Raw genomic sequence first — 69,155 nt, forward strand, 5'->3', positions numbered from 1 at the left:
TTCCTGCTCAGCATTGCCACTCATCTTCAGCTTCTCAGTAGTGGGTATCAGCACCAATGTACGGTGGTCTGTGCTATCTCCCCCAGTCCCATGTGCAGTCTGACCCTTGCACATCTCAGCCCTACAGATGTGTTCAGCTATTTGGGGAGGTCCCAGGGAGCCAGACAGGGACGGGGGACTGCGATACGGGGTCACTCTGAGCCTCTTCTCACCTGTGTGGGGCGGCTTGGGAGCAAAGCATGAGGTGGGGGATCAAAACAGATTGACTCCTTGGTATCTCTGATGACTTGGCCACCTGCCAGGGTTCCTGTCCTGGGAACAAACAGGTAAGCACCAACACCCAGCCCTTCGAGAGCAGGTAGTGGCAGGTTGAGAGACGGGATAAGAGAAACAGGAGCCTACAAACCCATCTAACCGTGGTGGGGGCCGCATCTCCTGTGTGCCCCCAACCTGGTACCCCAGGCCCTGATGGGTAGCTAGGAACAAGATAGGACAGATCTGAAAAGGGGGGGGCTTGTGGTTTACAGGAATCCCTCACCCTCCCGCTTCTCCATCACCCATCCCTTGGCCAGCTGGTGGGCTGCCTGCCAGGCTGGCCGAAAATGAAAGCAGAGCGTCCGAGATAAATAGGAGCAGCCCCAGCACTAGGCAGCAGTGCGTGTCCTGCTCTCCTTCCTCGCACTGCTCAGCACTCAACATGGCTCTGCGCCTCCTCCTGCCGCTGCTTCTGCTGACTGCGACTCTCCTCATCACCCAGGCTCAAGGTGAGGGGCATCAAGCCCCGGGGATACAGGTGCTCGCAGGGTGCTGGGTGGTGTGGTTGCAGCGCACGGGGTGTGTTTGCCCACGTTTGAGTGTGTGCATGGCTGCGGGTGTGTGGTTTGTGGTGTAGGGTGTGTGTATGTGCAGTGGTGCGTGGCATTGGTTTGTCAGTGTGTGTGTGTGTGTGTGCATGTGGCTGGTGGGGCAACAGCACAGGCAGGAGACTAAGGTTCGGTCCCTCTGCAATGAGGCTCGTCCCTGCCTCAGTTTCCCCTCTGCCAGCACTGAAATGGGTGTCATGTATTCACGGGGTAGGGTCCAACCTGCAATTGGGTGCTGGGGTTGAGAGCTCCCACCCTCATGTGCTGCCCCAGCATGTCCCCCATGAATGACACCAAGGAAGTCACCTTGTGCCATAGCTCGGCTGTCCGGTGCTCCCTTGGGGGTGGGAAGGTGCCCTGGCTTCATGAGGGTCCAAAATCCCACACTCCCACCTTGCTCCCAGGCATTGGCAACTTGGGCATGGACTGCTGCCTGAAGAACAGCCAGGCACAGATTCCCAGCAACCGGGTGACTTCCTACACCCTCCAAGGACCTGAGTCAGGATGTGCGCTGCGTGCTGTTGTGTAAGTACCCTGCTACGGTCGGGACCATCCAAAGCAGTTTGGCTCCAGCCAAACCCTTCCATCCCATGTCCTCCCCTTGCCCACCCCCAGCAAACCTTTCTGCCCCTGCCCCCAGGTTTACCACCAAGAAGAACAAGAAAATCTGTGCCTCTCCCACCGACCCTGCTGTCCAGAAGGTGATGCAGAACCTGGACAAGAAGCTCAGGAAGGACAAGAAGAAGGGACAGCCCCCACGTTACCGGGACAGACCCAGGCGTCAGAAGCAGCAGCGGGTCTAAGTCAGGCCTGAAAAGGTAGGTGAGGGGCAGGGGGAACAGCAGGGTGATGGGATGAGGGTGCTGCCCTCCACCCCAGATCCATCCCCATGCGAAGGTGGGCATTCAGCTCCGGGGGCCAGAGCCGTGCTTGTGCTTGTCTTAAAATCAGGTTTCTTTCTGGAGCTGCTAGGACAAGGGCAATGCTTCAGGACAGGCAAGGCACATCATGCAAGGCAATGGCCGCCTGGCTGGGGTGGGTGCTCTCACTGAGACTCTTTCTTTGCCTTCCTTAGGACGGATGCCTTCCTCACCAATGACCGACCTGGCAATGGACATCTACGGACCATCCACTCGCCTGCTGGCCCTGGGGCAAGGATTGGGCTGGCCAAGGGGGCTGCTCTCTTCTCTTCTCTGCAGCACCCTTGGCACTGCCAAGCCTGCCCCAGAGGTTGGCAGCAAGGGGCACCCAGGTCCCTGCTCGCCCCATGGCCATGCCAGCAGGGACCTGGACCCATGTGGGAGCTGAGCCATAGCCTCAAGAGGGAATGGGACAGCCTTCCCACCAGAGGGGATTTCTATAGGCTGACAGGGTGGCAGCTTTTCCTATGACCTTTTGAGGGTGTTTTTTATACTTTTCTATTTATATTTTAAAGACTGTGCTTTCATTCAGTCTTCCTGGAAAGCTCTACTTCTGGCTCTTTGTGCTTCACGGGGTACCCTTTATGCTGCTAGCTGGCTTTTACTGGAAAATTGCTCTTATTTTTCTACCAAATAAATGATCGATGCTGCTAATTTCCCTCTTACCTGTTTGCTCCTTTTCGGCTTGCGGGGCTGTGGGGTGCCGGCAGGTCCCATGTCCCCATGGTCCTGCCTGAGCAGCTTGCTGGGGTCTTCCTTGCAGGGCAGTTAATAGCAGATGAGATGGAGAAGGTGGGGACAGCAGGGGTGACAATGTGGCTGTACATCAGGGCTGTTGTAGGCTTTCCCTGCTGGCTTTTATAGTGCACTGTTGAAGTGTAGTTTGGAGCACAATAGGATTTGTCCCTTTGATTTTTATTAAGTCTTTCTAGGTACAAAATTGCAATGAAATCATAACCAATTATTCACTTTAGTCGCATTTTACCCTTTTACCTCCCTTGGTTTTGCTGCTGCCAGATTTAGACATTATTAAGCCAAATACTTGTTTTTTCTGGTGTGGGGGGAGGAGGGGGAGAGAACCGGAAAAACAACTCTCATATACTTTCTTCCCAACTCTGAAAAGCCCACATGGTGAAAGCTGCATGCTGTGCAGATGGAATAGAAGACTTTGCAAAATTCATGGCTGCAGCCATTTGAGAGCAGCTCTATCCCAAAGCTTTAGTGAAATGGGAACTCACTAACCTGAGGACACCACAGGGTGACACTGCCAAGTAGAAGGGGGAACGAACACCCGGGACAGGGCTGGCTGTGAATGGCATCTCTCTGTGATTGCAAACCCCCTCCAGCGTGCTGAGACAGAGTGAGTTGAAGGTCTGCACAGCAGCTGCAGTGCTATCTGCCTGCAGAGACGTGGACTTTGGTCAGTAGAGGTCTATTAAGTCCTAAATTGCAATAATAGGATTTGCAGAGCTTAATAGTATCAGCAAAAGCTGTGTGTTGGCTGAGGTAAAGCTTGTAGCCAAGTGTTTCTATCCAGCTCATTTATCTGGCTTGATTGCTTTATTAGGCAAGCATTTACATCTATTATTGTAAGGCTGTGCGAAGAAACTGTGAAGTCCAAGATACCAGCCCTGCCTATGGGATGGGAGCTGAGTTGTCTGTGTGCTGCCTGCTCCTCCATGTGGGAGCAGGTGGCTGAGTGCCAGATGGGATTTTGGACAGGATGTAAGGCAATAAAACATATCATTTACAACCAAACTCACTCGTTCTGTTGTGATGGGGTTTGGCGCGGTGGGAAGGGCTGCATGGGGGGGCTGCTCTCCTGCCCCACACACCGTCATCCCCCCTAGGCCCTGGCTTCTGCATCCTCATGGGTGCTGTGTCCCTGGGGTGTAGTGCTGGCACAGGGATGTGCGAATCCCACCTCATGCAGTTGTGCTGCCCAGCAAGGTGAACCCATCCTGTTTGCTCAACCACCCTTACTGTGGGGGGCCTGAAAACCCCTCAGATATGGTGGGGCACAAAATGGTTTTGTAAATGGCATCTGTTCATGGTGGAAGCTGTCCCTCCGAGACTGACCTTCCCTGCCCAAAGCAGGGACTCTGTGCTCCTGGATGCTTTGGAAAGACAGCATTAAACCAAGTTATTAATGAGGCTGTGCTCTGGCTGGGGCTTTGCTGGGAGCCTGGGAACTGACTCCAGCAGGGTGGGAGTCAGATGAGGCTGGAGGCAGCCCTGCGTTGACCAGGGATGCACTGCATCCAGCCCAGCGAGGCTGGCCCTGCCTTCTGTAGGATGCCTTGTTGGGCTGGTGCAGGGTCAGGGCATTGGGGAATGATTGCAAAACACCCCTGGAAATGAGGCATAGCAGAATACGTCTGCAACCACAAACAGCAAAGCAGGAGCAGATGGCAAGAGTGAGCCAGCGTGTGAGATGTATCCTGGTGTTTCTGTGGCTGCAAATGTAAACAACGGTGGGTTTTTTCACCTTCAAATGTGAGGTGGGCATTAAGCTAAAACAGGTTAAAAAGACATGCCCATGGGGGTGCTCTAATTTGCCCTGAACTTCACCCTTAAAGTGGGATTTGTGGGAGAGCGCTGGAGTTTAAGCTATGCTCAGGAAGGCACGTATGAGCATGGACATGCATGGGCATTTGCACATCGCTTCCAGCTTTACTGCAGAATGCTGCTTTTAAGGAAAATAAGGTGTCAGGGCTAGTGGGAGCCTCTTGCTGGTGAGGCAGATGGCTGCAGTGCTGCTGCCATGGTGAGATGGCACCGGGGAAACACCTCTGGGGAGATTTCCTTGGAGAGGCTGAAGGAAGAGGTGACGGGCTGGAATCTGGAGAATGCAGCACAGGCCAAAACCCATCCATTCCCTAAAGAGGAGCTGAATCCACAGACCACTAGTGAGACAAGCAATGCAGAGAAGATGCTCTGAGACGATGCTGCAGTGAAGCAGCAGAAGAGGATTCACACTGGAGAGGATTCACAAACCTGCTGCTCCACCCTATGTGCAAAGATAAGGCAGTGCTGATACAGAGTGCGCTGGGACAGAGGGTGTGCAGCCCCACATAGAGTGTATATAGACTTCCCCATAGACAGGGAAGGCAGGCAGAGCAAAAGGTTAGCAGAGCTCTGGCACTCTGCAGCAGAAAGGCTTCAGCGACAGCAGAAAGTATCCAGGCAAGACAGAAACCACTGAGTGCAGTCGAGAAAAGGGAAGTCTGTGATTCTAAGTGTTGAACCCAGGCCAAATGACAGCTCAAGTTGTTGGCTTGTGCCAGCAGCAGAGTGTGCTGGGCTGCAACTCTGGGCTGAGCTCCATCACAGCTCACCTGAAGATGTGGCACTGCCTCTATCCCACTGCCCCGCGCCATTCCCGAGGAGCAGGAGCTCCGTGGGTGCCAAGGGATGATTCTGGGGCTGTGTGGTAGATAGAGGGCCTGTAATTTCCATCTGAAGCTTCAAGGCAGTTTTTGATGCTCTCTCCACCAACACTGCCCTCATAGGGTCTCTCATGGTCTTTAAAGGAGGTGGAGAAGTGGCTGGTGGGCAATAGGGACTCCCACCCTTCCTGCCCAAGGTATTTCCCAGTCCTGGCTATCCTTGACACCCATCCTGACCTAGAGGTCCCCAGTCCAGAGCATCCTCTCAACCTTTTATTTTCTCAATCCCCATATAGCTCCCAAGTGCCTCTTTCCATGTCCTCTGTTTTGCTGGCTGGAGACCCTTGGCTTTGGGGTGTCTTCCTGCTGCCAGTTCTCCTTCCACTTCCCCAGAGCACCAGGTCCCTCTGCTTCCCTCCCACCCTGCTGGGAATTGCAGACCTGCTCCTGGGCTGCAGGTCTCCAATGCACAGCAGAAGAGCATCTGCTCTCCCCTGAGGATGTCCCATGACAGGGCCAATGTGAGCTGTGTCCCAGAGCTGCACCAGATCAAGAGCCTCCTCTGCCCACCATCAGGCTAAGGGCCAACAAAGCAATGAAAAAGAGCAGCCCCCAAGGGTTTTGGTCCATCCCATGTGCTGTCAGATATGTTCACAGGTTAGTTTGGTGTGCAGCCTCACCAGGCATCCTTCCTGCCAAGCCGTGTGGGAGATGGCAAGGAAATTTGCTGATAGGCTGCTGGTTGCACAGGTCTCCAACTGGTTCTGCAGCCATCACTTCCTGAAGCCCATGAGAAGCTGCAGAGAGCAGGACAGGCAGCTTAACGGCAGGGAGCCAAGGCTGGGAGCATCCCACCTGGACACTGCTGTCTTGGTGCCATCACAGCACATCCTGTGTGGACATTTGCAGGAAGCACTTGGCTGGGAAATTGTGCAGCCCAAAGATGATGCTGAGACACACATGTGTAGCAGGGAGATGAGTTCTCACTTCAGGGGGTCGAATGGCATCCAGCTGAAAGGTCTTGGCTCTGCTGCCCATCACTGATGGTGAGCTCATCACCAGTGACATTGAAGTCAATGAGTGTTAGGGACAGATGGGCTCTAACAGAGCAGGAATTGGCACCTTCTGCATCCCTCTTAGCCAGATACTCAGGACCATCTTCGCTCCCTCTGGGCAAAGGCATGACTTGCTCTATTTTCTTAACCCTTAACTCCATTTAAATCAGATCAACTGATTCCCTGGTTCCCTCAGTTATTGGGGCCCCATGGGCTGGTGGTGGCCCCCGTCCCCCTGCTGCACCAGGACTGGGACTGCAATGGGAGTCACGCAGGAGACTCCCTCGTGCTGGGAGCTGCAAGGGAAATTGAACAGACACAGTGCCTGCCCAGTATTTCCCAATGCGGTGAATGCAGCCAGGCCAGATGCTGCCCCAGGGAATGGCTGTGCCTGGAAGCTGCCGAAATTCCCCCTTTGCCCTTTCCAGCTCCATAGCTCAGAGGTGGAAAGCAGAGCACTGCAAGGCACCCCATGGAGCATGCTGAAGCCCACAGGGCAATGGGGAAGCTGCTGCTCTGGGGGATCCTACTGATGGCAAGTGCCCGGGAGGGTGGCAGAATGCCGGTGCTCAATCAGGAGAGCCTAGAGGTGATGCTCACATGGCCCATTTACATTTTGATGGGTTCAGTTTCCCATGGGGACCCCCCCACACACTCCCCCTCGTTTCCACTTTAATTAATAACTGCATTATCAAAGCTTCTGCAGATGTGAGTGCTCAGGAATGCTTTGCTCTGCCTGTGGTATCCTCAGGGCGTTATCTCCAGCCTTCCCAAATTGTTCTGTATGAGGCTGAAATGGGTCAGCGTGTAAAATGCTCTCCCCTCTTCCCAAATTGCACCAGATTCCCTGACCATTCCCTGCTTGCGTGTGCAAAAGACTGGATCTTGAAATATCCCGTGTTCCCCATCCACACGGTCTCCTCTGGTCCCCAGGCTCAGCCATGCGAGGGGGATGGGGCAACCTCCCTGCGTGCCACAGGGGTGAACTTCAGACATGACCACTCTCTTCTTAGAAATCCCACTGACCCCAGTGGAGGGGGGAAGCCCGTCACATTCCCCTTTCACAATGAGGGCGGAAAGCCCCATTCCTCACCCTCCCGTGCCTCTCCTGGGGAGCAGAGGCGATGGGAGCAGCCGTGCTTTCACCCCCTTGGCACCCAGACAGCTGCCAGGAGGAGGCAGACCCTCTTTGCTGCCCATGTGTTGGCAGGGTTTAGCTCCAGAAGGATATATTCCTTACACTGGACATGCTCCTTTTGGTGAGCAGCCAGATGGAAACCAGCAGCGGGTGCGAGCCCCATGTGTCAGGAAAGTGGCTGGGGAGCCCCAGCTTGCTGTGAGGACCAGTACCCCACAGGACAGACCCTCCGCACCCCTTTGAGCCCTTGGGCATGCTCTGGTAGCTGCCAAACCTATCGAGCATGCGAGGAGGGGAGGGTTTGCTATAGGGCAGCAATCCCAGCACCCACTGCCAGTGAGTCAGGGCTCTGCTTTTGAGACCCCTCTTTGGCTCTGGGGAGGAGCTGGCTCTGAGTTGGGACAGGTTGCTCCTGGAGGTCTGGCCACCAGCAGCGAGGAGCTGTGATTCTCCCTGCTATGGCATCGCTTCGGCAGCACCATAGGGAGATCAAATGCAGACCAGTCTCTGAGCTACCCTGCATCCCCAAACCTACAGGAAGACTGGGGCTGATGACTGATGCTAATCCTCCACCACCTAAATTTCCCTTCTGCCAGCCAAGGTTTTTCTTTAATAGCTTGTGAATGTTCTAAGAAAGCAGGTGCTGATTGAAGTTAATCTGGCACATCCTGTTTGTGCTGCTCATTCTGCCTAACCCCTGCGGCACAGCCCCGGTTTGCCAGGACACAGGAACAGCAGGAGGCGATGCTTTCCTGATGGAGGAGACCATCCTATGCACAAGGCTGGTGCCAGTGCAGGGATGGAGGACTGTGGCCAGTGGTACCAGCCCCTGGGTAAGGCCAAAGGGTAAGAGTCTCCTCTTGCTTCTTACTGTGCAGTGGGGAAGCGGCAGAGCTTGCTACCTCCTGCTGCTGAGAGGTACAGAGGGACCCACTGAGGTCCCCAGGTCCCAGCTCTGTGTCTTGTCCCCAGGTAGATATTTGTCCCTATATCCATGTGGCTATCCCCCATAGCCATGTGGCTATGCAGCGCTTTCCACCGAGATGCCAGGACAGGCCAAAGCTGGAGCAAGGGGAGGGTGGAGGGATGGAGATGCTGCTCTAGGATTTCTTTTCCCTTGTGGGGAAACATTTTTCCTACTATCAGTGGGAATTTCTATGGATGCAACTGGGGCTGTTGCCTCTCATCCTGTTCCTGAGCGCCCCCAAGAAGAGCCTGTCTCTGTCATCTCTCCAAACCCCTCTGAGGCATCTTTCCAAACCCCTTTGAGGCATCTCTCCAAACCCCTTTGAGGCATCTCTCCAAACCCCTTTGAAGCATCTCTCCAAACCCCTTTGAGGCAGCTGCTGACGGCAGTGAGACCCCCTTCACCATTCCTTCCCTGGGCTGCACAACGCCACTGCTCTCAGCATCTCACAATTTAGTTGGCAGGGCTGAAGCAGGCTGGTTAAGGAACATCACCGCAGGTGGCACTGGCAGGTTGTGAGTCACCATGCCCTGGATAAATAGCCCCATCCCCGTGCTCCTTAGAATATTTGCAGTGGGAACACTGATGTTCACTCCCTGCGGTTCCCATGTGAGCTGCTGGCCGCCTGCGCCGTGCTCACAGGCTCTGTGGGGGGTTTCTGCTCTTGTGCTGTGAAAACCTGTTTCCAGGAAACTCTGTAACTCTCTTTGGCCACGAGCCCGATTGCTGGGACACCTGAAAACCAGGTTGTCTTTTGGTGTGTGAGATCACAGTCCTGGAGCAGAGAATGCTGGCTGGGCTCTCCTCCATCCATCAGCTTTGGATGTGCCCCCCCTGCCAGGCACTGGGAAGGGCAGAGGGAGCCAGACAGGCTCCTGCAATCAGATGGAGGGGCTCAGGGGGAGCCAGGTGTCACCCCAGTACCAACACATATCCCAAAATTGGGTTGAGGCAAGTTCTACCCCCAGCATCAGTGAGTTGATCCTATGTGATATCTAATGGGAATGTCCCAGAGATGTCTAGGACTGGGAATTGTATGGGATGAGACACCTCATGTGTTGGCCCAGAGCCCTGGGGTGCTTTCACAGGGCAAAGGGACCCTGGAGCTGCAGCCCCTGTGGCCAAGTGTGTTGACGGTGAGGGTGTTTGGCTCTGGGACCACAGAGCAGCTGGCTTCAGGGAAAAGCAGATGGGATATTCGGGAACTGCTTGAAGATTAAAATCCGGCCTGTGGCAAGACTTGTTGCAACTCCCCACCCCTCTTCTCCAAAAGAAAGTGAAAGCCACAGGCTGGAAGGATAAATAGGCAGTGGGGAGAAGCCAGCAGCAGTGCAGAGCTCACCTCTCCTGCCTGAACCTCTCCATCGCCTCCAGCCCATCCTCTGCCACACTCAGCAGCAAAATGCAGAAGCTGCAGCTTCTCTGCCTCAGTCTCCTGATGCTGGGATGTATCCTGGATGGTAAGAGGGAACCTCTCAGCCTGCCTTTCCTGCAGAAGGGAGAAGATCTGGTTTCTTGCTCTCTTTTGCATTTCCAGCGGACTTCTAGAGGGAGCCATGGCTGGTGCTCTGCTGCAGCCCTCTGCATCCTCTGCTTGTAACCTGTCTCAGAGGGACTCTATCCTGCCCAAAGTCCAGGAAGCAGCCTGCAGGGCACTGGGGCTGGAAAGCTGTGCTTGGGAAAGGCTATGGAGCAATCCTGCCTCCCTGTGCCCTAGCCCAGCTTGCGCACACTGGGACGGGACCCCCTTCTCCCCAGCACACCAGGGGAGCATCCTTTGGCATAGAGCAGCCTGGGGGCAAGTGGCAGGGCTTGGGAGCAGAAGGGAAGGTGTGTGTTGGCACACAACTCATCTTTGAGGGTCTGCTGGTGTTGGACATGGTGTTTGCACAGGTCGCAGGCGTCTGGGTGGGTGATACCAGGCCTCTGGTATGGGGAGCTGGGGAGTCCGGATAGCTTGTGGTGTTGCACCACACCTTGCTGCCTGGGGTTACAGGCATCCCTGGGCTCTGCCAGCATCACTGGGCAGTAACAGTGAATACAGCATTTGCTTCGAGGGTGACTGAGGTCCCCTACCCTGCAGTGAAATGCAGGCAGCTGGGTCCCTCAAGCTGTCACAGGACTGATCCATGTGGGGTGGGCTGGCGATGGGGTTGCTGCTGAAGCCATTTGCATCCCTCCGGGATGGCTGGGTGAAGGTACATCCAAACACCCTGCATGGTGTGTTCCTCCTCCAGTGCACGGTGGGAACAACGTCCTCGACTGCTGCCTGCGGACAAAGGACACTCTCATCCCACGTCGGATAGTGCAGGATTACTGGCTCCAGCTTGTGCAGGATGGCTGCGATATCCCGGCTGCCGTGTAAGAGACAACAGCCCCAGGGTGATGATGACCAGCGGATGGACCCTGTGGGGAGGCAGGGAGGGAGGCAAAGCAGAGTTGGAGGAGGAGGGCTGTTGAGCTGGGTTTGGAATTGAGGGAACAGGGAAGAAACCCTGGAGATCAAAGGCTCAGTCAGACCAGGACCTGCCGAGAGGGCAAAACTTGGGACAAAAGACAGGAAAGAAAGTAGTCTTTGGGTAGAGATGGAGGAGGGCAGTGTGGGAGGAGGTGGGTGAGAGCTTGCCCTGTGCTTGAGCATCCCTGGGGTGTTCTGCTCACCTCATCTTGGTCTCTTTCCCTGTGGACCTGGCAGGTTCATCACCACAAAGGGCAAGCGCCTCTGTGCACCCCCACAAGCCCCATGGGTGCTTCGTCTCCAACAGAAGCTGGATGCCAGCTTTGCCAGGAAGGTAAGAGCCATTCCTGTTCTCAGCTGGGAATGGGGGCAGCCCAGGGGGTGGGTTTATCCACCACCAGACAGGCTTTTACCAGAGTAATTGGGCTGCTGGGAAGAGCTGGGACATGCTCTACTGCGGCATGGACATTTTGTCTCTGTCTCCATCCTTCCTCCTGGGACCAGTCTGGCTTCTCACAGCCCCTCTTCCATCCCAAGTAAATGCAGCCACGGGCTTGCGATGAGTTTAGTGGGTGCTTTGTAAGCCCTGCCAGGTCCTCACTGCCATGGCTTGGCCACAGAAGGTCATCCATCCCTTGGTGACCACCCTATCCACAGGGAAGAGACCCTGAGGAGGCTCCTGCCCCAAGGATCACACTCACCACAGCTGGGTTTTCCACTTTCCCAGGCCAAACGCCATGGCAAATAGGCTCTGAAGAAGCCTGTGGCCAGCCCCAGCATCCGGAGTGGGGCCGGCTCCCAGCTGTGAATCTGAAGCTAATAGAGCCAACCTGCTTCCATGTCCAGCGACAAGTTGACCCTCTTCAGGACTTGTGCCAGTGTGTGGGGCTGGGCAGAGCCCTGCCTGCTCTCTCCTTTTCCCTCTATCTCAGCAACCCAGCAACCTGTGTGAGGCTGAGCCAGGGGCTGCTGGACCAGAGGCTCCACCACCTTCACAGCCTGGAAGCTGTTTGATGGACTGTTCTGCAAGACGAGTTTGGGGTGTCTCAGCCTTCCCTTCAGCACAGCAGCTGGGACCTCCAGTACTAGTCTAATCCCTTTGGTTTCTATCATCAGTCCCAAGCCTGAGCCCTTCTGCATCCCTGGGAAAAGCTGCCAGGACGGGACAGTGTGGGGATGGAGGGGCGGGATGGGGATGTTCCTCACTGGCCATGCACTGTGGCACGACATAGATGCCCTAGGGGATAGCATGGTCTATGCATTTCCAGGCTCATGCCCTGACTTCTCTGCACTGTTTCTCCTCTTGCCCTCCTTGCATGGGTAGAAATAGAGCCAGTAATGCGGTGGTGGCAGAGTGGGTAGCGATGTTGCCCTCAGCCCCTGCTCTCCTCAGAGACATTGCCCTCCTCCTTGGTCCTCCAGCCTGCCACCACTTTCACACCCTGCCTGGTGTGAACAAGCAGTGTTTATGCCACAGGTATTTGCTGCTAGATCTCTTCTGTACAACAATTACAGATGTAAGTTGCTGCTTCTCCCTCTTTTTTCACTGTGCTGTGATTTTGTTAAATAAAAAGAAAAGCCAGTGGGTAGCAGACCTGCCTTGTGTTTGAGCCCAAAGGCCAGTGTGGGGTATGCAGGCAGCACTGTCTGCGATGCTGCATGGCAAGGGGGCTGTGCTGGAGTGCAAGGAAGGGGAAAGGGGCATTCATAAGGGTGAAGGACACATCCTACAGCAACTGGGCTGCAAGTTTCTCCTGAGAGTACCTTAGTACCATGTTGTGGCAGGCGCTCTGCTCTGTGTTGCTTGTCCAGGCTGCTGGAGAAGGTCCCCAGGGCACTGTATTGCAGAGATGGGATGGGAGGGAGTGTGCCAGTATTGCACCATCCAGCCCAAAACACTTCAGTCCCACCAGCGCAGCTGCTGGGCTGAGCTCTCAGATCCCATAGAGATATGGGACATGAAGGAAAAACTTCAGGAACAGGTATTTTGTCCCTGTAGTGAAGGTAAACTGAGGCAGAGTGTGGATTGCCCTCGCAGTTCGGTGCTTGCTAGTATCTGGGGTGTAGGCAAGGAGAAAGAGCTTTTGGAAAATGGAGCAGGAGAAGATGCCTTCACTTGGGCACATCCATGGATGGAGGGGCTCCTGAGCCCCTTCTTCCTGAGCCTTGGATCTCCTGGACTTTGGTCTTGCTGCCCCAAAGTGACCTAATGTCCCCTTGGACACTGCCCTTTTGCATGATCCATTTGGTGTTTGAGTGAGGCTGCTCCATTCAGCTGAATCATGGGCTGAATGCGGATGAGTGGGATCTGCATGACTAACAGCCAGGCACTATGCTTTCCTCTCAGAGACCACGGTGTCACACATGACTGTCCACATCATTAATCATTTTCACTGTCCCTGGCCCGGTTTTGGTGACAGCCAACAAGCCTGGGCACAGGCTGGGAGTGAGACAACCCAGGGACTCTTCCTGAAGGCTGGGGGTACATTGCAACCACAACAGCATCCACAATGGTGCAGTGGTTGACCTGTCCAAGCCAGAGGATGTCCAGGCACCTGATGGCTTTTGCTGACACTGTTGAATGCAAGCTTAACCCAGGCCCCTTTCCTCCCCTGGTCTGCTAGCTCCCTTAGTTGCTGGCTGGGGTTTCTTTTTCGTGTGTTCCCTGCTCTGGGACCCTGCTCCCTGATATCTGTGCGCATTCAATGCTCTGGGCTCAGCTGTCTCTTGGTGTGACTTTCCCAGAGCACTAGCTCTGTCCCAGCTCATTAACTACATTGACAGCCCCAGCAATACAATCCGGAGTAGGAAGAGGAGGAAGGCTGGTATGGGAAAAGAGGCCAAGACAAACAGCATGAGTGGGAAAGGAGGATACCTGGTGCTTGTTGGGACAGAAGCCTTCCTGCTGCTCGCTCGGTGACCTGTGAGGGGCAATGGTTGGGGAAGGGGGGACGCTCCATGTGGATCTGCACTGGGGCTGAGCTGCTGCTGCTGGTGTGGATCCCTGAGGCTGCAAGAGGGGCTTAGCCTGTGGCTGATCAGGTTCATCCTTGGCTGGAAGATAACCTGACAAGGAGCATTGTGTCCAGTTCCTTGGGAAGCTGAGGGGGAAGGGGCCTGCACCCATCTCTTGGATGTTGGAAGCAGGTTTATCAATTTCCATCAGAGTTTGTGGGGTCACTTGGCCAATCTGCATCTAAGAGCATGGCTGTACCCATCTCTTCTGGGATCAGTAAATGTGCCCTCCTCAGAGCAATGCAGCCGTTCAGCACAGATCCCTGCCAGGTCCTTGTTTTCCGTGGCTCTTAAGGGGATGTGATCCAGGTTCCAGCTCTGGCAGCAGGCTGTCCTTATCCCTCATTGATGTCCTGGGTCAGGTACCTAGTCCTGGCTGTCTGTCCCTCCCCCAGCCCTGCAGCAGTTATCCCTGTTTCAGAGCCCCATTCTTGGAAATCTGTCAGAACCAGCAGGGCTCAGTGTTTCATAAACTGCAGAATGAGTTTTTCTAATACAAATGTCAACAAACTCTTCAGGGGGAAGCAGCCACTTTCCTTAGAGAAAGCAGCTTGTCACTGCCATGTCAAAAACCTCGAGTTCCAGCCAAGAGCTAGTTCCAGTATAAAGTGTTCCAATCCCTCCTGTTTTTCTCTCCCCAGCTGTGTTTTTCCTGCTCTTTACCTATCCTCAATGCATCCTTAGGGACTGGTGGGGCAGCATCAGGATCTGCTGTGGTATGATCCAGATATGCCCTCAGTAGTTCTGGGGCAATGTGCAGGGATCACTTTGGTGTAAGGTGTTCTGGAGCAATCACCTGCAGTCCTTCATCCATGCCTGGGACCTGTATTTCACATGTTGTGCCATTATAAATAATTATAACTGAAAAGCTTTCCCAGGGAGCTGACAAAAGAGCTGCTTTCCTGGTGAATGTGCACAAAGCCGAGCAAGAAAGAAAAGGCTGCATCTGTGCAAGAATATTGAGTACACTTTGGGGTGTTCTCTGGCTGCCAGGATCTTGAAAGCACTCCTCTCTTGCCTGCCATAGAATATCAGACTGGTTCGGATTGAAAGGGACCTTAAAGCTCAATCAGTTCCAACCCCCTGAAACAGGCAGGGTCACCTTCTGCTAGAGCAGGTTGCTCCAAGCTCTGTCCAACCTGGCCTTGAACACTGCCAGGGATGGGGCAGCTTCTCTGGGCAACCTGTGCTACGGCCTCACAGTAAAGAACTTCTTCCTAATGTCTTACCTAAATCCTTCCCCTTTCAGTTTAAAGCCATTTCCCCCTGTCCTGTCCCTACACATCCTTGTCAAAAGCCCCTCTCTAGATTTCTTGTAGGCCCCTGTCTTGGATGATCCCCAGGTTGCATTCAAAGAGCAAAAGTCACTGCAGGCAGAATCTGCTGCAGTCTCAGGGTCTGCATGGACATTCCCACCCATTCAAGGACCACCACAGCAAAACGGCCACCTGCCTCTCTGCAGCAAGAGAAATATAGTACTCCTCCCAGATGCTTTCTGGAACCAGTTTTGACCTTTGCCTCCAAAGAAGTGATGTATGGGGGCTTTTTCTGCCACCAGCATCCCTCATGTGTGGTGTATGTTGCTCCTGGAGCCTCACATGCAGCCGCAGTCAAGCTGAGAAGCACCACAGGGGCTAAAACTGTTCCCCCTCCTGCAGCCCTTATGGCTTCTTCATATTGCTCCCTGGTGCAGAGGAGTCCATGGGAGCTGTGAACATGCATTGGGCGTGTTTGCCAGTGCAAGAGCTGGTTGTCCCCTGTGCTGGTGGTCTCCTCTACTTGGTGCCAAGGCAAGAGGCTACTTTCCGTGGGCACACCTCCCTTAGCATTAGTGCTTGACCTAGTTGTCAGGGGCTCAGGGACCTGTCTGGGTTTTGTGAGGAGATGAGACACATGGACAGTTGAGAAGGGTGGGGAGCCAGGTGATGAACAGCCCATTTAGTCTCATCCCATTGTGCTGTTTGCTCTTGTCTGAACAGTAATGTGTGTGGGTGACGGAGAGGATGCAGGTCTGGCATCTCTCGTCCTCTCAGGCCCCTGCTTGCTCCCCTCTCATTCCCAGCATGTCATCACCAATGCTGCTTGTCTGGACACTTTCTGCTGAGATTTGTCTTATGGGAAGATGCCAGGACCCTTGGCCAGGCTGTGGGGCTCCGAGAAGGAGCTGGTTCCATCCTGCAGCTGAATTCTTCCTCGTGGTATCGCCCATCCTGCACCTCCATGCTCTGATCCTCAGGACTGGAGCATGGGACCAGGGTGCTCTTCTTGGCCTGAGTCCCGGAAAACAAACTGAGCCCAGAAGTTGTCTGATGGGGGGACCCTTGTGCCCATGCAGGGCCTAGCTCTGTGCTTTTGCAAGTTTCAGGTACTACAGCTCATTGCAGTGTAGGCTAAGCCGTAAGCCATAAGCCAGGCGCACCCTTGACCAGATTCCAGGGCTCAAAGCACCCTTTGGAAAGGGAGGGGGGACTCATAGTCTCTGCCCTCAGATGCACCCATCTTCTCTTCATGCACAGTAGAAGTAAAAACTGGAGATTAAAGAGAAAACCAGGAGGAAAAGCAGATAGGAGACTTGTCCTCTTGCCAGAAGTCTCTGGAAAGTACCTTCCCCATTGCCCATCACTCCCAATGAACCTGTAGGCAGTTGTGAGAGACTTAGTGACATTTCTGTGGCGCTCCCTACCTCTCCCTCCTGCTTTCCCGCTTATCTGTACCTCTAGATAATGTTTTCTCTGCTCCCCACAGTGTGCCCCCTGGACAGGAGGTTGGGGAGAACCTGCCCTCCATCCTTTCCTCAATTGCTCTGCAACCGCAGCAAACCAGCATGTCTCCATGGCAAAACAGAGCTCAGTCTGTAGCAGGTTGAGGTGAGGTGGCACCAGCCATCTCAGACTGAAGGAATGGGGCTTGGAGGGGACTAATGAAGATCTGTGAGCTCCATTAGCTCTGCTTGGGAGCAGATGGGAGGGATAACCATGGGGCAAGGACCAGGCAAGGGCAACAGCAAAGAAGAGAAGATTTTGGAGCTTCTCATGAGCTTAAGAAGTTGATGCAAAGCCCAAGGCTGGTTGGCATGCATTAAACCCATAACCATGAAAATTCTTTCCTTGTGTGGGATAGAAAGAGAGAGATAGAGTATTCCTATAGAAGTCAGGCACACTCAGAAGCTCTTCCTATGGTCCTTGTTTAGCTCTACCAAGTGCAAACATCTAACCCTGTGGCCTCCTTTTCCCTCTGTCTCTTGGCCCCGTGCTTCTCAGTTTCTGCCCAGTTTCCTTGGACTCTTCTTGCTCCAGTGGTGGCTATTCTGTGCCTGCCTGGAGGGATTTGCCAGTTTTGTTGTGTCCCTGCAGGTGTGCTAGGTGTGATATGCCTATTTGCCTTGGGGCTGTTTGGCTCTGCAGCTTCGGTCTGCCTCCTCCACAAATACATCTCGCTCTTCTCCAGTTTCCCACAGAAAGCAGAAAGATTTTCTTTCTTGCAGATGTTCTGGCTGGGAAAACCCCTTCTCTGGTGGGATGAGCACTGGCTGTCCCCTCATCGCAAGCACACAACTGTGTTTACATGCACATTCCTTAATCTTGTTTAACTTATCAGGCCGTGACTTTCTACTCTCTCTGGGGGGAATGATGCTCCAGAAAAGCAGCATTTACTATCAGAAGTCTTGTGAGCTGCTGAGGTGGTCTTTGGTGGAGAAATCAAGTGCTTTCCTCGAAAGACCCTGCAACTTGTAGCTTCCCACCCTTTTATCTAATTAACATTGCTTTTACAAAGGCACCAGTCAGCATTTACAGTGACGGGTGACAGCAAAGAACAAAAGCAGAAGTGTCCTGTGTATGCTACAGCTACAGAATTGCCCTCTTCTCACAGTGCTTGGTTTCATTTCCCACTTACTGTGCAATGCTCCAGCATTCTCCTCTGTCCCTGCCAAGGCCAGATATCACAGGGAATTCCCAGTGTTGGAGCCAGCAGGGCTGTGGGTTTCACTGCCTGCCTGGGATGAAAGCAGGGCTGAAGTCCATCAGGTTGATCTCCGTTGTCTCCAAAGGCTGCGTCCCTGCTCTTCAATGGCTCTTTGCTATGGGAACAGGTTGCCCAGAGAAGCTGTGGCTGCCCCATCCCTGGCAGTGTTCAAGGCCAGGTTGGACACAGGGGCTTGGAGCAATCTGCTCTAGTGGAAGGTGTCCCTGCCCGTGGCAGGGGGTTGGAATTGGGTGAGCTTTAAGGTCCCTTCCAACCCAAACCATTCTATGACTGTGTGAGTCTATGATTCAGTTAGCTTGGGCGTGGCAGCAGGTCCTGGAGATGCTGGCATTCAACTCTTCACTTCTCACTTAGGGTAGGCTCTACCCTGTTTGAGCTGCCCCATATCTCATCACAGACACCAGGAGCAGTAGATATCTTGCGGCATGACAGCAAGTGGCAGGAGGAAGCTCTCTCTACCTTGGCCTGGTTTCAAGCTAAACTTCTCACTAGCCCTGCTGCTAGCAAATCCAGTGCAGGTGGCCTCTTCCAAAAATTAGCATCTCCTGGCATGCTCAGATTTTGTAGAACCGGTGTTTAAAACTATGTTGCTGCCAACTAAAGCAAAAAATCACCACAAAGAGCCATTTGTGAGTCAACCTCATGCCAAGAGGTGCTCAGATCTCCAGCCCAACTTGCAGTGGTAAGGGGAGAAACAGAGGCTGCATTGCACCTAGTGGGATGAGGACAAGGGGGTACATGACCTGCAACTTGTTGCCACTGCATCCAGGCCCTGTCACCTTCCCTTCTGGCAGGGATAACTGTTTTAATTTAACTTTGAGCTTTGTTCAATAGAGTGAATAGGATGGTTTGGGTTGGAAGGGATCTTAAAGCTCATCCAGTTCCAACCCCCTGCCACGGGCAGGGACACCTTCCACTAGACAGGTTACTCCAAGCCCTGTCCAGCCTGGCCTTGAACACTGCAGGGATGGGGCAGCCACAGCTTCTCTGGGAGAGGTGGTCCAGATGGGACAACTGGGCTCTGGAAGAGTGTGTACCCACTGGGGAGGCTTGTGGAGGAGAGCAGTGTTTGGTCAGAGGTCTGGATGACCCTGCCTCCAAGCACATGCTGAAGGAGCTTGGGTTTACCCTGCTTCCAGTAAGAGATAAGATGTTCTCCAAGTGCACAGAGAGATACTGCAGAGAGAAAGTGAAAAAAGTACTCTCTGAGTTTACTTCAATAGGTCAAGAAGCTACCGGGGCCCCTGGGGTCAGGCTTCACGGGGAAATTCTATTTTGCAGGAAGAGGCAGCTGAAGAAGTGCTGCATCTCCGCTGCCGTAAACTTACGGTCAGGCCACTGCTGTCAGAAAGCTCTAAGTAGTGCTGGCCCTCACTCAGCACAGGATGGACTAGAAGACCAGGGCCAGTCTTTCTTAATTCTTTCCCCCTCTCTGTTATTCTGGCCTACTACTAGGTTGCCAGTGTGTGAGGTGGGTTTCCTCTGCCTTATGCTTATTCCTCTGAGGGCTGCATGAAGTCACAGAGATGGTCATGTTGGGAACCCCTCTAGAAGGTGGAGGTGGAAGGATGGAATCATAGAATCACAGAGTGGTTTGGGTTGGAAGGGACCTTACAGCTCACCCAGTTCCAACCCCCCGCCATGGGCAGGGGCACCTTCCACTAGAGCAGGTTGCTCCAAGCCCCTGTGTCGAACCTGGCCTTGAACACTGCCAGGGATGGGGCAGCCACAGCTTCTCTGGGCATCCTGAGCCAGAGCCTCAGCACCCTCGCAGGGAAGAGCTTCTTCATAATGTCTCATCTAAATCCCCCCTCTGGCAGGTTAAAGCCATTCCCCCTTGGCCTGTTGGAAGCTGGAACCTGCTCTAAGGTCTCCCCCGAGCCTTCTCTTCTCCAGGCTGAACCAGCCCAGCTCTTTCAGCCTGCCTCCAGAGCAGAGCTGCTCCAGCACTTGGAGCATCTCTATGGCGTCCTCTAGACTCTCTCCAGCAGGTCCACATCCCTCTTGTATTGGGGACCTCAGAGCTGGATGCAGCACTGCAGGGGGAGGTCTCATGAGACCAGAGTAGAGGGAGAATGAAGTCACACACTGAAGTCCCCACTCATTTGTTGGGTGCTTGACGTGAAGCTGCCCATGTCCACAAGAAATCCTTGTGCAAATCCAGACCTGACCTAGTGCCCATGTGGTGAAGGTGCCTTGGGAGCATGGAGACAGCTTGGCAAGCCAGAGTGAAGGAAGCAGCTCTTGTGTAGCATCCATGTTGTCTCTCTGAAGACGAGCAGGCTGTGCAGGAGCTAATGGTAGAGTGTGAACCATCAGTGGTGGAAAACAGTGTCCTTGCTGTTGCCATGTGGGCCACATGCTAGTGTGCTCCTGGCAAGGGCTTTTGCAGCCTCTGCTCTTTTCACCATCAAAATCTGAATTTGGGTTGAGAAAAAAAAGACAGCAACCCAAAGAGAGGAAAGAAAAGAGCTCTTCAGGGCAAACGCAAAGCCAAAGCGCTCAGCATCAAGTGCTTTTTGAAAGCAGCTGTGGAGCCTTGCTCGGAGATAAATAAAGGATGGTTTGAAGCTAGAGGACTAGCTGGCAGGACACACTGTTCCTATCTTGCCAAATACTTCCCAGACCACCTGCCCTTGCAGGAGTGGGTTCCGTGCAAAGCTACCACCATGCAGGACAAGCACCCGGGTGTTATCACCAGGATCCTGATGCTCGGCCAGGCTTGAGCAAGAGCAGAGCTCTGGGATCATGGGGTAAGGAAGCCTTTGAGGGGTCCTGTCTCTCTTTGGAGAGTTCAGAGAGGTGGAGACCATTATACCTGGGTGGTTTATCCTCATCCTTGTGAGGTTTTGAGGGTCATGGAGTGGGATGCAGCTGTGACAGTCTGGCTGGCAGGAGATGTGCACTGCCTGACCCACTGGGTAGTACCAAATGGAAGCTGTGGTTTTGGGTTGGTGCAAGGCCTGAAGCATCTCAGTCAAGGGAGTTTTACCCAAAGTGGGCCCTGAAGTGTCTGTGCTCACTACCTTAACAAAATGAGGAAGGGCTTGAGCAAAAAAAGCATCTGGAACAAGATCAGAAGCCAGACATGCCCCTAAACAAAGGAGATACATGGCCTTAGAGGAGAAAACAGGCAAGCAAATGGAAACGGAGGGGGCCAACAGCAGGCTGGGTTTCTCTGGATCTCATTTGTCTTCCTTGTGCTGCAACTGTCTGAAGTAAGTGCTGGGGGGGCTGTGGTGTGCCAGAACACGCCGGGGCCATTCATCATGGGCTGTGCTGGCAGCTGGGACAAGGCCGTGACGGGAAGCTTCCAGCTATCCAGAGAGGCTCTGCCTCATTTACAGCATCAGATTTGCTGGCTTTCCCATTCTGCATGCAGGCAAACGCAGGGAGAGAGGATACTCTCTCAGCAGGGCATTAACCCCTGCAAATGTGACCCTGCAGTGCTTTTCTGTGAGGGCTCTGGCGGGCTACAAGAGGGTCATTGCTCTCCCTGCTCCCAGAACTCCTTCAGCTCAGTCTGGGAAGGAATTCCTCCTGCTTGCCTCTCATAGGCTATTTCTGGTTGCACTCACACAAGCCTTCTGGGTCAGTACATTCCAGTATGAGCAGTCCCGATCTGCTCAGCACTGCTGCTTCTCTTCTAGAAGCTGCTCTCCTGTTCCGGACAGTGTGTGTGAAGATGGAGAGCAGGTAGTTCTGCAGTGATTTCATAAGGATCTGCTATGAAGGGCTTTCTCTGCAAACCAGGAGATAAAGTCTGGGTACAGCTCCGATATCGAATGCAGAAATTCCCAAATGAGTCTTTTTATCAGCTCCTTGCAAAGGGAGCAGGAGGAGGCCACAGTAACTGGATCTTTGGGAGATTCCCCCTGGATTGGAGGGTTCTGCACTGCCCCAGAGGCAGCATCTTCCTTCCCAGCCTTCCTGTGAGATGCTGCTGTCCAAGGATTTCCAGGCAGAGGATGACCAGGGCCAGGAAAAAGCCATCAAAAAGAGTAAAGCTGGAGCCTGTGGGGTCAGAGCTGCCAAGAGTGCAAAAGCAGCACAGAGCAGGGGAGCTGGGGATGTTTGTGAAGCCAGTAAAATGTACCAGGTTGGTATTCCTACCAGGGCACAGCAGCAAAGACTGGAAAGTCCCTGGCTGGCTCCTCTGTGTCTGATAAGGCAGGCTGGCTCCATGCCCTGCCAAGGAAAGACTTGCTTTTGGATCCTTTCTTACAGGAAAGCAAGGGGAGGGGGAGTTATCAGGGTGTCAGTCAGAGGGATGGGAAAAGAAAAGGCAGCCAGATCCTTCCTTCAGGCATCTCCAAGCACGGCCACAGTGTTAGCAGGGGCAGTAAACTTCACAGGGAATCTGCTGGGAGGGCAGCAGGTCCAGGACTTCTCAACTGCAGGCTGGGAGCATAACATTGAAGCCTGCTAAGACACTGAGCTCCCTCCCCTCCATGTTACCACAGTGCCTTTAGATGTGCACTGCATCCCCCTGAAATCCTGAAGGTCTTTTAAAGCCTCCTTCTGCTTCAAGGAGGTTTACCCAGGACTAGCTCTTCAATTTTGGTTCGAAACATCCTCTATGAAACCCTTCTGCTCCTGTGCTAACGCCCCCAAGCCTGGCATGAGCTGCGTCCATCCCTGAAATTATCAGGCTTAAACTGCAGGTTTAAAGCAATCAGGAATGCCCTTTTCAAACCCTCTGAAGGTACGTCGTGGAAACCTGCAGCACAGGGTGCTTGAGGGGAGCATCCAGGGGAGGGACAAAGCTATCACAGGTGGGTGCACATGGGACCCACACAAGCTTCACCAGTGGAAACTCCTACACTAGTGACTCCTGGGTGCTGGGAGGGGGTGGCAGGGAATAATGGATCTGGTTTTCTCTGTTCCTTGTTCTTTTTCTTATTTATCTAGTCATGGTCTCAGTTAGAGAGAGAGACAGGGTAATAGAGCTTCTGTCCTCACCAAGCACTGCTGTTCCTCTGCCCTTTGCACTGCTAAATTTCACCCAGTATCTATTACATCCGCTTATTCTTGTAAAGTATACTGCTGCTCCTCTGAATCATCACAGAGTATCATTAACCTGTTCCCACCTTTCGTGCTGATGTTGATGTCGTGACTGGCCCCACAGTCTCCCATGGTGTCTGACCAGTGGATGGAGCTCCCTGGCTGCTTCCTTTCTCAAACTCCCTGCTTGCTGGGATCCCAGCAAGGCTGGGATGAGGGCCACCATCAGAGGCTGGTCCCTGCATTTCATCCCCAGGAGGGCTTCACCCACCCATCGTTTCTCACATCCTGAGGAAGTGGCTTGCAGGCGGAGCAGCAGTGAGTGCTGCCTGGGATGGAGCGTGCTGGTCCTTTGACCTCGTGTCCTGTGGGAAAACGAGCTCTCTTGGCTCCCTGCCGTGTGCTAGCAATGCTTAACCAAATGTCCCTGCCTCCCGAAAAATCCCGGACAGCAGAAAAAGGCAGCCACCCACCAGGAAGGAGAAGGAAGGCACCACCGAGCTTATTCTTCTCTTTGTTTGGGCAGGTAAAGTCCAAGGCTAGCTGTCACAAAGGGCCATTCCCGGCCCTGGGTTCATGCCAGTGCATCCCAGAGATCCACAGGAACTCACAGCAGAGAAAAACAAGCTGGAGATGACTTTGCCTGAGGTTATCTAGCGGGACCCAGGGCTCAGGACATGATGCATGAGGTTGTGTGTGCTCCCTGTGTCATTCTCTGCTCACCACAATGGGCCTCTCAGCTCCGTACAGCAGAGGAACAGTTGAGTCCTGGTTGCCCAGGGAGGCTGATGGGAGATAGGTCTGGTTTGTGAGAGGGCTGCCGGTGCTGCTGTGAGTGGACCACATCTGCGGAGCAAAAAGGTGATGATGTGTCACTCCAGCACATACTGAGTACTTTGTGGTTTGGTTGTTTGTGGTTTGGGTTTTTTCCTTTTTAGTGTAAAAAGAGAGTGATTTGTGGGGACAGGGGTGCTTGGGGTGAAGATGGCAAGCCTCACAGATGAGCACAAAGTAAGGGGCTGCATTGAGACATACCTGCTCTCCATCTAAATCTCTTATGGCTGCTATTACTGCATCCCAAGCACCATTTCTGGAGGGGCAAGAGGGGTTCATGGTCATCTTGTAGAAAGACACCAGCTCGTCCCATGGTGGAGGAGCAGTTCCAGCAGGGCAGATTGACATCTGCCTGTGTTGGAGACTTTATCAGGCAGACATGGCTGTAGCTCTGAGCTCCAGGAGCAACTTGGTCGTGGAGGAATGATGCTGCAGAGCTCTGCTCCCTAGTGACAATGGGCTCATCCTTCTGCTATGGCCCTGCCATGGTCTGTGTGTGCCACTCTTTGTCTCTCTCCTCTTTCCTTGTGTAACAGAGCAACAGATCAACTCTTCCCTCATTGCCTGCATGGTCTATGTAGATGAGATTGTAAAGTCCTCAGGGTCAAGTGTAGGTCTGAGTCTCTGAACATCACTAGTAAAAGTCAGGGTTCCTGTGTGGTTTGAACAGGCACATGTGGCTGGCACGACGCAGCAGTCTGCATGCTGATGCTCCTTGCAGTGTTCAGGAAGCCCAAGCCATGGTGCTGAGTGCTGGCAATGGCCATGGCAAATGCTTCAGTGCTCTCTTTCCCTCTCCACTGTCCTAAAATCCCAGCAGAAGACTGCCACGCTCCTCCATGCCAGGTGAGCCCTGCTTTGGTCATGTAACACTTGTCTTTGCTGGAGATGCTATCTCAAGGACTCTGTGATGTGCTGGGATGGGTCCACAAGCCTTGCTCCCAACAGCTCCCTTCTCACATAGACCCAGAGCAAGGAGAAAGCATCTCCCAAACCTCCATCGGCTCCAGCAGTGGCTGAAGGGAGGCAGAGGGAGATGGGCATGGGATACATCCCTATGTGCCATGCTGCTCACGGTAAAGAGCTTGTGCAGCTAACAGAATGAGAGGAAGCCAAAATCTCCATCCTGATGGGTCTCTGCTACTTCGTTTTAACCTCCCATGCTGATACATGTCAGCCTGCGCCAGTTCAGAGCTGACATCACGTTAGTCCTCCAGACACATTCCTTAGTGCCATTCCCTGGGTTCACCCCTGCTGACACCCTGGAAATACACCTCACCCTCCTAATATGCCTGGCCAGTTGTCACTAGGTTGTGCATGGCCCATTTAGGACTAGAGGTAACAGACTCAAGCTGCACCAGGGGAGGTTTAGGTTGGGTGTTAGGAACAATTTCTTCACAGGGAGGTTGATCAGGCATTGGAACAGGCTGGCCAGGGCAGTGGTGGGGTCAATATCCCTGGAAGTGTTCAAGAACAGTGTAGATGAGGCCCTCAGTGACACGGTTTAGTGGTGGACTTGGCAGTCCTCGGGTAGAGTTTGGACTTCATGATCTTGAAGTCTGGAAATCAATGATTCTACGATTGTATTCGTGTGAAGATGCTGAGAGCCAGGGATGGGGCAAGGTTAGCCTGCCCAGCCTGCAGCAAGTGCGTGCCACTGAATGCTTCCCAGCTAATCAAGGATGTTTTCAGTGAGCTCCGAGCCACGTACAGCTGATGTCTCACACCAGCGCCGTTTACCTCCGCTGTGAAATAAGCTGCTGATTATGCAGCAGTAGATTAAAAGGCTTTTAATATCTTTATTGGGTACAAGATACACAAACTTAGCCTGGTAACTCTTCAGGGGAAAAGAAAAAAACATGAGTGAAGGTAAATCTGAATGATCAAGGGAGAACTCAGCACTTTACCCCTCTTTTTACAAGCTGCTCAGGTTTGCAGATTAATCAGCCTTGGGTGCATTTGCGTAAATACTCTCATTGATATGATGCAGGTTCGTACCCTTGAATCACAGACTCATAGAATCATTAGCGTTAGAAGGGACCTCTAGAGATCATCTATTCCAGCCCACCTAGAGCAAGTTACGCAGGAACACGTCCAGGCGCGTTTTGAATGTCTACAGAAACTTCTTGTGTTTTGGTTTATTGATCCTCATCCTGTCGCTGGGCACCACTGACAAGAGTCTGGCACCATCCTCCTGCCACCCGCCTTCAAGATATTGATCTGCATTAATGAGATCCCCTCTCACTCTGCTCTTCTCCAGACTGAGCAGGCCCGGCTCCCGCAATCTCTGCTCATAAGAGAGATGCTCCAGACGCCTAAGCATCCTCATGGCCCATCTCTGAAGGAACACTTGCAACCCCCATGCGTCAGTCCTGCCCTCTCTCTTCTTACATCAGTGACGCTAATTTGGCCTTTGCTGCTGATGGATTGTGTGGCTGGAGAGGTACTTAGTCACTCTGCATCCTGCCTTGAGCAGCGAGCAGAGGGGCAGTGGTGGTTGAATCATCCCCTTACAGCTCTCAGCAAAGCTGAGTAGGAGAGGTGTGTGACATGGAAAATCCAGATCCTAGAGACGCTGAGAAGCTGGGCTTCCCTTGGTGTGATCAGAGCAAACCTGGCAGCACCCTCTCTTTGCACCTCATGGGGTTTCTGCTGCTCCCCATCATCCTGATACCCAGCCTCACTGCAGCTGTGTTTTTTCAGCTTTTCTTACTTTCTTTCTGTATCCCAGCTGTGCTTTGAGGAAGGGTATGGGGATTATTATGCCGAGGGAACCACAGTATCAGTCGCCGTGGGCTGTGCTGGAGCCTGTGCAAAGGGAACTTGCACTTCCCTTTGTAGACAATGCTCCAGCAAAGGCAGCAGATAATTTCTGGGTATTTCTCTTCAAAGTGGTTGCCTTCAGGAGGAAACGAAACCATGACCCTTCAGACACCAGTACTCTTCCTCTGGGCTCCCAACCCCAGTCAGCTCTTACGTCTCTCTATGGGTTTCCAGCCCTGCAGAGCAGGCATCACTACAGAGGTGAAGCAGGTCTGTAGATCACCTGTCAGACCTTCACTATAGATCCTCGGGTCACAGCTTAGGAACTGCTGCATTTAAAGGATCGTGATGAAAAAGGATAGGTTATTGACTGCAGAGCTTGGCCCTGGAGCAGAGCCAATGTGCTTATGCAAGAGGAACAAGCAAATAGCTAAAATCCTGCAGGAAGAGGAGCCTGCTACCCCATTGAGACATCAAAACAACTGATTCCTTCATCTTTCCTCCGCTCTGAAGCTTAGGTCTTTGCTGGGACCCCTCCTGTTTGGCTGCAGCAGGCTGCCATCCTGGCAATGGTGGCACACAAACCACTGTTTGTGTGTGTTTCCATCCATGTATCCTCCCAATGGGCCCCTTAACTCAGCAGTTATCTTTAATCATGGAACAGGTAGGGGTCTGAACTTCTTGACTGTCCTAGTGCCCCCTGAAGGCATAGTGGTGCTCACTGCAGGACAGCAGGGCCGTGTGGGTCACAGTAACTGAAGCAAATGTCCTTTTGCGCTGCAACACCCTCAGCATCACTCCTGGCAGATTTTGGGCCGGTTAACTAGCCTGGCCAGTTAGCCCCAAGGTTGGGCATCATTCCCAACAGGCAATTTGGGTGCAGCCAAGGAGGATGAAGAGAGTTTAGTAAGGTGGAGGCTGAGTGTCACATGCCTGTTGGCCCAGGGCCTGAAAGCAGTCCCCAGCAGAGCTGATTTTGTAGAACCATAGAATCCCAGACTGGTTTGGGTTGGAAAAGACCTTAAAGATCATGTAGTTCCAATCTCCTACTATGGGCAGGGACACCTTCCACTAGGGGCTTGCTCCAAGCCCCTGTGTCCAACCTGGCCTTGAACAGTGCCAGGGATGGGACAGCCACAGCTTCTCTGGACAACCTGTGCCAGTGCCTCAGCACCCTCATGTCTAATCTAAATCTTCCCTCTGTCAGTTTAAAGCCATTCCTCCTTGTTCTGTCACTACATGCCCTTGTAAAATGTCCCTCTCCAGATTTACTGTCGTCCCCTTTAGGGACTGGAAGCTGATCCAAGGTCTGCCTGAGCATTCTCCTCTCCAGGCTGAACAAGCCCAACTAGCACAGATCTATCTGCAGGGTCCCTGCTCCTATTTGTGTAGTCCCGGGTGTTTGTTTCTGCAGGATGCTTCTGCCGAGGCTCTCAGTATTGTAGTGGGTCATTGCCTTTGTCCCTCTGGTGGGCAAGGTCAGCTGGGTCTGGAGAGGCTCATCCCTTGGCTCCACACACAGTAAAAGCATCTCCCCAGCTCCCTCAGCTACCTTGCTTGCTAATGCCTGTCGTCCATCACTTGCTGGGGGATCTGAACTGGCATGACGGGGATGCACAGCCCTCCAGCCCTCCAAAGGGGCTGTGCTAGGGGACACTTTGCCCCTGCTACCAGCAGCAGGGCAAAGCCCCTTCACCTCTGCTACCACTGCCCCACACCATGCTCATGGCCAAACCCCTGTGAAAGGCCACGGGGAGAGAGGTGCAACTCTTTACACAGATTAGCTCTGGTGCAGCTCCACCAGTGTCTGAAGCATGTAACTGCTTAGAGATGCCATGCAGAGGCAGGAAGCATTGGCTTGGTGAAAACCACCTAAGATTAAAACTCCATAACCTTGAGCCTACAGGAAAGGGCCAGAACTGTTTCCAGGACCTGGACTGTAAAGCTGGAATCAGTCATGCATCAAGGCAAAGATGTGGCATCCTTAGGCAATGGAATTTGTCCATCACTTGGTGTCCTTGGGTCAGGAGCGAGGGTCAAACCCTCCTGGAGCTGAAAATCCCACCTTCAAGAGTGATGCAGCCACATCTGTGCTGAAGTGCTGCTTTGCTGCCACAGGAGGCTGTGAGTTTGGCAAAGGGGTGAGGAAGCGTCAGGCCACAGAGATGCACTAAACCCCACACCATCATATTGTCGCTGCTCCTGATCCCATATCCCGAGGCATCAGCACATGCCAACACCAGGACTGGCAGGGAGCCTGGCTAAGCTGGAAAGGGCCAGAAGGGATTTCTACCTGCTCTGCTGGTGCTTCAGTGGTTGCTGTGGTGGGTCAGTGGCTTGCTGCACTGAGCCACATGCTACAGACCAGCTCCTGGCAGCTCCCCCAGTTTCTATTCCTCAGTCACTCTTTTTCTTTCGTTTTCCACATCTTTCTCTGGTCATAAATAGTCCCGAGAGGGACTTCCCAGCCTTCACAGAGGAAGAGGCAATAATCTCTTCCTGAAGGAAGTTGGCCAGGACGCCTGAAGGACCCTTTTCACCCAAGTGTAAATGACACCAAACGATGTCCCCAGGCAGGAAACTGAGGCAGCAGGGGCAGAGGATGCTGCCAGAAGGAGGGTTCCATAGTGCTTTGTGGAGGAAATAGAGCTGCTGCCATCACCTGGTTAATGCTTGGTGTGGGCTGCCATCGGGGACATGGCCTCTGGGGTTCCCTGGGGCTCCTGTGAAGGTACTGCTGAGCTCTGCAGTCCTAGGTTTGCCACAAAAGCAGGCAGCATGCTGTTGAATGGCCAAGAGTCCTGTTGAGGTACTCCAAGGAGTGCTTTGAGCAGCATGATTTACTTCTTGTTCTGTGTCTCTGCACAGGAGGTGGCTTCCATAACCCCTAGACACTCAAAGGTCTTTGTTTCAGAAACAAAATCATCCTCTTAAGGGCTGTTTTATTCTCCCAGGTGAGGGTACCTACACATTGGTCTGGGGAGTCGGCAGGAGGATCTGCATTCAGTGTCTTTACCCTTATCTCATGCTACGAGATGCTGATCCTTCCACAGACCCTCTCCCGCACAGGACAGAGCTGAGGCGACACGCTTCTCTCTTGACATTGCCCAACTGGCTTGATTTATCCACTTCAAACATTTACCATCCACAGTCAGCTCCTTCATTAGCTGTGACACATCACGTTAAACCACACTGCAATAGCGCAGCCAGCAGCAAGCGCGCAAACTGCACAAGGTGAATACTGAGACAATGAGAAAACCTGGGCCTGAATTCAAACAAACATGCACTAGCCTGGAAACACATCTGAGCTGGCAGAAGATCTTAGGCAAGTGTGTACGTCCACCTGCGCCGCCTTCATCCCTGCCTCCTTTATTTATACCCAGCTTGCCCATGGACCTGGGGGCTTGCATGGAGGAATAAGAATTTGGCTTGTAAACCACAGTGTAATTAACTACCAGCAAAGCTTCTGGGTTTCACTTTGTGGTTGTAGGAGCTCAAGGTGCTACCCAGGGTTAACCAGATGCCTCTCCTGCATGTCCTGGGTGCTCAGCTCCACCAGTACAGGGCAAGGCACGGGTTTTCCAGGACCAGGGAGAAACCAGGAGGGTGGGAAAGGAAACAGTTTAAGAAATGATGGGAAAAAACCAAAATGAGGAGCATGCCAGGGGTCCCTGCCCCACTCCCGAGCAGCTTCAGGCCCTTTCAGGCTTTGCCCTGAGGAATGGTTTTCTCATCCTTCCCAGGAAGGCGTAATTCCTCCAAAGGCTGTTTCGAAGGCAGTGTTTGCCATCTAGTGGGAAAATAGGGTCTGGGCATCCCTCTTGCTTGCAGGAGGATGGGGCTTGGGATTGTTTAGGCAGGAGCTGTGGATCATGCTCCCCCCTGCCGGTAGCTGGTCAGCAGCTTCGAAACCCGGCAGGGAGCTCTGGGAAGGAGGGAAATTGAGAGAGCTGGTTCTGGCTCAGCTTCCTGCAGGTATCTCTCCATGCTCTTTGCAGCCAGCCATGGATGCCTCCCTGAGCGTGGATTCACAGCCCGAGCTCTTGGAGTGGCCTGTGGATGAGCTGGTGCTCAGCATAACATGAAAAATATGCTCTTTAATAGAGGAGAAAGCACTGTGTCCTGGATAAATGATGCCTTCCAGGTTGGTATGCCATTGGGGATTAGTGCTTTCTAGATCAGCATCCTCGTGGGGACCAGTGCTTTCCAGGTTGGCATCCCCAGCATTCCTGATGCAATCAGTGTCCTTTTAGGTCAGCATCCTCCCTGGCATCAGTGCTTTCCAGCTCTCATGTATTGGTGCCTTCCAGATTAGCATTCCCCTGGGGATCAGTGCCTTCCAGGGCAGCAGATCCTCCTGAGCATTCTCCAGGAGATCCCATGTGTTGACACAAACCTGGCACTTTTAGCACCTTACCACTTCCATATCCATCAGCACTATGCCAGTGCCCAGCACTATGTGGAGCTCAGCCACTGCCACATCTGGTGGATGTCCCAGTGTGGTGCAAAGGCTGGGAGTTGCTTATTTGCTGGAAAGGCCCTGTGTGTTGTAACCCTGCAAAGCTACAGGAGACTCCCAGAGTGACACTTAACTCTGGCCTGTCCCTCCCAAGGGAAGCTCCCGAAGTGTGTCCTGCTCTTGTTTCAGTCCCCACAGCTCTGGATGCAGCTGGAGGAGAAGATGGAGTTCCTGCTGTGGGGAAGGGAAGAGATCACCTCCTCTGAGCAAATGAGATGGCAGCATCGAGGAGATACGGTCCTCACACTGCACAGCATAGGAGGGAGAAGTTTTTCCCTGTGAGGGTGCTGAGGTGCTGCCAGAGGGTGCCCAGAGAAGCTGTGGCTGCCCCATCCCTGGCAGTGTTCAAGGCCAGGTTGGACACAGGGGCTTGGAGCAACCTGCTCTAGTGGAAGGTGTCCCTGCCCGTGTCAGGGGGTTGGAACTGGATGAGCTTTAAAGTCACTTCCAACACAAACCAACTCGTGATTCTATTATTATGATATGTGCACATGGGGAATGACAGGGGGCACTGCTGTGAAAAGCAGTGACAATGACCAATGCCACCACGCTTCATGGAACACAAAACACTGGGAGTTTGTGCTTGGACAACAGGACTGTTTTCAGTGCAATACAAGCTGGCAGGCAAGTCCTGGGCTCGGTGAGCTCATCCAAAGTGCTGCTGCTGCTGCTTTCAGAAGAGAGCAGCCGTTTCCTGAGAGCATCATGAGCAGCAGCGCTTGGGAACAGCTAAGCTGCTGGCTTTAGCCTCCCAGAATCTCTGTGGCCACATGCTTGGTGCTTCCTGGCTATGAAAGACCAAAAGCATCCTCGAGGCAGGGAAGAGGCCAGCCCCAGCAAGCAAAGAAAGAAAGAATCCATTCCTGCAGGGAGAAGCCTGCAATGGGGCAGCAGAAAGAGATGTCTCAGTCCCTCCCCTCTCCACATCTGTTTGGGTGCCAGCACATCTGGCCTGGCAAGTGATGTCTCCCCTTCTTTCTTTCAGGAAAGAGTGGATGATGGGTAAGTTTGCAGGTCTGTGGCAACTAGAAAGTAAGGCAAATGAAGAGAGAGCATGAGTGATCTCAGGGGTCTCCACCAGGCTGCATGCTTGGACCTTCTAGCAAGACCCCATTCAGAGTTATCCCATGTGCAGGTGAGATGAAAGCTATGGACTGGATGAATGCTTAGCACTTAGGGTTTTTAAAACATTTGTGTTTGGATTCACTGTGTCCCCTGGGTACATCCCTGCTGCTCCTCAACTCCCACTGCCCGGACAGCTTGAGATGGAAGCGGCTCCTGAAGTGGATGCTGTCCCTCTGGAAATGGGAAGCTTTCCCTGACACTCTCTGGACTTGTACTGGTAACAATCTGAGCTCTGTCTCCTCATGACGGCTGTGATGGCACTTCCATGGGGACTGGGTATATGGGTCGTACCTGGGACTTCCTCCCAAACACCATTCTTGCTCTCCCTCTGGGCCTCCATTACACACTTGGCCTCCCAGCTGTCTTCACAAGTCACCACTGCATAATGAGCATCTTTGATGCTTAGGATGGTATTTGGGTGTCCAAACTACCTATCCATCCATACATCCATGCATCCATACATATATCCATCCCTTCCTTCTCCACGTGATCCATGCATACACCTAAAAATCTGCACAGCTCTTTCCCTCAATCAGTGCATCCTTCCCTCCCTGCTGAACCACTGACTATATACACACCCTTTCCTTGTGATATATATGTTTCATGTCCCTACAGTTTCCATGATCTGCTGGAGCTGCTTTTACTTCTTTCCTTGGCTCAGGACGTGGTGGAGAAGGAAGCTGGAGCAGCCATGAGAGGTAAATTGAGACTGTTTTGCTTCACAGTCCTGTGCAACCCGCCTCCTCTGCTGCAAGATCCGTGTTGATCCTGCCAGCGAGGCAGGGACAGGAGGAGCTAAGCATGAGGGACAGCTTGGATTTAGCAGGGCTGGTGCAGTCAAAGGAACCACTGCACATCCATCCACATCCAGTACCCTGATGCAAAGGCTCTTGCCCAGGTTTATTGTTTTCCCAAACAAGCCCTGCACTCAGCTGGGTGGCTAGCGCACCTCAGCCCCTGCCTGAGAGATGCTCTGGACTGGGGCCACCCTGTGCTGGATGGATGGGCATGGACCTTTCCACACCTCGATGCTGAGGACCTTCCCTGCAGCATAGCATTGCCTGCTGCAAGTGTTTTACCCTCAGCAGGACTCAGGCCATGTTCTTCTGCTGGGCTTTGGCTGATCCCTGCCCCATGCCAGGAAGCTGGACCGACCCATCCCTGCTCCTTGTGGATGCAGCCGAAAGGCTGCTTTGACCTTGCACAGCCTCAGCATCTCCAGGCCTGGGTTGCAGCAGCTCCCCCAGTGATACTGGCCCAGCATCCGCCCGGGGAGGGTGGGATACAGCAGCAAGCTTGGAAGTGCCTCTGCCTACTCGGGACAGGGCTCCAGCCTGCAGCAGGAAGCCTCCTGCTCACTGTGTGAGCTACCAAAGAGCCCAAGCCTTGAAGGAAGTGCCCTGGCCCCGCAGTGGAACAGGGTGGTGCCGGCACTGCGACTGCTCTCATGGTCCCTTCCTGTTTTTCTTCTCCACAGTTTGAAGGCAAAGTTGACTTTGGCATCTGGAGCCCTCTCCTTTATCCCAGATTGCTGTTCATGCCCGCCCTCCCCTTGCACCTAGTGGAAAGCCCTGTTTGCCCATGTCCATCCTCCCCGCTGGCAGCTGGGAGTGCAGCATCCAGCACCAAGCATCTTTAGCCCTGACAAGCACTGAACTTGCTGCTTCCTTTTGGTCGCTGATGTCCGTGTGTCATATTTACAGGCTGCTGGGGCAGTAGGTGAGCCATGGGGCATCCCACCAGACTTCGTGGTGGCATGCAGACCTCTCATCTGCTCATGGTATCTCCTGCTGCCAGATGGCAGCATGTCTCATCTCTAAAGCTTCCATCAGAGAGGAAAAGGGTCACCCTTCAGCGCCAAGGGAAGTGGGATACAGTGATGAGCACGAGGTGAGCATCTTCTGCCCTTAAGCTGCCCTGGTTACTGGAACTGGGTGTCCTCACTACCTGACCTGTCAAGCCCAGGCTATGAAAGGCCACACAGGGCTTGGCACATGGGGACAGCACTGCTGTGGGTCACTTCTGCCTGTCATTTCTTATATACCCACCTGAGCTTGCACAATGCAGGCACACGTTCCTTCGTGGACATGTGAGGCTCTGGTGGTCTTCGCTTCCCCCAGCCAGCAGCAACACCCTTCTGTTTGGAGCATGCCTGGGCTTTCTGGAGTTTATAAGGCAGGATACGGGGGCCAGAGCCATTGTTGTGTGTCTCAAGCAGCCGTCAGCCTCTAAACCAGCACCAGGTGCCGGGAAACCAGAGCTCATTGTGCAAATACTGGAGCCACAGCTATGAGATGGACATCACCCGTGTTCAACAACATCCTATGGACAAACAGAGCTCTGAGCTCCTCTGTAGTGGCAGGGGAGTGGGATTTGCTGGTGATAATAGCAGGTTTCCAAGTGGAAAGCGCTGCTCGTGATATGCTGGGGACTGAGGTGAGACAAGGGTGACCATGGCACATCAGAAAGTGTGGTGACTAGGTTGGATGCCAGGGACCAGAGCATCTGGAGCTGGTAAGTTCTGGGTTGTCCCTGAGAGAAGGGATGTGGCTGTTGGGTCCAGAAGAATCTGTCCCCTTACACGTCCCAGCTTTGTGACCTGCCTTACTTGCTCCGTGGAGAGCCCTGCTCCTGTCCAAGGATGATGCCACCCCAGTAGCACACTGTAGCTGCAGGGCTGACTCCCATCTCCTCCATCCAGGACAAGTAAGGGTGAGGGGCAATGAGGGGCCGGGATCCTGCAAAGCCAAGCAATGGCACGGGCAGCCCCCATGCCCCTGCAGCTGGGGTGGGAGTGCAGGGACACCCAGCAAGGGCAGAGGGGTCCATGGGCATGCAAGCCATTGCAATAGGCATAACCGTGTCCCAGTTCCCTCCATTCCGATCTCCATGAGGACCCTTTCAGAAGGTGTCCCCCACTCCAGAGGGTTCAAGGGCAGCCCAGGGGCCCCGTTGGAAGTGAAGCACCTCCCCAGCAGGGCAGGAGCAGGGACCCACCCTGCGCTGGCTCTGCTCCTCGTGCTCCCCGTGCTGCCGCTGCCTCCATTTCCACCCTCCCCATCTGGATCTTGTTGGGCCGCTGGCGCTGAGCACTGGGATCGGGAGGTGCCAACACATGGAAGCAATCAGAGGGGCTGGGTCAAAGCGCGGGGAGGGGGCCACATGCTGCGTTAGAGGGGCTGTGCAGAGGGTCCTGTCCCTCCTGTCGGGCTGGCGAGGACAAGGAAGATCTGCTGCATCCTCTTATAGCACTCAGCAAGTGGTGCTTGGAGGGGCTAAGACTGACCTATAGGGGGACCATCCCCAAGCTGGCATCTCACCTCATGCCACTCAATTCTCCTCTGACGCAGCACCATCTGCGAGGTTGGTTTTGCCAGGACAGTGCCAACACTATCCCCTTTATTGAAACCACTGCGCTGTCCAGGCACAGCATGCGGGAGAGGGGCAGATAGATGGGGGGGTCCCTTCTGCAGTCTGGTGAGGGGTGACGGGCAGGGCTCAGCACTCCCTGCTCACTGATGCCCGGCACCCCCAGGAGCCTGCACACACAGTCCCCCTTGACACTAGGCAGTGAGGTACGGCTGGCTCAGCCTCTTATCCCCATGTGTTCAGCAGCAGGGCTGGCCCCGTTGCCTTGAGTCCAAGGTGCTTCCAGACAGCTCCAGGCAGGCATAAGCAGCCCAAAGCTTCTGGGAGCAGAGCCTCTCTCCTTAGGATCCATCCTGCATCCCCATGGTGCTGGGGGCTGCTCTGGCAATGTCCATGGCTGTGGGGTGACCCGGGAAGCGTGGGGTCCTTGGGGACCAGCAGTGGCATCAAGTTCCACGCATGGGACAGTGGGCGCAGGGAGCGGGGATGGGCCAGGGATCACTACAGGATCTGGGCCTCTGCCGAGAGAGAGAGCAGGGGGTTGGAGAAGGCCATTTCCACACTTCCTCCCCTGCGTTCCCCCCATCATGCCCCCTGCACCCCGACTCACTCGGTAGTGCCTTCAAGTGGGTGGCAGCAACCAAGAAGCTGTGGGGTTTGGTCTTGTCCTTGCCGTGCTTCCTCACCCGGAGCCTGGGGACAGAGCAGCGGTGGCTGAGGACCCCAAGCAATGTCCCCCACAACACCAGGACTGACAGCATCCCCAGGGTTCCACTATGCATCCTTATCCAGCTGTGTCCAGCTGTGCCCAGCCACTCCAGTGCATCAGCTCCAGGGGTGCAGGAGCTGATAGAACAGGGCTGGGATGGGAACAGGGACCAACAGCACAGCCACAGCATGGCAAGGAGAGCCCAGCTGTGCAGGATGAGGGGACCCAGGGACACAACTCCCAGATGGCAAAGGTGTATGGAGGGGTCTCTGCACTGACTTTGGAGCATGAGAGTCCCCATCAATGCAGCATGGGGGGATGTTAGCAGCAGCATCTTTGGGTACACAGAGACAGGTCCTACAGATGTGAGCTCATCAGAAAGACCCCAGGCAGACTGGGCAGTACTGCAGGTGGTGGGGTGTGCTGGGGAAGTGCATTGGTGTGGCAGGGGAGGAAAGGACGCATAAACTACCTTCAAGGGACAGAGTGGGATGGGGACCGCAATCACGCAGTCCCCTCCCTCTCACAACCCAACCTACCAGATGAGGATGGTGACGATGAGAACAGCAGCCAGGACAAAGAAGGTGAAGATCCCGAGGGACACCAGGACAGCCGTCTTCTCCAGGGGCTCGCTGCGGTCTAGGACAGAGACACTGTCATGGCCTAGGGATGCCACAGCCCCTGGCATTCAGGGGAGCCTATTGCAAGCTCCTGCACACCCCAGCACCCCAAACACACAGAGGCATGGGGCAGGAGACCCTTCCCATTAAATTCAGCCACATGTGAGCCCAGCCTGGCTCCCCTGCCCATCACCCCCAGCTCTACTCACTGATGGGCTCAGGGTTGGGAGCCTGGGAGGGCTCCTCGGCCAGGCTCTCCAGGCTGGCATCTGTAGTGGTTTCTTCACTTGCTGTGGTGACCAGGTCTAGAAGGACAGAGGAGGTGAGAAACACTCACCCAACAGCATGGGCAGCACCCCAGGGACCCACAGAGAGGAGCACAGAAGGGTGCCCTTGTGTCCCAAGAGGTGCTCTGGGAACCCTTCTCTGCCCCAAGGCTGTGGGGGGCAATCCCCAAAGAGCAGCAGCCTGCCTTGGGGCTGGGAGATGCTTTGACCCCTTGCACAAGCCTCCCACATGGGGTCAGTTTTTGGACAGTTCATGGGATCAGCTTTTTGGGTCAACTTTAAGGGACCCCACGATGATATCTAGGGGAATTAGTGCCATGGGAAAGGGGCCGGGGAGGTGCAGCTCAAGGTGCTGGAAGGGCTCTAGGGAGAGACAGCACAACCCCATAGGGCTGCTGGGGGCTGCAGCCTGTCCCCCTCGCACCTCTGGCTGGCGTTGCCCTGGCCTCGACGCTCCACTCGCTCCAATTCCCTGCATCCAGGAAATCCTTGGCACTGACTTGGACCACATGCTCCAGCCCGGCGAAGGCATCCGTGATCACCTCAGATAGGTTCACTGTCTCCACCTGCATGGGATAAAGGGGAGCTGTGGGGTAGGCAGGGGCACTCCTCACTGCCCTCCCTTGCTCTGTGCCCACAGCTTTGCTTTTCCTCACCCACCGCTTACCACAGACCAGGAGCGGTGGATGACAGGCCGGTACTGGAGCCGGAATCGGAGCTGGAAGTGGGGTTCCTTGGGCCAGGAGGAGGGGTACTTCCAGCTCACAAGGAGCCGCCGCGGGGCCAAGGGAATGGGCTCCACTACCAAGCCCTCTGGAGGGTCTGGCTTAACTGCATAGGAGAGGACAAGGGAGCCCCTCATCACACTGGGCTGCCATACTGCCACCCAGGGCTGGTTGCCCAGGGGATGGACGGACACTGGGATGGACAGACTGGTGGATGCAGACTCACTGATGGCCTGCATGGTGACATCGAGGAGGCGGAAGCTGGAGCCCAGGGGGTTCACCTCGGTGATGTTCAGGCGGTAGGAGCTCCAGAACTCGGACCCGTGGACGGTGCAGGTGCCGGGACGGGATGGATCCTGCAGGCACGGCCCCATGTGCCCGTTCTTGTTCCTGTAATGGGGAGGCAGGGTGGTGACATGTCCCCCCCACCTGCCATGCATAGATAGTTTCCTGGTGACCTGTGGGGACACCCCCCATGCTAAAAGCCTGGTGGAGGAGGCAGCCCCTGTTACAGTTGAGCTGCCCTCAACCCTCCAGAGCTCTGCATGTCCCTCTGAGCATGAATGAATGTCTCCATCCCAGCCCAAAGTCCCTCCTGGGAAGGTCCCCCTCGGGGGAAAACTCTTCTCCCTATGGATATGGGTAGCCCTCCCTCTGGGGACCCTGCTGAGGACAGTGGCAGAGTCTTTGGGAGGGGAACAAGTCCCCAGGGAACGGGCCCAGAGTGGGATTCAGTCCTACCTCCGCTTCTCTTCACCTGTCAGGGATTTCTTCCTGTCATGGGGGAAGATGGAAAAGCAGACAGTGAGGATGAGGGGACAGCATGAAAGGTGTCTGCACCCCCATTGTCCCCATTGCCACATGGGTGACATGGCAAGGGGCACAGAGCTAAAACCATGCCCAGCCCTGCTGGTGAGCAGCCTGGCATGGAGCTGGGGGCCCCAGCAATGGTGCAGGGACACTGATATAAGCAGCTCGCCAGTAGCCGGCTTTGCCCTCCCCTACAGCCCCAAAGCCCTTTGCTTCTTACCACCCCTCCCTGCTGAACCCCTGATGCTGCATGGCCCCCTCCTGAGCACACCCCAGCCTCTGCCCCTGCAGCTTTCAGCAGGGCTGTGCTTTATGATCTCCGTCTAACTTCAAAGTAGCCCGCTAATTTTGCCTGCTGGGATAATTAGAAGCAGCGATGCTGTCAGGGCTCCTTTCATCCCGAAGCATGCTGAAGCACTTGGCAGCTTGCAGATGACCTGCTTCTCTTTTATATCCCTTCTGGTGCTGGCAGAGTCGTCAGCAGGGAAGGAACCTGCTTGTGCCAGCCTCCCAACATTGCTGGGGCCCACCATGAAGCAAGCAAGTGCTCGGTGCTCTGCTCACCTCAAAGCATAACCTGCTCCAGGGTGCTGGAGATAAACCCATGGGTCAGATGGCCACCACAATTTGGTGGCTACCCTTGGCCAAAACCCAGGTCTCACCCTGTAACCCCCCTAGCCCATGACCTATAGGGACGCATCACCTGTAGCTGGTGATGTATCTGGTGGGGAGGAAGGTCTCCACACTGGAGGTCCAGGAGCAGGAGAAATTCTCATAGTCGGATGCTCTGCAGGACACAAAGGGGACCCCCGGCAGGTCTGGGGTGCAGGGGGAACTGACGGTTAGCGTGGGGTCCCCCATCCTGTCGCTGCAAAGTCCCCTCTTGGCAACCCTCTTACAGACCCATCCTGGTGGGGCTGAACACCGCACATAGCCCAGCCCATGGACACGCTACTCACACCCCAGCCGCAAGGACACAGCGTGCAGGAGGCCACCGTCTTCGCCATGGCAGCTGTAGGTTCCCATGATGGCCAGGCTGGCATGTGGCAGCACCAGGGCTCCCTGATGGATGGTTGAGCCCTCCGGCAGTGCCGCGGCATCTGCCCGTCTCCACTGCACCGCAGAGCTGGGGAGGAGAAACCGGGCAGGGGGTGTTGGAGGACAGGGACAGCAGGTCACCCCAGGCTCACCACGTAAGCCATCCCATGGACACATGGAAAAGATCATTGGACACATCCTCTGGTGTGCATGGAAAAGACCTACCCAGCATGGGCACCGGCGCAGAACAGGGTCACGTCTGTCCCCACTTGTCCGTACTGCACACCTAAAGGGACATACAGATCCCCAGATGGGTGTTAGCACCAACCCATGGCAGGGCTGGGTGTTGAGCAGCCTGGGGTACCCCCGTGGGTTGCTGGGTGCTTGCTCTGGCATCTTGCTTCATGCAGGTACCACCACATGGGACTGGGAAGCACTGGTCCCAGTTGGGCAATGGGCAGCTGCAGCAGGATGCTGGCCAGAGGGCACCAATCCCCATGAGGCTGTGTTTTGCGTATGCCCTGACTGGGGGAATGGGGTACCCCATGGCTGGGACATGGGGTGCTGCGCGGGGGGCTTGCGGGGTGCTCACCTTCCTCTCCCCAGCCCTCAGGGATGGCAAGGGAGGCTGATGCCAAGGCTGCTGTGAGGAACACCATCACCCTGCCCAGGCCTGGGATGGGACTGCGCATCTGGAGGAGGCAGAGAGGGAAGGAGAAGGCGTTATCCCCTGCAATGGGGTGTGCAGCAGGGTCCACAGCACAGAGCATCCCTGCACGACCATGCACCCCGCATCTCCCCCTCATCTCATCATGTCCTGCTGGGCACAGTACAGGCACCATGACACTGGGACCCGAGGTGCCAGGGTCTGTGCCACTGTCACAGATGGTCCCTGGCTGCTGAGGAGTCCCCATGCCTGGGGGAATGCAAAGGGCAAACACTGACCAGGAGCTTGGGGCTGCATAGGTTGGCATGACCATGGGCTCTTTGCTTTTGCAGTCCTGTGTCAGACATCTAAGCCAGTGCAAGTAGAGCAGGAAGGGACTGAGGAGAAATTCTGACCTGTATTTACAGCAGTTAGATCTGAAGAGGCTCATACAGCCAGAGAGAGCAGGTCTGTGAGAGCTCTGGCCATACCAAGAATGGGGCTGGCTGGAAGTCCCGCATCACTGCCCATCCCTGTACCTGCTACAGGGCTGGTCAGTGCACGTCTGTGCCCTGCCAGGCCATTTAGCATCTCTGGACTCAGGGGAGAATGGCCCTGAAATCCCTTTCTCCCAGTCAGAGATCACCAGTAGGTCAGGAGTGAGAAGTGTGTGGAATGCTGAGTCAGTGCACTCAACTCTCCAGGGGCCAACCCCAGCCAGAGAGTGGGGTCTCCCGGCTCCCTGAGGTGTCCATTCCGGCCTTCATTGTTCTGCACATATCATCCAGCATCACCCTGGCCAGCCCAGCCAGAACCACTCTAAGGCATCCATTCCAGCCTGCACTGTCCTGCACATACCAGCCAGCACCACTCTGTCCACCCCAGACAGCATCACCCGGTCTGTGCCAGCCAACACTGTCCTAAGGCATCTGTTCCAGCCTCCATAGCCTCGCATGTATCAGCCAGCGTCACCCTGTCTGTGCCAGCCAGCACCACCTCAGGGCATCCATCCTGGCCAGCATCATGCCATTCATATCAGCAGCATCGCACTGTCCCTATCAGCCTGCTCCCAGCAGGCACAGACAGCTGGATCATTTTTCCCTGGAATAAGCCCCTGACCGCCCTCCACAAATGGGTAGAACTGTTTATTTATATGGATACTGTCACTCCCAAGGGCAGGCTGCAGCTCATGGAAGTAAATCCATGTCCCCCTCGGTCACCCAGGTTCCACAGACAAGGGGCCTCAGGAAGGGATGCTCCAGCCCAGCAAAGGCACCCCAGAGCCACTGCTGGTTCCTGTCCTGTGGCTCATGGCCACAGAGCAAACAGGGTGGTGAACGAAACAGAGCTACAAGGCAATGTGCTGCAACTAGGGAGTGCGGGGGGGAAAGGCGTGCAGCACCCACATCAATCCTGTCCTGAACAAGCCAGGCAGCCTCATACACAAGCCCCAAGCATTTCATGAGACCGTCATAAGCTTTTCCTACCAAACCACCCATAGAAACATTCCCAAGAAATTTCAGTTAAAAGTTAAAAGTTAAAAGGTCCTTGCCAGAACTATACTGGTAACTAACTGGGAACATTTGGCCTGAAAGTAAAGTATTTTGGTGATGGAAGTTAAAAAAAAGAAGACTTAAAATACACTTAAGAGCAGCAACCAAAAATAACTTCAAACACCATGTGGACCAGAGCTAAGGGGATGGTGCTTAGGGAAGTGTGGGGGGGAGTGGCAGGGAGACTGTGTTAGTGTGGAGATGGGAGAAATAGCTTTAAAATAAAATCATTTCTTCTCCTGGCTGGGTTTTCATGCAAACGCTGCAGAGAGTGAAGGCAGGAGGAGAACCCATTGCTCCCCACGCTGCTCAGTGGCAAGGGGATGTGCTCTGGGTGCTGGCTCACTGCTGACACAAGTTTTCTAGGTTTCAGGGCCACTGAGACCTGGCCACTGTTTCAAGACCAGTCTGGAAAAAGACCCTGCAGCCATGATGCTGAAAGGCATCTTTCCCTGCATGGACAAAGGGAGAGCTGGGGGTACAGCCCAGAGGCATCCCAGACCCCGACATGGTACCAGAGGACATCTCTGCAGACCTCATCCCCAGCTGCATCTCGACCCCAATTTTCCTGGTGATCCCACAGCAGTTCCTGTGTCCTCCCACCCTCTGTCCCAGGCCCTCCCCAGTGCTCCGCATCCTCACCCTGCAGCACCCCACGAGCAGCTCTGCCTTTGATGGGCTCTTTTGGGCACTGCCCACCCCTGACAGTGCAGCGTGAGGGAAGGCAGCACCAAACCCTCCCCGGACACACACATTGGCTTAGTAAATGACCTGCCTGAGCACTGCCAAACCCTAGCCATGACCGAGCACCACCGCAGAGAGGAGAAACAGGGCAATCCCTTCTTCGCCTGCCCAAAGGCCACAAACAAAAGGGGAAGGAGCCACAGAGCAGGGGAAGACCCAGAGCCCTCGCCTGCCCCAGCATGGCATGGGGCCAGTGCTCTGTACCAGGCAGTGCTCCAAACAGCCTGCCCAGAAAGGATCCCCTTCACTTTCTGCAGCCAAACTCCTTGCCAAGGGGAAAACAGGCATACAAACAAACACACGCACATTCGTATGTTGCCAGGTCACCTTCCTTAGAGTCTCTGCATCCCCATGGATGGGCACTCAGGCAGAGAAAGCATCCCTCTATGCTTGCACGGCGGTGACACATCCCAGGGACAGGGAGTCCCGGCACAGTGGTCCTGGAGCCGAGCCGGGACAGAGGGAACAATCAGAGCTTTTCTTCCTCCCCACATGCTAATCCCATCCCAAGAGGCATCTGCCGCCTGCCCGGGGCGGGGTGACCTCCCGCAGCCACGGCCAGGGCAGAGGGACCCAGCCTGGGGCTGTGGCTTGGCCCCAGCAGGGAGGGCAGTGATTCCAGACTCTGCTCCCTTGGCATGGGATGCTCGGGTCACCAGGGTGACCAGCTTCTGCATAGCACCCATGGATGTGAGCCAGGAACACAGGGTGCCACTCTCCATCCTGTTCCAGCCCTGCTGTCCCGCTTGAGCTCATCCACAAGTTTCTGGGGAGAAAGCCTGCTATGACTCCCTTCCTGCATCCAAACTGAAATGCTGTGAGCCAAAACACCCCCCAAGATCACAGCCATGTGCACTGTCTCTGGTGCCTACATGGGGTGTGACAGTCCCCCCAGCAGGGCCACTTTGTGCCGTGGCCTGGCAAAGCCCAATGCAGATTCCTGGGGGAGGCCAACTTTCCATTGTGCTCGGCGCTTTGAAAAGACAGTGGGTTTTGGTTTTCTTTCTTTTTTTCTTTGCTTCATTTGAAGTCTCTCTTCAAAGAGAAGGAGCCACATGCAGAGCTGAGGGTGGTGGGGAGGGGGACACAAGCAGATGACTCCGTGCCTCAGGGCTGAAAGATGGCAGCGGGGAGAAATGGGATGCTCCCCACTGAGCATGGAAAGCTGAGTGACTCCTAAACTCCCCCCAGCATGGCCCGGGTCAGCATTGCAGCTATAGAGATGTGGTAAATAGAAGCACTTGGCAGCTCTCTGCTGCAGTCACCTACCTGCAAAAAGCTTCTCTGCAACAGGCAATGACCTGTTAGAGCTCTAAGGCCCTAGAGATGGTATTACACTGCACTGACATTGTCTAGTGAGAGCTGTCCTTGCCCATGGCAGGGGGGTGGGAACTAGATGATCTTAAGGTCCTCTCCAACCTTTCCAATCAGCCTGTGATCCTATGATTCCTGCCCCGGAGCTGGAGGAGCATCCCTGTCCCTGCATCCCAGACCCTCCTCTCTGCCAGTGCCAACTGTGGGAAACATGTCCCATGGCCAAGGGTGGTGTTGTTTCCAAGCAGCAGGAGTTTTCCTTTTCTTGCTTTCCTGCAGGGTTACGAGCACAGAGCCCTACTAATCCCCTCTCCTCCTGGCAGCCCTTATGAGCACAGTGCCCTGCTCTAAGGAGCCGCAGCCTGGCCTCAGTCTATCCCCGTGGCTGCAAATCTGACCAGAAACCTCTCAGCATCCCACCCCTGCAGCAATGGTGACTTCCATCACCATGTGGCTTCAGGTTGTGGGGGAGCATCAGCTCTGCTGCTGGGACAGTCCTCTGCAACCAGCCACCCCAGTCCGGTATATGCACTCTCACAACCACTGGGTGCCCAGAGAAAGGGGACCAAGGGGTAGTGGCAGGGACAGAAGCACATCCTGCACCACCTCCAGGGCCACCAGGGCCATGCACAGTCCTCAGGACCAACAGCAGCATCCAGGGGCAACTCCTCACCCACTTGGGCACTGCCGGGGTGATGCCCCACTTGCTGTACTCAGCCCCTCCAGTGCCTTGGGGACCTCAAATCACTGCTTTCTTTGGTACCCCTTTGTTGGGGTGCTGAGCACCCATGGGCCCTCATGCCAGGCTAGGCTAAGCCGGCATGAACACATGCACAACTGCAACCCCTGCAACCCAGCGCACTGGAATTACCCCAGTAAAACCAGTAAAACCAGTTGCAGCCTTTTCCTGTGAAGCCAGTGCAGTCCAATGAAAGCAGGGAGTACAGCCTGAATGCACGGTTCAATCCAGTAGAGTCCTAGTGTGGGGTTTAACTCAGGGAAGCCCAAATATGGGATTAAATCCCATGCATCTGACGAGCAGGATAAAATCCTGCTCAGCCCAGGAATGGGATGAAATCCAGTGCAGTCCAAATTTGGGGTTAAATCCAGTGCCGTCCAAATGTGTGGTTAAATGCAGCTCAGCCCAGCAGTGGGGTTAAACCCAGCTCAGCCAAAATGCAGGATTAGGCCCAGCACAGCTCAAACATGGGGTTATGAAGTCCAAATGTGGGGTTAAACCCAGCACAGCTCAGGAGTGGGGTTAACCCCAGTTCAGCCCAAATGTAGGGTTAACCACAACACAGTGCAAATGCAAGGCTAAACCCAACGCAGCCCGAAAGTGGGTTTATTCCCAGCTCAGCCCAAACATGGGGTTAAACTCGGCACAGCCTGCTCATGGAGTTACACAGTCCAACGTGAGGCTAAACCCATTGCAGCCCAGGACTGGGGTTAACCCCAGCTCAGCTCAAACACAGGGTTAATCCCAGCTCCACGTGGGGAATCAGTTCATCTCCACAGGCAGGTTCAATGCACATCTCCATCTAACCCAGACATCCCGTGTCAATGCCTGGCTGATCACAGCCCCACTGGTGTCCAAACTCACCCCACATCTAAAGGGTCACCCTTCTCCTCCATGGGGCTGGCAGCTATTAGTGGGACCCTGTGCTGGGGGTCCAGAGGGCCACCCCTCATCTCATCACGCCAGCGACTTCATGGAGGTCAGGTTCTGCTCTTACCCAGGCCAGGAAACTCCCACCCCAACGCCCCGATTCCCGTTCTGCCCTGCTCTATCCCATGGGAAGAAGCCTCTGGCTCCTGGTTGTAACCGGAGGCATCAGCAAGGGCCAAAACAGCGAGGGCTCTGTTAGCAGCCAGCAGCCCTGAGGCCACGCCAGCTGGCAGTGCTGCATTCAGGGTGGGGAAAGAAGGGCCCCCCCATCTCCATCTTCATGCTCACCCCCATCCCCATGCTCCCCCTTCTCCGAAGCCACGTGCCGGAGACATTCCTAAAAATAATCTCCTGGCTGTAAAGAATCCCACGGGCTGTAGCTGTAGTGCTGATGGGTTTCTTTATAGCCAGGAGATTATTTTTGGGATGGAGGGATAGAGTTATGTGGGGGCTGCATCCCCGCTGTCCTTGGCACAGGGTTGTGGGATGGGGACAGGCACAGTGCCAGATCCAAGGACACGGGTGGGACTCACTGGCAATGGAGCTGGGCCACCCTGTGATTAGAGCAGGGTGGGAAAGTCTTTTCCTCTTTTAGGATTTGGGATGTTTTTCCGCTTCTGGGCCCAGCCCAGCCTGGCAGAAGTTTTGGTGAAGCCGCAGCTTCCGGGACAATGGGGCAGCCGGGTACCAGCCTGCACCAGGCATTTCACCCCCCAGCAGCATCTGCATCCCCTAGAACAAACTCCCCCCATAAGCTGGTGCTAGGGCTGATACAAGAGCATATGTATCCACATATGCAGGGAACACGCTCTTGTGAGACCCCACTTGCAGCACTGTGAGCAGTTCTGGTGTCCCTAACATGGACATGGAGCTATTGGAGCAAGTCCAGAGGAGGGCCACGAGGGTGATAAGGGAGCTGGAGCACCTCCCGCATGAAGACAGGCTGAGAGAGTTGGGGCTGCTCAGCCTGGAGAAGAGAAGCTGCGTGGAGACCTCATAGCAGCCTTCCAGTATCTGAAGGGGGCCTGTAAGGGTGCTGGGGAGGGACTCTTCATCAGGGACTGTAGCAATAGGACAAGGGGTGATGGGTTCAAACTAAAACGGGGGAGATTTAGGCTGGATATAAGGAAGAAGTTCTTTACTGTGAGGGTGATGAGGCACTGGAACAGGCTGCCCAAGGACGTAGTGAATGCTCCATCCCTGGCGGTGTTCAAGGCCAGGTTGGACAGAGCCTTGGGCGACATGATCTAGTGCGTGGTGTCCCTGCCCATGGCAAGGGGGTTGGAACTGGATGATTTTAAGGTCCTTTCCAACCCAAACCATTCTATGATTCTATGACAGACATATAGAGGTGAACGCTCCACACAAGCCCAGCGCCTCTTGATGGACTCCAGCCTGGAGCTGGGAACCCTGAGGGACCCCACAGCATCCCTCTGCCTGGTGCTCCCCAAAACACTTCCCATGCTCCAAAGCTGGCTGATGCCCGGGAGCCATCAGGCTTAGCCGCTTCCTGGAGGCACGAAGGCGCCCGGGTCAGCCAAAGCGCTGCTGCAGGGTGGCAGTGCCAAAATAAACAGCTCACCTTACACACGCGCTCCCCCAGCTAGCCATTTGCTGTCACTGCTTCTGCAAAACAAAATCCCTTCTGGGCCAGGGAGGGATTTCAGGTGCCATTAAGTGCCACCTGGGTGGCCGAATAAAGCCACCACCAAAGTGTGGCCCATTAACCCCTTGCACCCCACTGTCAGTGTCCCTGTGTGGGGAGAGGACAGCAGCCGCAGATCCTTCGGCAATGTGTGATGTGCAGATTTCGGTGCCAGGCACTGGCATGTGGTGGGATGGATAACCATGGCCTGTCTTCTCCAAGCTTGGAGGCATGGGGTGGATGCTGGGGAAGCACATCACTGTGGCAGCATCCGTGCCCCACACCTCCTGCCAGGTCAATCAAATGGCAGCCCCCAGGCCAAAAGGAGAGGAGGAGAAGAGGCAAGAAGTGGGGAAAACCTGGGGCAGAAGAGGCTGGGGGCTGCAGCGCAGGGCCAGGGGATGGGGGCCGAGCCCTGCCTGAGTTGAGAAGGTTGGAAAAACACCATCCAGCTCATTTTGTGCTGGGGGAAAAAAAACCCAGCCAAGTTCTCCTGACAGATTAAGTGTGATCGTATCCAAGCAGGGGGAAAGCAGGGCAATGCAGTGAGCGTGCTGACACATCTCCTTCCCCACTGCTTCAGAGACGCCCCAGTCCCACTCGGGGCCAGCTCTGTTTACAGCCTCCTATTGTCTCTTTTCTTTCCCTTTTTGGGTTCCCCCCCACCCTTGCATCCAATGTTATAGTTCAGAGTAAACAAAAGCAAGCAGCCTTTCACTCCAAACATTTCAGCCATCCCAAACTTTCTCCGGAGGGGGGCTGCCCATGGAATTTTCCTCATCCAGAAGAATTTCGAAATGTTCCTTTCGCAGCCTGCTCTGACTGGAGGCCAAGGCAGCTCCGAAACCCTGCACAAACACTCCAGCTGCCCTCTGCACAGCCCTGGCTCTGGTTGGAGGCACCAAGGGCTGCACCCCTAAGTTCCCCTATGCACAGGGAATCCCTCCTGCCTGGCACACTTATTGCAGGGGACACAGGCATGTCCCAGCCTGTACAATGCCCCTAACCCATTAGGCAGAAGGTCCTGGTGAGGCCAGATCCTACTCTTTATATTTTAAGCTGCTGGTACAGTTATTATTGCACTGAGATGGCAATGCTGGTGCATAGCGCTTCAGTGCACTGGGTGAGGGGGTGTATTCCAAAGCACACTGTTTCCCTTTGCAGCCCACATTCCTGCAGCACCAGCCAGATTTGAGAGGGTGAAGTGGCTGTCAGAGCTCGGAGCAGACAGTGGCACCACAGGAGGGCAGTTTGCAGCAGCGATGCCTGCTTGGTGCCAGGGCAGATGGAGAAGGGATGATGTGCTGCCTCCAGCCCCCAGGACGAAGTGGGGGCATCGCACTGTTCCCTGCACATCCCTTGGAGATGGTGAGATGGCACATGCAAGACAGCAGGAAATATCCTCTAGGACGAGCCATGGTGCTGGGTGCCACCATACCTCCTTGAGCCACTGCCAGGGTGTTCGCACCAGCCCCAAAAGAGGTGGGATCGCAGTGTGGTCAAGCAGAGACCCCCAAGAGCTCTCTTGGCCCTGGCTAGGCATAGATGTGGTGCAAAACCCATGGGACCATAGCATGGGGCTGCCAGTACTGCTCATCCCACTGACAATGGGGGCACCAGGGGTGGCCCCTGAAACAACAGAAGTGAGAAAAGCCCAGCCAAAAAGCCCCTGAAGAAAGCCAGCAGTCACGGAAAGAAGCATCCAAAGCTCAGCCCAGTGTGGATTTGGCTGTCAATGCAAGTCATTGTGGTGGCCTGGCACGCTGATGTCCTCTGCTCGCCTTCCTGAACGCTTCCCGGATGGATGTCACTGAGTAGGTAATCCCGCATCCCAATAGACACCAGGACATGCTGGGGAGCCCCCACTTTCTCCCTCCCCATACACATGCAGGTTTTGGGGGCTGCAACCCCTTAATGCACCCATGCTGTCATGCCAGAAGGGCAAACCCTTTCTGGTACCCACTGCATCCCTCCCCTGCAGCATCCTGATGGGCGCAGCAGCACCGGTAGCAGGGGGAGATACCTCAGCTCCACGCTGGACGGGGATCTTGCTGTGGGATGGGACTCTTCCAGGTACCCCTGCTGCCTCTGCACCATCTCCTTGCACCGCCTCTCTGGGCTCTCCTCCTCCACGGAGGCTGTTTGGTGGCTTGGTGTGGGAGCGGTCCTACCCCCCCACCGCTACAGCAGCCCCCTCCCCTATAAAGGGGCCAGGCAGCGGTTGTGCAGGGAGCAGAGCCCCCAGCACAGCAGATGGGGTCTGTAAGGCGAGGCTCCCCCAGGTGTGTTTGCCTTGGCCGGGGCTCAAGCCCGTCCAATTAGAGCTATAGAAAACATACATTAAGATGGGGGGGGGGGGGGGAATAATCCTCTCCCCTGTGCTGGGGCCCAGGGTTTGGCCGGGGTTTCTCGGCAGGCCAAGCGCAGGCGATACAGGCTCTGCTGGCAGCAGCACGGGGAGGGAGGGATGTTTGTGGATATTAAAATGCAGTCGTAAAGGAGAATAAAAGGGCAGCCTTGTTTCAGAACGAGTCTCCCAGGCTTTCCCCTCTCCCGGCATGCTCGGCACCTGGCCGGCAGCACCAGCAGCTCCCCTTTCCTGGAGCCCCCCCGGCCACCCCTTGCTCACCCAAGGACTGGGGTGCTGCCAATGAGACCCCAACCCTAATGGGGTGAAGTCCAGCACTTTTGGGTGGGAGCGGATTTGGGGGACCCCCTCCCCAATTTGGAGTCACCCGCACCGGGTTGAAATTAGGCTTCTGGAAAAGCCATGCCTGCACATCCCTTCCTCCACGCCTCCACAGCTCCCTGCCTTCCCCTGCCTGTGTGCAGGCAAAGCTGCCCAGCCCCAGCTGCTTGGCAGCAGCCACATGGCAGCACCGCGGCTATTTCTCTGCCTGGCCTCTCCCTGCCTCCCCACCGGAGGCAGAATAAGCCACACAGTGTTTTGGCCAAGGTTTAAAATTAGCCCCAGACACTCATCACCCCGGTGCTGGTCCAGGGCTAGTGGCCATGGCAGGGTCCCATGTGGCTCCCTGGCACCTTGGGGTTTCTGCCCAGAGGAGCCGCCTCCTTGAGGTATCTCCCCAAATCCATCCCCGAAGAGGGATGCTGCCTCCTTGTAGCATCTCCTCTGACTCCACATTGCCATGCCCAGCTCTGAAAAGTCACACCAGGATGTTGGGGAGCAGCCACAGGCATTATCCCAGTGAAGGTGGCCCCATCGTGGTGCCATTTGCCCAGCTGGAGATGCTGGACCCACATTTGGCATCACCACTGGCATCAAGGAGGGGACAGTGGGCTGTGAGCCTGAAGCTTCCCTATTTATCCGTGCCCTTATCCCTCCCCGTTTTCCCTGGCAGCACCCCAAAAACGTAGGCTCACTGAGCCCCGTGTCCCCCCCAGCTTGTGGGGACCTGGGTACACTCTGTCCTCAGCCACAGCCCAAATGAGTAACGCCCCAGCAAGCGATCTGGGTGCCGTCAAGGCGAGCAGGGCCTGTCCCTTGGCCTCGCTCCCTCCCTGTGGCGGTGAAATCACGTCTGGAGAAAGCATGGGGAGGGAGCTGCTGGCCCCCCCCGCTGCTTCCCAGCGAGGATGCTCGCTCCCTGCCTGCTGGCTGGCTTCCCCCACTCTGCAAACCCCACATCCCAACACAGGGATGCTTCAGGGATGCAGCTTATAACAGAACCACACACCTCTTCTCCTCACTCCGGACCCCATAGCAGCATCCCAGCTGCGGGATGTGGAAACATGGCAGCAAGCTCCAGGCACTCATAAAAGCAATCCTGGGGAGCAGGGAGGAACCTCTAACCTCCCTCTAACCTCTCTCATAGCAATGCAACCCTGTCTGAGCCTGTTGGGCAACTAGGAGCGGATGGGGGACCGCTGACACCGCCCTTGGCAGAGCCATGGGCCATGGAGGGTGCTGATGTCTCTGGCAGGCTGGAAGTACACCTGGGCAGCACCAGAGGGGACGGTGAAGGACGGGCCACCACCGCTGGCGTCCGACCTGGCACGTGGCACGCGCCGGCTGTGACTGGGGTGACTAATGCAGCTCTTTAAACGCCTCCGCCGGCACGGGAGCGTGGCTCCGGGTTAGGGTTTAATTATCTGCCTTCCTCTGCAGCCCGCGCTCTCCTCTTGCTGAACCACCACAGGGACCCCGGGGATGTCATCCATCCATCCCCCCCCTGCCCCGGCCAGGGATGCTGGCACTGAGCGAGCGGGGCTGCAGCAGGGAGCTGGCCGGGAGCACGCCGAGGCTGCAGCTGGGGGCTATAAAAAGCACGGCTGTGGTATGCAGCGAGGCACTGAGAGGGGAATAAAATCAAATCAGGTGGTGGATGAGCCGGGCGGTTGCTTCTGCGCTAGAGCTGGCCCTGGCGCTGCTCCGAATCATCCTTTCCTTGCTCCTTGCCCGGCCGACAGCTCCCGGTGATGCTGGGGCTGAGTGGAAAGCTGAGATTTGGCAAAGGATGGAGAACGCAGGGCTGGGTTGGAAGGCAACAAGAGTGGGTCAAGACTGGGGGAATGATGGCTGGCTGTGGCGTGTGGGCTGCCCAGGATGGAGGCATCGCAGCCACTCTTTGCCCAGCCCAAGACACCGGATCTGGGCACTCAGCCTCCTGGCAGCGTGCACCAGAGGATTAACTGTGCACTGATTTACGCCCAGAGTTGCCTTTGCCAGGAGGAGGCTGGCATGCTGACAGCAAGAGCGTGCACCCCACCATCCACCAGTACCCCCAGCATGCGGGTCCGTGTGGGGACCTCACCCAGGGAGGACAGCAGCAGCAGCACAAACTGAGGACAGACGGGGCTGCCCTTGGGCTGGCGGGAGCTCCCTGCTCAGGGACGTGCCGTGTTTGCACAAGCCTGAGCAGGGGAAGGTCGGATTAATTTTAAACCTGAATAAACAAGGAGAGAAGGCAATGCCAGAGTTCGCCCTTCCCAGAGGGGATGCCCAGCAGCAGGGCACAGCACCCATGGCACAGCCATACCCAAGTGTCAGTAGGGCTCAGCCCCAGGGTTCACATCGCCCTAGGAAAGCTGGGACAGACACAAATCCCAGATCCCATGCCTGAGGGCCTCCCTTTTCCACAAGGAGCTCCCAGCTGAGTCAGTGCTGGCAGCAGGGAGAGCAGCTCCTGCTCCTCTTTTCAGAATCCCTCTGGCCTTTATGGGGAAGCACCCACACCAGGACCCCCATCCCACCAGGAACAGCTCATCTGTCCCATGGCCACAGTGCATGATATGGTTTTGGGAAACAACCAGGAGGAACAAAAAGCAAAATGTAATAAAATTGTTTGTGGGTCAAGAGGAAAATGGAAAAAAAAAAAAAAAAAAAGTTTGTGTTTTGTGTGCCAAAAGGAAAATGAAAACCAAAACATTTTGTTCTAAATGATAGGCCTTGTTTGGTTTTCAGTGGTTTTACTTTTTTAAAATGGTTTGGGTTAAATCGAGCTAAATTTGGCTTACAAACATTACCTTGGGGCGGGGAATGAAATGAAATTAAAAAAAAAAAAAAAAGTAAAAAAAAAAAAAAATCAAAACATCTCATTTGGAAAATGTCAGAGCGAAGCGCCACGGCTTTTCCAGCCCTGGGAGAGCCGCAGCCGGGCGCTGAACCCAGCCCTAGCTCACAGCTTGGGACAGCCTTCCCCAAGCAGCCTTTTTATCCCGAAAATAAAGCAGCTGCTGTGCAGATTGACAGCCAGGAGGGCTTGTGCCCTGCTGCCCGGCTCCCATTGGGGATATGCCTTCTGCTTGTGCCAGTCCCCAGGTCCTGATGAGGCATGGAGAGACCCCTCTGCAGCCGGCAGCCATGCATGTGAGCCGAATCCGAGCCGAGCTGCTCTCCAAAACTCCTCTTTAAATGTCTTTTCTATTAGGTCAGCATTCCTGCGTCGCCCAGGGAAGGTGGTTACGGTCGGCAGCCCGGCACACAGGCTCCTCGGTGCTGGCTGCTGGCTCTGGGTCAGCAAGCAGCCTGCCCACGCTATTAAATTACTGAGAAAAATGGATCATTTCACCAAAAATTAGGTGCAGGAACCTCTCGCGTGGTGGCAAGGCGAGCTGGTAATTGGAAATTCATAGAGCTGGATGTAAATGCTGCCTCTGGATCTGCTCCACCCTCCTCTGGTTGTGGTGAGGAATGGTGAAGAGATGCTCGCTGCCGTCCCTGAAATGATGATGATGATGATGATGATGGAGATGCAGCGGCCACGTTGCCGGCAGCACTGCTGAGGTGCCCTGTGTGCAACAGGAGGGTTAAATGCTGCTGCAGCATCCCTCTGTGCCCATGGTAGATGGGGAAAATAAGTAAAAACCCAGCTCCTGGGAACCTTTCCAGGCACAGGAGGAAGAAAATTCTCCACAGATCGCCATTAACCACCCTGCTGGGGACACGTTTCATGGGGACATCATCTAGGGATGCAGCAAGATACACTGCCCCAGCGTCTGTCTTGCTCTTCCAGCTGCACCCCAGGGGTGAAAACCAAGATGAGCTCCCCTATGGATCTTGCCTTGCTTACATTCTTCACTCATCCCAGGGCACAGAATGATCACCGCTGCTGCTCCATCTGAGCCTGGGCACCTCAGCATCCTCCTTCTGGACCACTTCGAGTCCAAACCTCAGCGCCTCACAGGCTGAGCGGAGTCCTCCGAAGCATCTCTGGAGCTAACCACCCAGCTGCTGGAGCTGACACAGAAACCTGGCACATAGCTGCAGCCTCCATTTGGGAAGGAGGGATAGAGATGTGCAGCAGACCAAGAGCTATGTCAACAGGATGATCAAGAGCCCAGCCCCTCCGGACCTCACACTGGCTGCTCCCTGCAGGCACTGGGTGACTGCATCCTGCTCCCTGCATGCCCTGGTATTGCAGGGAGGGGAACACAGCACCCCAGGACGAGAGGCACCAAGCTGCTTTTTGGGTGCTGAGGTGCAAGGACCATGGGCACAGTCTCAGCTGGAGAGAGGAAATGGAACCAGGCATGTGACTGGGAAGGTCAGGGAAAAGGGATGCTTCCACAGGCACAGCCATGCTGCCGCTATAAAGCAGCAAAACTCAAGGCTGAGATGGGGTGAAGCAGCCACAGGGGAGCTACAAACCAGCCCCCTGGGAGCCTTGCAGGAGCTAAAAAAAATCAGAATCTGCCAAAGCAGCAAGGAACCCCCCGTGGTTGCATGTTGGCCCTTGCAAGGCAAGGATGGAGCAATAGCTGGTCGGGTCCACCAGCTCCTCCTAAGCCTTGAGGCCTCAGGCAAAACTCATGGAAAGCAAAGGAAAAGCTCCTGCAGACCTCCCCAGGAGCTGGGGGCTGGCCCTGGCCCTGCAAGAAAGTCTGGGGACATGCCAGCTGGCCTGGACACCCTGCGTGACAGCAGCTTTCGCAAAGCCAAGCAGAGCTACCACGGCCGAGCCATCCCCAGGGACCTTCGTGGGGCTGTTGCAGCACAGCTGTCGGGAGCTCTGTCGCAACACCGGCACGATGCTGGGCCGGCCCACGATAGAGACCCTGCATCATGGCACTTCTTGTTTCCTAGCTACTTTTGCAGGAAGGTGAGGACTGAATCACAGCATTATTGAATTGAAGAGGCGTTGGTGCCCATGCCGACCTTCATCAAAGAAGGGCTGGTGAGGTCCCTGGCTCCAGCTGCTGCTATCGGTCTGGCCAGGATGAAGCACATGGTCCCAAAGGAAGGGGCTGGTGAAAGCACAGGAAGGCGAAGGAAACAGCTGGACGGGCATTGCCGCACCAGCCCGCGGGAATGTGCTCCAGGAATGCTGTGCCAGCCCCACTGTGTCCCACGCGCTCTTCCACACCCCTCAGGGCTGCAGCTTGAGCTCTGTTCGAGGTGGGATGGGACCTGGCAACAGTCCCTTTCTGCTGAAGACAGAAGACCCTCCCCAAATTGCAACAGAGATGATGCTCCCCCTAAGCCAGCAGCTTTGCCATCCCTTCTTCCCCCTGGTATGTCTCCAGCATTGGCTTTTCAACAAGGCTTGGCATCCCCTGTTTTCACTTTAGGAGGTGGGGTAAACGAGAAGATGCCCAAATGACCTTATTTCCACCATCAGGATTTCATTATATGAAGGAGCCCTAAACTTTTCCACTGTTCCCTATATGGCAATCTCAGCGGGTCCATAACCATTTTTATTATGCTGTTTCTATTTTGACCATCTCCATATTGAGAGGAGGGGACCAGAGCTGAGCAGCCTCTGGGGAACCCTGGTTGGTTTCCAAAACACTTTCAGCATCCTCCCAAAACACTTTCACTACCCTCCCCTCTCCTGGTTGATGCACAGTATTACCCGTGGTCTTCTGGACATTGCCACGGGCATGGGCCAGCCCCATGTCCAACCATACCAGGTGCCTCCAGCCTGTTTTCCCTCTCCAAAATCATCTTCAGGAAACGCGTATGAGCAGGACATCGGTGGGTGTGACCTCCCCCTGCCCAGACCCTTGTAAAATGCCTCATGAGCTTTTTCAGCAAGGTCCAATCCCCACTAGAACAAGCCCAAGCTCCACTGGTCAGATGGAACCACAACACATTGTCCTGATAGGAGAGAGGTGAATCAGGTCTTGACAAACTTCTTGTCCTTCTTCTCCTGGACCTCCCTCACACCAAACACCACGGAGGAAGAGAAGTTTGCCATTGTTTTTTTCCATGTCCTAGACTCACATCACTGGAGAGAAGGAAGGATTGCACCTCTCAGCCCAGCCCTCCGTCTATACTGGAGACCCCGGTGCATGCTCCAGGGCCTGTGGGTGCCGTGACCATCCAAAAGAGCCTGAAACTCACCCCATCCCAACTCCATGCCAGGGTGACTCAGAGACCTCGGAAGCAGCCAGGCTTGAGAGATAATTCCTATTAACACGCTGATCCCTGACACCGCAAACCTGCTTCTAATTTCCAGAGGAATTTTCCTTTTTCCATGGAAATGGTCCATGGGAATCTGGCTGTTGGAGAAGACGACTCAACCACAATGGCGAGGCATCTGCACCCTTCCCCACCTTCACAGCCTGGATGGGAGGAGAAAGCCATCACTGGGAGGTGTAGAGAGATTTGCTGGTAGGAACTCGGGTTGTAAGGTCACTGCATCCCCGGCCAGAGAGATTGGGTGATTTTCACACATGCGATGCTGTTGTAACCACAAGAGCACTTAGAAAAACCAAAAGCTCTCTAAACATCCCAGCGAGTCACCCCAGACATCCCAGGGCTAATTCCTGATGCTGGCTTTGTATCAGCACCTCAAATGCTGGCAAGGCCCAAGCGCATCGCCAGTGGAGAAGAGCTCCCATCCCATCCAAGCTCTGTCCTTGGCTGTATCTTCAGCAGTGACAGAGCCACCCTGTCCCATGCCTGAACAAGAAGAGGGGAGACAAGCTGGGAGAGGTGCCAGAATCTTCTGAAGGGAGTAAAGCAGAGCCACAAGCTGGCACCTGCACCCTCCTGCAGGAAGCATCTCACGGGGGGTTTTCCTCCAGATACAAACCCATGGGAGAAGAAGACGCAAGAATCTCTTGGCTTGTTTAACCTAACGAGGAAGCTATAAATACAGAAGGGTAAACACCGGAGAGGGAGAAGAGGTCTTGAACTAAAAGCACAATGTTGGCACAATTCCCACAGGGGAATAAGCTCTCCAGGAACGCACTTAGCAGGAAACTGGAGGGAGGTTGAGTCCTGCGTGAGCAGGAAGAGCCTGGAGTCGCCTTTGAACAAGAGCGGAGTGGAAAGAGAGGGTCTGAAGGGAACGCTCAGCTAATTCATGGTAGCTAGAGGGTGCCATGCACTGGCACCATCCATGGGGGTCTCCCCAATTAGGATGGTCCAGGCGAGCCAGGGTAGAAGGGCAAGGGAGATGCAAGGCTGGGGGATGCAAGTATGGGCTGCCTGGGTGCCCACCCAGCCTAAGGCTTTTGATAAGGCCGTCAACTGCAAAAGGGAACCACCACTGCTGCCTCGATGAAGACGGCAGGGAGACTTGCTGTGCCGTGAGTCATTCATTCATCCTTCACAAACATATTCTATGATTCTATGGCCAGCACTTGGCTAAGCATCCTCCTCCCCCCATTGCTGGGATGGTTCTCTGGGACAAGGAAAAAGTGGCTTATCAGATATCATCATGTCAAGTTTTCCCCTCCCTGAGAGGTTCCTGTTCATGGAGCAAGAGGAAGGACAAAACCAGAGCTATTCTTCTCCCCACCTCCCTAAAGGCAGCCTCTGCCTTCAGCTGCACCCCCAGGGGCCCCCCCTCACCACCCTACTGCACCCTACATCCCCTGTTCACCCACTACAGGTCATGTCCAGCCCTGTGTACAATCCTGCTGTCACCACTCAGCCTCTGTCCCTTGTCTCCAGTCCCACTTTGGCTGCCAAGGTCAGTTCACATCTCTCCAGGGGGGTGATTTGGCCCCTTTCACTCCCCCCAGAAAGTGCCAGGTTGGGTATTCTATGATGTGTGAATGCTGGGGGACACTGTGGTTATATCCCATCCCTGTCCCCGCCCCAGGAGGGACCTCCACTAGTTTGTATCCCTCCATGAAGCTCCTCTGCCCTGCATCAGGCTGGGATGCCATGGGCTCCGCGCAGCATAACCACGCTGCGACCTGCCCTCCTATAAACAGCCCTAGTGCAAACACCCCACCTCCTCCTGCAAACGCCACGGCCAGACGTGGCTGCAGCCTGCATCCAGCAGGCACCTCCCGTCCTGGCACCAGAGGTGCTTGGCCAGCCCTGGGCGGCTTGGCTCTGGTTGTGTCATCAACACCGGTCAGTCCAGCACCAGTTTGGGCACAGCAACGCATCTGTAAGTTTTTGCAGCTCTGGGTTTCTCCCCATGGAGACCAGGGGCAAGGTACCTCCAAGTCCCATCTACACTGGGGTCTCGGTTTGCTGTCAGTGGTGTCTGAGCCAATCTCAGTCCCGTGGTCCTCTTTGACACCCTTCACCAGCCCAGAGGGGAGCTGGGGGTGACACAGCCAGCTTGTGAGGTGGCAGTGGGCACAGCCCACGGCTCGGCACTGCAGGGGCTGGCACAGCACGGAGAAGTCGTGATTGAGACGGCATCCCGGTGCAAGGAGGGACAAGGCAGGCAGAGAGCCCTGCCAGTGCCCGCGCATGGGAAAGCGCCTGTTCCCGCGCCTCTGGTAATTGGGAGCAGCTTTTTCCTCCTTGGACCCCCCAGAAGAAGAGGGGACCCTGACAGGGCGGCGCTTGCCTGGTATTGTTCCAGGCTTTCTCCAGAAAACTAGCCCCGAAGAGAAAACTGGGGGGGAAAGGGGTCCAAATTCGACGGGGGGTTAGCGTTTGTGGAGGCTGGGGAACGGGCTCAAAGATCCCACCCCGACAACTCCATCCATCCTCCAAGCATCTCGGGCAAGGCGGGCGGAGAAGGGGGAGCAGCACCGGGTATCCCGAGGCAGGCGGGGGGAGAAGCGGGAGGGAAAGTTCTTGCCAGCAACTTTGCGAGGGGCACGTCGCACGCACGCACACACACACACACAGAGCTTTCCCCCCGTACGAGCAGCAAACAGGCTGGGGGGGATGTTTAAGCCTCCTGCTGCGCGGCGCCGTCAGCCCGCCCGCAGCAGCGCGCCCCTCACCGCGGCGTCGGGGCGGCGGCTGAGCCGTCCCTGCTCGGGAAAGGGGTGTGCAGTGGGGAACGATTCCCTACCTTCCTGCGTAGCGCCGAGGCTATGTGTCCATGGCGCTCGGCGGAGCGGGGCCGCAGCGCGGAGCGGGACCGGGAGCGGGGCCGGCGGCGGGGCGCCCGCGCCGGGCGGGTGGCCGGTAGCGCTGTGGCCGGTAGCGCGGGCGGTGCGAAGCCCGGAGCCGCCGCCGCCGCTCCATTGGAGCAGGGCGCTGCCAATCTGCCGCGGTCGCCCCGGGACGCTTCCTGTCTGCGAGCCGCCCCCCGCACCCGGCACGGCCCCGTGACCGCTCCCCGCAGCCCCCCGGGGGTGAGCGGTGTCCTCCGGGATGTGCCTTCCGTCCCCCGGGATGTGCCGTTCCTCCTTCATTCCCCGCCCGGCGCTCACCGTCCCGCTCCGCCCGGGGCACTGGGTACCCCTCCGGGGCTCAGGGACACCCCCAGGATGCACAGCCCTCGCCAGGCAGCTCATCCTGCGTTCGCCATCCCCGCCTGCCCCTCTCCCAGTATCCCGAAGGAGCTGAGGCAGGCAGGTCCTGCCCGTGACTCAGTTTCCCTTGCCCTGGGAGGGGCATTTCTTTGGGGTTTATGTTCGTAAGGGTTTGTTTGATGGGGAATGTATAGGGTGAAATCTGGCCCCCAGGGCTTGGAAAGCCTTGTTACTCCTTGCAGCTTTTGGTATGTGCTTGTGTTCCCCTTTTGCAGCACCCCTCCATCACCCAGCCTGCTTTCCCTTGGACACGGGTTGGGTTTGCAATTTTATCACAGTGAAGATTTTCAGGAAGATTAAAACATGCTAAAAGTGTAAAGGGAAAGTGGATGGTGAAGACCCCTTGGGAGCTTTCCCTTGGCACCTGGGGCCACGTGTGCTCTGGGGACATGCTGGAGAACCCTTTGAGGTGATGCCATCAGGGCTGGTGCTGCTGGAGCAATGGGGTGGACTCCACGTTTTCCTCCCCACTGAACATGTTGCAATAAACAGGGTCACAGCCCCCCCTGCAACCTTATGGTAAGGAACCCATCCTTGTCCGCGTCCTGGCGCACCTCTGCAACTCCACAATAAACACCCGTGAGTCACCTCACCTCCTGCATAACCCTGCAGTAATAAACCAGTGCCCTCCTTCATCCCAGCCCTCCTGTGCAACCCTACAATGATGGGATGTGGGAGAGGTGGATGCTGTGTGTCGGGTGCCCAGCCCAGCGCCTGCACCAGCTCCCTGCGGGTGTCGAACTCGGCTGTGGTTGAGGCTTGGTACCCACATCGCCCGAGGAACAGGCCCAGTGTGGTACATGCTCGTGGCCTGGGCTGCCGCCTCACCAGCCACATGCGGCTGGATCCATCCTGTGTTTGCTACAAGAGCTGTGGCTCTGCCAGGGCTGGGGATGCCCCTCCCCAACCACACTGAGGAGTGTGGCTCCTCAGGTGCTTTGCAGCAGGAGTCCTGTCCCACCAGCCTGCTCACTTCTGCTCTTAGCTAATGGCTCACGTGGATTTTGGGAGCCTGGGGATGTAGGAGGGGCTGGTCCTGAGCAGAGAGATGTTTTCTGCATCCAGCTTCTCACTTTTCCCCTTCCCGCCTCCCCACTCTGCATGAGCATGAGCAGAGGGATGCCGAGCATCTCGCAGGATCAGCCCCACTGGAAGGAGCAGAGCTGGGCAGGCTGCAGCAAGCGTTTGGCCCTGGGTTCTCCCCTGGGAGCAGACCCTGAGCTTCCCTCAACTCTTCGTGGTGCTCACTGGGCGCCGGGAGCCGGGCTGCTCGGCGCCAGCGCTGGCCGGGAGCCACACGCTGCTTTCCCTGCTCCTGCAGCGCTGGAGAGCTGAGCCGAGCTGCAGATCCAGGGAATACTCCAGCTCCACAGCGCTGCAGCCACCCTCGAGGTTGGGAAGCTGAGAGCAGAGCTTGATTTGGAGGGGTGTCTGTCAGCTCCAACCCCCTGCATAGACAGACATTCCACTGGGGCACTGGGACAAGGATGTGGTGGGGCTCTGGGGTATGCTGGACCACCAGCTCTGAGCAGAGATAGCGAGCTGCAGTGTTGGGGGAAGAAGGAGCAGGGGTGCTGTGGGGTCTGCCTTCTGAGCAGTGTGGTCGGTGGGGCTGCATGCACCCTGGAGTCCTCGGGGCAGGACTTCTCTGCACCTCCCTGGTACAGGGCAAGTGAGACAAGCACATGCAGCTCTAATGGTGCAACTCTTCCCTTGCTCCATCCTTGGACTCAGATGAGGATTGTGACCTCCACGCACCTCCTGGCTCCTCCATTCTGTTGTGGCAAGAGAGTTTATGAAAGGACATCTCTCAGGCTGGCTGCAGCATCCCATCCAGCAGCTGGTATCCCTCTCAGCACCCCAGAAGGGCTGAATCTGCAGACCATAGGATCTTTCTTCCCACTCTTTCTCCTCTGAGCAGAGACGAGGACAAAGGGGGAGCTGCCAGCTCTTGTCCAGGCAGGTCAAGACTTGGGCACACAAGCAGATGGCTGGGGGTTATATTACACTATCACAAACCCAAGCAGGACCAACTGAGCTGTGGCCACATGAGCTCTGCTTTGCCCTCCCTCCCAGGCCACAGCTTTGCCTGACTCGATGCTGGTATGTGCTCAGAAATGCCCTGAGCTCTTTGCTGGGAAGAAGCAGCCACATCAGTGAACTGGGCTCCCGCTTACTGTAGTGGGTATAGAGACTGGGAGGTCTGGGACTGGAAGCTCTTGAGCTGGGATGGGACCAAATTTGATGTGAAAGTTGTCATGCTCATGTGCAAATGTTGTGACATGATGGTGGGCTGGTCCGCAACTGTGCTGGTTGAGTTAGCACCTGCTGGATTGCTGTCTGCATGGCATGAATGGAGCAGATGGATGGATGGAAGAGGATTGTGGGCACTGGAGATGAGTGCATCTGAAGGCTGTGGTGTCCTCCCATGGTTTCTGTGCAGAGGGCACCGTCACTGGGTGCATCTCCTCCGGTGCAGTGGCACAGACCCTCTTCTGCTGTGGTGCCCACCTCAGCACTGCCTATCTAAGGATAGTCCATTACGAAGCAGCCTGGGCATGGATGGAGCTGGGGAAATTACAAGGTGCACACATGCCCCAGAGGCCACCCACAGTGGCTGTCCCTGGCATCCCAGAGGCACATTAGACTGTTCCAGAGGTGCAAGTGCCTGCTGGGTGTGGGGCACTGTGGGGCAATGGGGCTGTGCTGGTCAGCACCAGACTTTTTGCCTTGTGTGGGACCTGTCCTGCTGCTCAGCGCTGTGCTCAAGCTAGCTTGGCTCATGGCTGGGGTCTGGCTGCTGTGCCGTGGGCATGGCCTTGTTTGAAGTGCAGGGTTGTTGTATGTTTACCCTGGCCAGCTTGAGGTGTACAGGAAACCAGAGCTCTGCTCCCTGGCTGTCACTTTATTTGTTATGGTCACAGCTCGGGCTGCCCACGCTGTGAAAAGAAGGTAACAAAAACCCCAAGCACTGCAGTGCGGCTCCTGACCTGCCAGCCCTGCTCTGCTGTGATTCATACTGTGGCTGAGAGCAGTCCTGTCCCCGAGTGGGACGGCGGGATGCTTGGTGCCACAATATGTTCATCTTGACCAAGAGGAGGGTCTTTTGTACCAGATGTATCTTGCCACACCATGCCAGAAGTAGCTGATAGATGCCCAGCCTGATGCCACACCACAATCATTACCTGCACAAACATCTGGCCACATCTTCCCTGGCTCTCCACCTCTGCTCTGCAAAACAGCAATGAGCATCACCATAGGTCTCTGTAGCTGCAGCCCTGCTCCAGAGCTTTCTCTTCATCCACCTCCATCACCCATGGAAAGAAAGGTTGCAGGACACAGCACAAATGCCACCCTGATGTGCAGAGCTCACCAGTTCTTTGGGCTTGTGGAACTTCAGTTGTTCACTGCCCATGGCCAGCAGCTCCACAGCCCTACTGCCACAGCAGGTCCTTGTCCTGGAGAGGACACCACAATGTATTCATCCAGCACCCCATTTTTGCTTTAAGGATGGGGTTTAAGGATTGGAGGCTGCTGAGGACTGGGAATCCCTCTCTGTGGTGCTGGGGCTGGGTGCCTGGATGGAGGCTCAAGGCACCCCTGCTGCTCTCCACCACTGTGCACTGCAAGGGCTCAGACAGCAGCATGCAAAGCACTGCATGGTGCAAGACATGGGCAAACTCTCAACTGAAGAAGTGAAGCAGGAAGAGTGATATTATAAACACACCTATTTATAGGGGATGCCCTTCTGCCAGGGCTTGACTGGCAGCAACAAGGGCTGGGTTGGCACTCACAGAGCTCAGTCCAAAACCACCACCCAGCAACCTGGGAACATGAGATGAAACCTCCTGGCACATGGAGAGCCCCTGGTCCCCATGGACTCACACTGCTGGCCAGGCTGCCTTGCTATTAAAGGGAGAAAACGCTAGTGAGCTGATAAACAGCAGCAGGCGAGCCAGGTCCTGAAACCCACAGCGATTTGGCAGCCCTCCTCCTGGAGCAGGCAGCTGAGTGCCAGAGAGCACCATGAGAGACTAAGCACGTGGTCTGAAATCATCAACAGGGTGGTTTGAAAAACAGGGAGTTAAATCAGTGGAGGGCACAAACAGCTGCCTGTAAGGGGGAGTTTTTTAGAGCTCGTACTAGTTTTGTTGTGTTTAGGCACCTTAAGTCTCTGTGTCGTCCTCCAAAAGAAAGCCCAGGAATTCACCGGAGGACCATGAAAATATCTGAGCCTGACTTTCTGAAGACATGACATTTGTAGTGTGAGACAGGGAGCAAAAAAACCCAGAGCAGTGGAAGATGAGAAGCTATTTAAAATGAAAACCTGGAATGTTTCCTTCCAGACACTGCTGGACTCCACCTCTCCTCCCCTCTCTTTTGTGGAGAGTGGATTTTTCTCCTGGCTCTTGGCAGCATCTCCCCAGTGCTGGCCCTTGGCAGCAGGGTGCTGCCCATGGAGCCACCCCTGGGTGCTGCACAAGGAGACCCTGCTCATGGATAAGGCCAGAGCCACTGGTGACTACAGGCTGGCTTTTGGTTGTTCAGACCCAGTGAATATCATAGAATCATAGAATCAGAGCCAAGGGATGCTACTGTTCATGGAACACTTGCTTTCTCCAGAGATACTTCTGCTGTGCCTTCTGGACCAGCTCTAGTAGTGCCCTGGCCCTCTTCTTGGCAAGATGTCTCCAGAGCATCCTTCTTGATCCCCTTAGACTGGTGTAAAATCACAGGTGAACCATCCCTGGGACCTGCCACTGGCTGTGTATCAGGGCAGGATGGGATGGATCTCTTCTCATGCTCCTGGAGGATGCTCCTCGTCAGGGCCCGCATGGAATGGGAAAAGTCTTTACGTTAACATTGGTTCTGCCCCCATGAATTCGGATCCATGTCTGTGGGCTCTGGGTGATGCTGCATCATGGACAGAGCTGGGAAATAGGAGCAAGATGGGGACACTCAGATCCCGGTGCTCAAACCCCTCCATCCTGATGGATCCTCTGCTCCATCACGTAGTGGCATTGCGGGAGGAGGGGGTTTACCCCCGGGGATGGGCGTTGGGCCTGTGTTCCCGGGGGCTGCTCAGTAAGGGCAGGGGGCTGCGGTGGGCAGACTGAAGGCAGCTGCCCGGCTCCGCTGCTTGGGATGCCGCTGCCCTCTCCCGGCTGCGGCCAGGGATGAGCTGCGCTTCCCGGCGGTATTCCCGCTCCTCCCGGCCCCGGGATCCTGCAGCCGTGCGCCTCGCACCCCTCTGTCCCCTTTCCTCACTCCCATTAACTCCGAACCATCAGGCCGGAGCTTCCCTGGGCTGTTGTGACCCCTCTTTCACTGCTAAGACAGTCACGGCAGGGATGAGGGCAGCATCAGGCTTCAAATCCTGAAAAGCTGCTCCTTCCCCCTTCGTGACAAAGAGCACGGTGATACCTAATGCTAGGGATGTCGTGGTGACTTGTTCTACAGCAGGTGACAGGGACACCTCTCCTCCATGCTTCTGGTCTCTTGGGTCCCTGAAGCTCAGGGCTTTTTCCTGTTGCAGTGGGACCCTGAACCGGTCAGAGCTTTGTGGTATCTGTTTGGAGTATTTTTAACTTCTAGCAAAAAAATACTGTGAAAAGCCAAGTTTTGGATGGAAAAACGTGAGAAAAACTATAATAGCGGGAAGGGCAGCAGTGCTGTGCAGGCTGTGGCTGGTGACAGCCCTCATCCGGGCAGGGCAAAATATTCCTGAGTTCAGGGACAGATGAGGATGTCTTAGAAACAGATATTTCCTGAGAGGGGACAGGCCATATCCCATCCCTATTGAAAACTTCAATGTTTTGAATTTTGCAGGCACGTCCTTCAAGGATGATGCTTCAGAGAACAGCTTTCCAATCTGGAAAAAGGCAAAAGCATCCAGTTTGGCCAGTGTTTCTGAGCCGGTGCTGCTCCACGCTGCTCAAAACAGAGAGGGCACTTGGAAGAGAAGGAGCAGCACCATCCAGGGCATCTGTCTCCATGAGAAAGGGTCACAAGAAGAGGGAACCTGGGCCAAGAGGCACCAGGGTAAATGAGGACCTGGTGATTAACAGCAAGCATCCCTTGAGCAGGGGCAGGTCTAGATGGAGAACAGCACACCCATATAGAAAGAGAAGGAGCAACAGCCACCTCTGTGTCAGGAGGAGATGCTGTGGGGTGGGTATTTAAGTGAGACATTAGGAAAAGCTGATGTTTCCCTAAGCGTAGCTGGATTCATTAACATACTCTACCATGAGAAACAACACCTGCAGAGCACTGGGTGCTGTTCACAGGGGTATGAGCAGCATGGAAGGTGTGTGCACAGGGAGGAAAGAAACAGTAGGGAAGATGGAGAGGTCTGTGATCAGAAAATAGGGATTTATGCACTGTGCCATAAAACCAGGATCTCCAGTAAGTCCCTGGGATTTGCAGTCTGGATGTGTTATAGCTCATTGCTGGTCTGGGCGTTTTTCTTGAGATCAGGGTGAGAGGGTGATGTGGAAGAGGGGAAAATATCCCGCTTTAGGAGATGTCTCTGTCCCTCACCAAGAGGCTCTGTAAGCTGCCCCGGTGCAGATCTTAGAATTATAGAACCAGCTAGGCTGGAAAAGACCTTTAGGATCATTAAGTCCAACCATTACCCTGTCACTGCCAAGTCCACCACTGAAGCACGTCACTAAAGGCCACATCTACATCACTTCTGAACACTTCCATGGACGGTGACTCCACCACTGCCCTAGGCAGCCTGTTCCAATGCCTGATCACCCTCTCGGTGAAGATATTGTTCCTAATCTCAAAACTAAACCTCCCCTGGCGCAGCCTGAGGCCGTTTCCTTTTGTTCTATCACTTGTTGCTGGAGAGGCGAGATCAGACACTTCGTGGCTCAATCCTCCTTTCAGGTAGTTGTAGAGAGCGATAAGGTCCCCCCTGAGCCTTATCTTCTCCAGACTAAACCCTCCCAGTTCCCTCAGTAGTTTCTCATCGTACTTGTGCTCTATAAGCACCTAGATTTTAGGGGTCATTTCTCACCTTGTGCTCTAAGATAACCTGCTGCAGCTCCCAGGCAGTGTCACAGAGGTGGGGGTTCCCCCAGGACACATCACCAGCAAAGGTGGCATGTGTCAGTAAATCCATGGCTGTTTGGGGGTGTTCCTCAGGCTTTGTGATAGTTCTGCAGCCCAGCCTGTATCTATGGGTGCATTTGGTTGAGATGTACTAAACCAGGACCTCCATCAGTTCACTCAGGTCGGGTGTGCTGGGAGCTGCGGAGCTGGCTGTAGCTGGCACCCCATGCACACAGCCCAGCCACAGTGCAGTGCAGCAGGACCCATGCAGCATCCCCATCCTGCAATGCAGCCGTGTGAGGGCAGCACAGACCACAGCAGCAGCAGGAGAAGCGGCAGTAGCAGCAGTGGCATGAGCAGCAGGAACGGGAGCAGACCACAGCCTGCACACCTGCTTGCTGAGGACTCACTGCACAAATCCCTTCAGGGACCCTTGCCCAAATCACCTCCTCCATCAGGACACCGCTTGCTCAGAGCTACTGCAATGACAGAGCCTTGGGTGACACGGTCTAGGGTGAGGTGTCCCTGCCTGCGGCAGGGGGGTTGGAAATGGATGATCTTAAGGTCCTTTCCAACCCAAAGCATTCTACGATTCTATGCTGCTGCTGGCTTAGGAAACGTTTTAGCTCATTTCCCCATGGTGGATGAGACACGGTGGCCAGCCTGGTTGAGCGCACTTGGCTCCAGCTATGTGTCAGCCCCCTCGGGCTTTGGGAATACTGCTCATTCACTGGGATTCTGTGAATTCAGTGAATGACGCAATGAATTTCTCCTTCATGGGGATAATACGGGGCTGAAAATGGGAAAAGACGTGAGAAAAGTTGAAAGACATGAAAACTTTCTGTTTTGCCCTAATCACCCAGAATTTGCCCTGTGCACCAACAGGCCACATCCCTGCACGATGCTGGGGACAGGGACTGGAAATATGTCCATGTTATCAGTGTCCCCATGCTGGCAGCATCTTATGGGGAATGGAGGGGGTTCTCCCAGCCTGCTGCCCCCACAGAGTCCCATGGGAGCCAGAGGGGAGGATGCCCAGGACAACAGGAGCCTCTCTGGAGTCACAGGAGACCAGCATTACTCCTTCAAGGGATGGGGATAGAGGCTGGGGCTGGCTCAGGTAACATGACAGAAGGCGTGTGGGCTGGAACCGCCATAGGGAGCAGCAGGATTTTGGGACGAGCTGGAAGTTGGGAGGGTGAGCAGGTAAGGGATGGTTTGTGCAGGATTCTGATGCTGATCTGATCTGCTGATCCCTCATGGGATCCCTTGTGGACACTGTTAGTTAGAGACAGGAAGGCATATGAGTTTCCAATGTTTCCCAGCTCCAGACAGTGTCTGGAGGATTTTCCTGCTGGGAAAAGATCCCCGGTGGACGCTGGGACTGGGCTAACTCTGCTTATCTGGGAGGAGAGCCAGCACTGTGTGAGGAGGATACCTCTCAGGGCTATCTCCTTGACCAACCCAACCAGTTCCCTGCAGGTTGTAATGGGATGGACTCTGCTCTCTGCCTTTGCCAAAAAATGCCAGCAAGTTACAAAGGCACTAAATTTGGGCATTGATCGACTTTCTCCTTGGCTAAATTACCTGGAAACACTTGGGAAAGACCCTTATGACTGTAACAGCAAGCAATGGCACCAGCAGGGTGTCTTATCCAAGAGGTATGTGAAGAATGGAGAAGGTTATCCATCCTTGGAGGAGCTATCACACAGGCAGAACATCTACCCATCAGCCACAGTTAACCTCGGTACCTGCTTGGGTTATAAAGTTACGTAGAATTGCAGCATCACCTCTCTGGATTTGACTTTCCTTTTTCCTTTATGGTTCCTGGAAACATTACCTTTCTTCAGAAAAAGTGCTCTTGGGAATCTGAAGTACGTACTTGGGGATATGGATCTGCATGAATCTAAACACAGTGGCAAAGCGAGTATCACCCCATTGCAGCATGGTGTGCAGATGGAGAATCACCAGCTTCCTGCTGGGATGTGCTGCAGTAATTACACAGCAGCTCCTGCCTCATCTGTTGGGCTGAATCTCCAACCACACATTGGAGACACAAGGCTCAGGGATGGGTCATGGGGCATGTCTGAGAGCTGCCAGCTTCAGAAAGCACTGGGGCTCCAAGAAAGCCAGGTCTGATGGTGCAGGCCACCCTTGGGTGGATGATTGAGGAGCACAGCTATGGGCCCGTGTTTCCACTGGTATTTGGAAGGGATTGCTGCTGGGTACTGTGTCTTGGCCCGCTTCTCTTCCTCTGCCCCTTGGCTTTTCTCACTCCATTGCTCCACTGAAGCATAAAGTAGTGCTCCATCATGAAAACCCCTTCAGGCAATGGAGGAAAAGACATTTGCCACTCCCCTGTTCTTAAACCGCAGCCTTGTCCATGCTAAAAGCCCCAAGGTGACATGGGTGCAGGTTTCCCTGCATAAGCAAGTGGTTGGTCATCCCAATAATTCCATCAAAACCAGAGACACCATGCTTCTGCTCAGGCATCTCACCACCTGGAATAGCCCAATAACACAGTTCATCCCTATGGCTTGCCAGGCACTGTGCAGAGGACCTTGACCTGAAGCAAACAACTCCTCTGAGCAGGGATTCTCATAACTCCAGCATGTCTGAGGCCGGGGAATCCATTCCTCCCCTGATTTTCCCTTCCAGCCCATTTGCACGTTATGACAACACCCAAGACAGTTTATTCTCAGCCATCTGATGCTTTCTCTCCTGAACGTGCTTCCACACCGAGACAGTGCTTAGCAAAACACTAAGAGAGTCCCCCGAGACTGCAA

At 55.0% G+C, this 69,155-nt stretch overlaps 3 protein-coding genes across 3 annotated transcripts; 2 read left to right on the forward strand and 1 right to left on the reverse strand.

Annotated features, from left to right (window-relative positions):
* The first annotated feature begins 656 nt into the window (after window positions 1–656).
* Window positions 657–3,541, forward strand: LOC115601232 (C-C motif chemokine 21-like). The gene is made up of 4 exons (XM_030470923.1): window positions 657–764; window positions 1,268–1,388; window positions 1,504–1,681; window positions 1,939–3,541. Exons 1-3 carry the CDS (start codon window positions 698–700, stop codon window positions 1,664–1,666), a joined length of 351 nt encoding a protein of 116 aa, XP_030326783.1. The 5' UTR covers window positions 657–697; the 3' UTR covers window positions 1,667–1,681; window positions 1,939–3,541.
* Window positions 3,542–9,707: 6,166 nt separating this feature from the next.
* LOC115601060 (C-C motif chemokine 19-like) lies at window positions 9,708–30,475 on the forward strand. The gene is made up of 4 exons (XM_030470577.1): window positions 9,708–9,792; window positions 10,570–10,693; window positions 11,028–11,124; window positions 30,389–30,475. The coding sequence occupies exons 1-4, from the start codon at window positions 9,735–9,737 to the stop codon at window positions 30,473–30,475; spliced, it is 366 nt and encodes a 121-aa protein (XP_030326437.1). The 5' UTR covers window positions 9,708–9,734.
* Window positions 30,476–35,398: 4,923 nt separating this feature from the next.
* IL11RA (interleukin 11 receptor subunit alpha) lies at window positions 35,399–59,035 on the reverse strand. Its single transcript, XM_030512679.1, is given in 14 exon segments — window positions 35,399–35,921; window positions 36,014–36,096; window positions 36,652–36,751; window positions 36,942–37,037; window positions 37,444–37,585; window positions 37,687–37,850; window positions 37,971–38,134; window positions 38,486–38,518; window positions 39,258–39,372; window positions 39,514–39,680; window positions 39,818–39,878; window positions 40,185–40,284; window positions 58,845–58,892; window positions 58,895–59,035. Coding segments are annotated over 14 exon segments (1,416 nt in total). The 5' UTR covers window positions 59,021–59,035; the 3' UTR covers window positions 35,399–35,904.
* Between the last annotated feature and the right edge of the window lie 10,120 nt (window positions 59,036–69,155).

This window comes from Strigops habroptila, chromosome Z (genome assembly GCF_004027225.2).
Source record: "Strigops habroptila isolate Jane chromosome Z, bStrHab1.2.pri, whole genome shotgun sequence".
Lineage (NCBI taxonomy): Eukaryota > Metazoa > Chordata > Aves > Psittaciformes > Psittacidae > Strigops > Strigops habroptila.

What these genes read in the sequence shown, in the direction of transcription:
- LOC115601232 (XM_030470923.1), top strand. Translation starts at nt 698, where the DNA reads ATGGCTCTGCGCCTCCTCCTGCCGCTGCTTCTGCTGACTGCGACTCTC. An exon ending in CCTCATCACCCAGGCTCAAG is followed by an intron (nt 765 to 1,267) that starts GTGAGGGGCATC and finishes CCTTGCTCCCAG; the next exon opens with GCATTGGCAACTTGGGCATG. An exon ending in TGTGCGCTGCGTGCTGTTGT is followed by an intron (nt 1,389 to 1,503) that starts GTAAGTACCCTG and finishes CCCTGCCCCCAG; the next exon opens with GTTTACCACCAAGAAGAACA.
- LOC115601060 (XM_030470577.1), top strand. Translation starts at nt 9,735, where the DNA reads ATGCAGAAGCTGCAGCTTCTCTGCCTCAGTCTCCTGATGCTGGGATGT. An exon ending in GCTGGGATGTATCCTGGATG is followed by an intron (nt 9,793 to 10,569) that starts GTAAGAGGGAAC and finishes TTCCTCCTCCAG; the next exon opens with TGCACGGTGGGAACAACGTC. An exon ending in ATGCCAGCTTTGCCAGGAAG is followed by an intron (nt 11,125 to 30,388) that starts GTAAGAGCCATT and finishes TGCTCTTTGCAG; the next exon opens with CCAGCCATGGATGCCTCCCT.